This window comes from Daucus carota, chromosome 6 (assembly GCF_001625215.2).
Source record: "Daucus carota subsp. sativus chromosome 6, DH1 v3.0, whole genome shotgun sequence".
Lineage (NCBI taxonomy): Eukaryota > Viridiplantae > Streptophyta > Magnoliopsida > Apiales > Apiaceae > Daucus > Daucus carota.
In genome coordinates, this window is record NC_030386.2 from 18,379,002 (window position 1) to 18,441,436 (window position 62,435).

The 62,435-nt window shown below is 36.0% G+C and overlaps 2 protein-coding genes and 1 non-coding gene across 3 annotated transcripts; all 3 read right to left on the reverse strand.

The window, feature by feature from the left end:
* Window positions 1–32,633: 32,633 nt before the first annotated feature.
* On the reverse strand, window positions 32,634–32,707 carry TRNAP-UGG (transfer RNA proline (anticodon UGG)). Its single transcript has one exon. It is a non-coding gene; the product is annotated as a tRNA-Pro (tRNA).
* A 10,029-nt stretch (window positions 32,708–42,736) lies between these two features.
* On the reverse strand, window positions 42,737–43,639 carry LOC108225983 (protein BPS1, chloroplastic-like). The gene has a single exon (XM_017400936.1). The coding sequence runs from the start codon at window positions 43,637–43,639 to the stop codon at window positions 42,737–42,739; it is 903 nt and encodes a 300-aa protein (XP_017256425.1).
* A 1,494-nt stretch (window positions 43,640–45,133) lies between these two features.
* On the reverse strand, window positions 45,134–60,655 carry LOC108192999 (protein transport protein SEC31 homolog B). The gene is made up of 22 exons (XM_017359556.2): window positions 60,209–60,655; window positions 59,235–59,289; window positions 58,999–59,121; window positions 55,814–55,910; window positions 55,688–55,724; window positions 55,469–55,574; window positions 55,312–55,369; window positions 54,125–54,222; window positions 53,881–54,000; window positions 53,528–53,570; window positions 52,429–52,538; window positions 52,231–52,358; window positions 51,593–52,142; window positions 51,362–51,454; window positions 49,714–49,899; window positions 49,356–49,566; window positions 48,782–48,891; window positions 48,509–48,664; window positions 47,564–47,689; window positions 47,211–47,490; window positions 45,759–45,997; window positions 45,134–45,672 (listed from the first exon to the last, which is right to left on the reverse strand). Exons 1-22 carry the CDS (start codon window positions 60,523–60,525, stop codon window positions 45,583–45,585), a joined length of 3,333 nt encoding a protein of 1,110 aa, XP_017215045.1. The 5' UTR covers window positions 60,526–60,655; the 3' UTR covers window positions 45,134–45,582.
* Window positions 60,656–62,435: the final 1,780 nt, after the last annotated feature.

Here is a 62,435-nt window from a genome sequence, read left to right on the forward strand (position 1 = left end):
GTTTGTGAATATAAGAGTTTACTGCTTTCGATCTCTTATATTGTCATACTGTATTACATATTGTGATCACTATATTATTATATATAGTGAATTAATAGGACCTAACAAGTGGTATCAGAGCCAGCTCTGTTAAGATTACTACAGTGAGATCTTAAACACAATCATGTCTGAAAAATCACAAGCTTCATCCTTTAGAGTCCCAACCCTTAAGGCATCTGAATATCCAGTCTGGAAAGAAAGAATGATCATATTCTTAGACTCTGTTGATCCAGAATACCTCGACCGGATTTATGATGGACCACATATGCCCACCAAGCTCTCTGTTGGGATTGCAGATGAACCTCAAAAGATGGTTCCAAAAGAAAAGAAGGATTATACTCCAGAGGACATCTCATCTATCAGTAAAGATGCAAAGGTGAAGCATCTGTTGCATAGTGCCCTTGATAATGCAATGTCAAATAGGGTGATTGGGTGCAAAACTGCTAAACAAATCTGGGATGCTCTGGAAACCAGATGTCAAGGAACTCAGGCCATTAAGAAAAACAGAAAAACAATCCTTACACAGGAGTATGAGCACTTTGACTCAAAATCTGGTGAGTCCCTGACAGATCTGTATGACAGATTTGTCAAACTGCTGAATGACTTATCTTTGGTGGACAAGGAATATGATCTTGAAGACTCAAACCTCAAATTCCTTCTAGCTCTTCCTGAAAAATGGGATTTGAAAGTCACTACAATAAGAGACAATCTTGATCTTGGAGAAATGTCTCTTGATGATGTTTATGGAAGACTGAAGACTCATGAACTTGAGATGGAACAGAGGAGCAAACGACATGGAGGAAAATCAAAGTCTGTTGCTCTGAAAGTTCAAGAGGAAGCTGCTAAGAGCAAGGGAAAAGCTCATGTCACAAAGTCTGACATTGAGACATCAAACTCTGATGACTCAAACTCTGATGTTCCCTCAGACCCTGAAGAAAGTGATGATGAGATGATGCAGTTAGCAGCATTGATGGTGAAGAGCTTCAAGAAGTTGGCCTACAAAAAGTTCAACAAAGGCAAAAGTTTTTCAAGGAAAGACAGAAACTCTGACAGAGTTTATGACAAGAAAAACTTTAAGAAGAATGAGGGCAAAGAAGGAAAAGCTGGAAAAGCTGACAAGTATACCTGTTTCAACTGTGGTGAAAAGGGACACTTTGCATCTGAATGCAAGAAAGCCAAGAAGGAAAAAGAAAAAGCCTTTATCACCAAGAAAGGAAACTGGACAGATACATCTGATTCAGAAGAAGAAGTCAATTATGCTCTAATGGCAAACACTGACAACAACACTGAATCTCCTGCTAAGGTACCTCACTCTACTCTTGCCTTTGATACTGAAGATATAACTAGGTTAAGATTGTTTCTTAAAACTTTACATATCAGTTTTAGAGATCAGACTTTAGAGAATGAAAGATTAAAATCTGAAACTCTGAGTGTAAAGAAAAGGAATGATTTTCTAGAAAAAGAATTAGTTCAAATGTTGGAAGTTCAAAAAGAAAGAGATGATGCTGTCATTATCAAAGATGAATTATCAAAGAGGTATGCATCTCTTCAATCAGAACTTGCCAAGGAAAGAGAGATCATTAAAACATGGACTAATTCAGGTAAAACTACTCAGGATATCTTAGGTAGTGGAAACTGGAAGAAGGGACTAGGTTACACTGATAACTCAGAAGCTGAGTCATCAAAAACAGAGTTTGTTAAGACTCAAAAACCTAAGGTTAAACCTGTTAAATTTGTTGTTGAATCCTCTAAGCCTAAACAATGTAGACCAAAATCAGAGATTAACAACAATTTAAAATCTGAAAAGCCCAAACAGGTTAACATAGGACTGATGACTCAGAAACAGCTTAAACATAAGCTTAAAGAGGTAAAGTCTGATGACAGAAACAAGGAGCCTAGGAAAAATAGAAATGGCAAAATTGGCATAGACAAGAGTAATAACTACATGCCTGTTCCAAATGCACCTAGGAAGACATGCCATAACTGTGGTAATACTAATCATCTTGCTAATTTTTGCAGGAAGAACAAGGACATTAACTCTTTACCTACAAAGTCTGGAGTTAGAAAAAGTAGTATTAGATATAAACCACAAGATCCTTGTTTTCATTGTGGTAGTTTATGGCATTCTATTTATACTTGCAAAGAATATCATAGTTTGTATTATGATTATTATCAATTGAAACCTTCTTTAAAGGTTAATAAAAACTCTGCAAGTACAAACTCTGTTTCCAGTACAAACTCTGTTGCAAAGTCTGTTAGCTCAAACTCTGATAATAATACCGCTGCAAAAGCTAACAAACTTAATAAGGCCAAGGGATCCAAGCAAGTCTGGGTCCTTAAAACTAACAACTAGTGGTCTTTATGATTGCAGGGCAACAGGAAGAATATCCTAGTCTTGGACAGTGGATGTTCAGGACACATGACTGGAAATAAGACCCTGCTGTCAGAGTTTGTGGAGAAGGCTGGCCCAAGTGTTTCTTATGGAGATGGCAACATAGGAAGGACTCTGGGATATGGTAACATCAATCTTGGAAATGTCATCATATCAAATGTAGCTCTTGTTCAAGGGCTGAAACACAATTTACTCTCTGTCAGTCAGATCTGTGACAGAGGATATCATGTTGATTTCTATGAAGAACACAGTGAGATAGTAAGCAAGTCAACAGGCAAAGTGGCAGTAACTGCTCACAGACATGGGAATATTTATGAAATCCACTTGCCTACAAACTCTGAAGGAAAAGCAATTTGCTTGTCTACAAGGATCTCTGCAGAAGAAAGTTGGAAATGGCACAAGAAGCTTTCACATCTAAATTTCAATTCTATAAATGAGCTTATAAAGAAAAAGCTTGTGAGAGGACTCCCTGAATCACTACTGACATCTGATGGATTGTGTGATTCATGTCAAAAAGCCAAGCAGAGAAAGACATCTTTCAAGAGTAAGACTGAATTCTCAATAAACAAACCATATCATCTTCTACATGTTGATCTATTTGGACCAGTCAATGTACCATCCATTGCAAGGAAGAAATATGCTCTTGTCATTGTTGATGAGTATACTAGATACACTTGGGTATATTTTCTTCACTCTAAAGATGAAACAGCCTTGCATCTGACGGATCATGTGACACAACTGGATCATGGATCTGAAGACAAAGTGAAAATCATTAGAAGTGATAATGGAACTGAGTTTAGAAATTCAACAATGGAAGATTTCTGCAAAGAAAGAGGTATAGTGCAACAGTTCTCTGCACCTGGTACACCACAGCAAAATGGTGTAGTTGAAAGGAAAAACAGAACTCTTATAGAAGCTGCCAGAACTATGATTGATGAGGCTAACTTGCCCACTTATTTCTGGGCAGAAGCTGTTCAAACAGCTTGTTTCACTCAAAATGCAACCTTGATTAATAAGCTTGGCAAAACCCCATATGAGATGGTGAAGAAAAAGAAGCCAAATCTGAAGTATTTTCATATATTTGGGTGCAAATGCTTTGTATTGAAGACTCATCCAGAACAGCTTACCAAGTTTGATTTAAAGGCTGATGAAGGTATTTTTGTAGGTTATCCTCTGATAACAAAGGCCTTCAGAGTCTATAATTTGAGAACCAAGGTCATCATGGAATCCATACATGTGTCATTTGATGACAAAAGAATTATGGGCTTAGCAGATATGGATGATCATGGAGAATTGCATTTTGAAAATGAAGAAATATTCTCTGATTCAACAAACTCTGATGAACAGTCAAACTCTGACTGTGAACAAAATACAGCAAACTCCAGTAAAAATTCACAAGTTCATGATGATGAAGCAATTGCTGAGGGGGAGCATCAGAATGTTCCAGACTCTACCCAAGCCTCATCAGAGAATGCTGACTCAAACTCATCAGAGAATACTGATTCAAACTCTGATAGCACAGACTTAGGGGGAGCTACAGAGAATGATCAACAGAATCAGGAGAGCATGGATCAAGGGGGAGGATCCAATGATGAAAATGGTCAACTTCCACATGCTAGGAAGTGGACAAAGTCTCACACACCTGATTTAATAATTGGCAATCCAGAAGCAGGTGTGCAAACAAGGACAGCTACAGCAAATGAATGTTTACATCATTGCTTTCTGTCACAAACAGAACCCAAAAAGATGGAGGAAGCTCTTCAAGATCCTGATTGGATTCAAGCAATGCAAGAAGAGTTAAATGAATTTGAAAGAAATAAAGTCTGGACCCTAGTACCAAGACCTAAAGACAGATCCATAGTTGGTGCAAAATGGGTGTTCAGAAACAAAACTGACAGTGAGGGTGTCATTACAAGGAATAAAGCAAGGCTTGTGGCAAAAGGGTATTCACAACAGGAAGGTATTGATTATGATGAGACATTTGCTCCAGTTGCAAGATTGGAGGCAATTAGAATCTTTCTGGCCTATGCTGCACACAAGAAATTCAAAGTATTTCAGATGGATGTCAAAAGTGCTTTTCTAAATGGGAAACTGGATGAAGAGGTATATGTTGAACAACCTCCAGGTTTTGTGGATCCAAAACAGCCAGACTATGTCTACAGGTTGGACAAAGCACTTTATGGACTAAAGCAGGCTCCAAGGGCATGGTATGAAACTCTAGCTCAATTTCTTCTTGAAAGTGGATTTACTAGAGGTACCATAGATAAAACTCTGTTTTATTTGAATCATGGTAATGATCTGCTTTTAGTTCAAATCTATGTTGATGACATTATTTTTGGCTCCACTAATGCTAAACTCTGTCAAAGATTTGCCAAGCTCATGCAGTCTAGGTACCAAATGAGCATGATGGGGGAACTCAGTTATTTTCTGGGTTTACAAGTTGAACAGACTGAAGATGGGATCTTTATAAATCAAGCCAAGTATACCAGAAATCTTTTAAAGAAATTTGGTATGCAAGACAGTTCTGCTGCAACTACTCCTATGGCAACAGCAACAAAACTAGACAAAGATACTGGTGCATCAGTGGACATCACAAACTATAGAGGAATGATTGGATCATTGCTTTATCTGACTGCAAGTAGACCAGACATTATGTATGCCACATGTCTATGTGCAAGATTTCAGGCAGATCCAAGAGAACCTCATCTGATTGCAGTAAAGAGGATATTCAGATATCTCAAGGGAACCACATCATTGGGACTATGGTACCCTAGAGAATCAGATTTTAGTCTTATTGGATACTCTGATGCAGATTTTGCAGGTTGCAAAATTGACAGGAAAAGCACAAGTGGGAGTTGTCAATTTCTGGGTGGAAGACTAGTTTCTTGGTACAGTAAGAAGCAGAAGTCCATCTCAACATCAACAGCAGAATCAGAGTATATTGCTGCAGGCAGCTGTTGTGCTCAAATTCTTTGGATGAAGAATCAACTGTTGGACTATGGGTTATCCTTCTCTAAAATTCCTATTTATTGTGATAACCAAAGTGCTATTGCTATGACAGGAAATCCAGTTCAACATTCTCTGACAAAGCACATCAGTATAAGATATCATTTTATAAGGGAGCATGTGGAGGAAGGAACCATTGAACTTCACTTTGTTCCTACTGAACAGCAGCTAGCAGACATTTTCACCAAGCCATTAAGTGAAGCAACTTTTACTAGGCTGGTGAATGAGCTAGGAATGATATCAGGAACTGAGTAAACATAGTGGTTAGATCTTTAAAATTTAACTCGTCAAATTTACCATATGTATTACTCACACATCTGTCATGATATACTCTGATTGATAAAATCTGATGACATTCTCTGATAATATACTCTGTTTGCTTTACTCTGATAACATTCTCTGATAATATTCTCTGATGCTTATAAAACTCTGAATCTTGATAAGTGATCTCATTTTTATCTTCTCTGAGACAAATCACCTATGAAGATACCATGAAGCATGATCTGAATGAGTAATCATGAATCTCAGCTAAGTTCCTTAATCCTGATCTCAATTTTGTGCTACACTAGTTCACACTATGCATGCTGATATCATTGAGACTCTACTACTTCACATATCTTAATTATAAGTGAGACTGATTAATTTAAGTTTTCTCTCATATACTAGACAGTGATTATAAACTCTGATGTTTTTTTTGTTACCTGAGACAAAACCCCCTGAAAAATAAGCATGGTACTCCTTTGAGATCTTAGATGTTAATATGACAGTGACTGGGAAGAACCAAACATTTGCTGGTATTAAGCAATTGCTAAGATTTTATAATCTATGGTGACCAGTTACAATCTCTGATTACTGGAGAAATACTAATGCAATAGTATATTTAAAGGTCGTGCCTCACTCACACTGAGAAGCGTCCTGACCAAAAAAAAAAAAAAAAAAAAAAAAAAAAAAAAAGGGGGTAGACTATTTTATTGATTATCTTCAGAGTATGTCTTAGTCTAAGTTTTGAGAGTTTGAATAAATTATTCAAAGTCTACCTTATAATTACGAAATTGTGAAATTTTATATTCTCTGATTTAACATGACCACACACACATTTCACAAGCACATTATTGAGCTATGGATTTTAGAACAAACTCTGATTTATTGATGAACATTCTGAAAATTGTGTCTTTATTCTGAGGTTCGCAGAAATTTATTTTCTTTGTCTTAAATCTCAGAGTTTAAAAATTCGAGAGATTTGATCTTGATTTCTTTTCAAATATTCAGAGAATGTGAAGAGAATGTGTTTCAAACGGATGTATTATTAGTGGGTTTACATGCAAAACATTTTAATAGGAGAACGTGTAATCAGCATTTATTACTGCGCATGTTTTACTGCACTCATGATTATTACTCTCGTTTCTCCATCCCACTAACACTCATCTACCAGTTACATTTTGACAGGTGTCTGATTGAACAAAAAGCCCATGCGTGCTCAGTTCAACAAAATCTGAAGAGTTTTTCAGATCAGATTTTATTGCTTATTATTCAATTTTACACTTAGTCTCTACATTCACCTTCTAAACAAAACTCTTTCACTCTGTTCTCTCCAATTCAAATCTTCGTCTACACACTTCCTCAAACATCTTCTTTTCATAATCTCTGTTCTAATGGCCACTACAGCTTTTATCTTGGCAGGTGTTGAATTCGTTCCTAATAACTATGCAGCCATCCTTGACACTGCTGAAGCCCCAAGGGATTATCATCCCTTTCAGCGATTCTTGGCACAGAGTGTCATCGGTACCGCTCTCACCGCTCCCGCAAGACTTTCAGGAAGCCAAATCATCAGCTTTTGGAACTCGGGTACATATGACAATGGTGGTGCAGATGGATCACCATCAATTGTGTTTTCCTATGACGGGGAGGAGTATGCAGTTACTCCAGCAACAGTTCGTCAGGCACTCAACTTGCCAGAACATCCTGCGTACATTACCAATGGAGATGCAAATCTCAGGACAATGATGCTTGAATTGGGGTACTACGAATCTCTGGATAAACTGGGTCAGTTGAAGCGTCCATGGCTCAATAAGGAGTGGAGTTTTTTCTTTGATTGCATTACCAGAGCTTTTCAGAAGAAAACTACAAACTGGGATGCTATTCCAATGGACATGCTACAAATCGGGTATTCTCTGATCTATTCTACTGCTTTTGATTTTGGTAGATTAGTTCTTAGAAATATTGGTGAAAGAATGCTTGAGAACAGGAAAGTCATATATTTCTCAAGATTTTGCCAATTGTTGTTTAATGCCACTGTTGGAGAAGTGGATTTTGATGCTGCAGATGAGATCAAACCTTTTAAACTTCATAAAAGGGCTTTTAAGGATCTCATATCTAAAGATGAGAAGAGACCAGTTCTCAGACCTCTGCAAATCCCAGCTCCATTCAGAGCAAGGCTGAACCTTCCTCAGGAACCACAACAACAGCCTCAACAACCTCAACCACAACATCCAACCTCTCCCACAGTCACCAGAAAACCAAGATCATCAACTACAAAACCATCCAAATCTACAAAGTCTGATGACCAACCCTCTACAACAAAAACCAGAACCTCTGTTGATACACAAGTTCTAATGACAAAGTCTGATAAACCATCAAACTCTGATGCTGCAAACTCTGATAATGTCCACAGTGAAGCTGCTTCTCCTCCAAAGCAGAAGAAAAGAAGAAGACTTGTTGCAGCATATGAATATGATGATCTAGAAACTGCACAAGTTGCAAACTCTGAACCTACTCCAACACCAGTCTCTGAACCTGTTCACACCACTCCTCAAAAGCCACCAAGATTCAAAAGAAGAGCAAACAAGCCTAAGAGGCCAAGGGTGCCAATCACTGAAATCACAGACTTCACAGTTGAGGAAGAGCATACACCATCAACTCAAGCTGCTGAACAGTGTCAAGCTCTAATGGTGCCTCCCATCCAAGCTGTTCCTATAACATCTCCTACAGCATCCACTTCATCTTCTGAAGTAGATGAAGAAATACAATGTGATGAACAAGCTACAACTGAAGCTGGAGCAAAAATATCTGATTCTCAAACTCCATTATCTGATCATGGTCCAATTCCTCAATCTCCAATAAAAATCCCTGAGAATGCCATTGTTCATGATACAGCTCCAGAGAACTACAGGTCTGATGTAGTTGAGGAAACTGACAAAGTAGCTGTGGAAGCTCTACAGTCTCTTGCTCAGACTGGTGAAGATTCTATTAAGTCACAGTCTGAAGCCAAAGGAAAATCCGCTCAAGACACTGTGGAGGAAGTTAATGTTCCTAATGCTGACAAAGCAAACTCTGATGCTCACACTGAGCATGATGGAAGTTCAGATGATGACACAGAAGAAAATGATGGAGCCCCTTTGACACAACAAAAGTGGGAGTCTACAAGCCAGTATAATTCAAGGCTACAAACTCTGAACACAGACTCTGAGCCACTTCCAAGGGATCTTCAGGTTGATCCTCCAAATGAAGTATGGGATACACTCTGGTTGAGTCACCAGCATTCCTTGGAAACACCTAAAGCTGAAGAGTTCTTATCTATGGCAGAGAAGAAAATTACAAACTCTGATGTTATGTCAAGCCTCAAGGGCACAATTCTATATCTGAAGACATTTCATCCTGCTCATGCCCAGACATCTAAATCAATAGATGGTCTAAGAACAGAGGTGGCAAAAGTCAAGGAGACAAATGAACTAGAAAAGAAAAGGACAATCAATCCTATGAAGGAAAATGTACAGAAGCTGGTGACTGCAAATGAATCTCTGGACCAAAGAATGACCATGATAGAATCAAATCAAGAAAAGATGTCCAAACAGCTTGAAGCCATCCAAACTTCACTTTCTCTGATCACATCAATTCTGATTCCTGATGAGGATGATGTCAAAAAGGGGGAGAGAGTAGCTAAAGTCAAATGCAAGTCTACTCATCAAACTCTGAAGAGAAAGAAGAAGGATGATGATAATGATGATGTGGATGACTGATAAGTGGTATTTATACACACTTATAGGCCTTCATTTCCACTTAAATTGGTTGATTGTACTTAAGTGTTTAGTGTCTTTTGATGTGTTTTTATTGTTTTTCTGTGCAGGTCACGAGTTGAGGTGATGAAGTGATTTTCTATCATTTTAGGTTGGTTTTGGTGCATTATTTGCGAGAATAGAGAATTGTGGATTCACCGAGACTTGGGATTTTGTGGGTATATCTTCTACAAACCCTCACGAGAGCACACTCGTCCACTAGAGCTATCTAGGGGTTTAAAGGGCTTGTTGCATGTGCTAAATGCAACCGTGATCACCTACGGAAGTGGTACTAGAAGCGAGGAAGGACATGCACGCGAGAACGAGCGAGAAACGAAGAAACGGGAGTGCCATCACAGACACTAGCGCGCCCGCGCTAACCTGTAGCGCGCCCGCGCTACTGTCTGCTACATCTAGCGCGCCCGCGCTAGAGTAGCGCGGTGGCGCCCCACTGAAGCTTCCCGGGCCGATTTTTACAGCTTTTCTGATGGATTTTCGCAGAGGCCGAGGCCCGGTTGACTTAGTCAATGCATTTTATTTCTCGTGTGTAAAAAACCCTAGCCTCATAGTAGTAGAATATCGAACAATATCATAGCGAGTTTTCTTTAGTAATAAAACACATTATCAGTTGTATTGGATCGTTCTTTGCGAGGAAGTGACAGTTTCGAGCAAGATCGTGAACATCAAATCTGTAACGTGTGATCCTTATTATTATTAATACAAGCATTTTTATTCCACTTAATTATTGTCTTTATCTATCATGTTTTCATTAGAACCCATGATGTCGATTAGTTCGATTATGAACTAACCGCCTTCATGGGATTCTAATGGATTTATCGATGTAGTCTAGTAACGAATGTTAATGATTTGATTATGTGACGTATGTTGATTTCTTTGCATGAGCCGTACTTATTCTTCTTAGGAGAGTAGCTAACTTCTAAGTCGTTTGTTAATTCTTTCTGAAGCGAGAGTGGATGATTGAATTTAGAACCATGCCATGTAAACATAGGATTATGTGAATGAAACATAATTTGTGATAGACTTGAACTATTTTTATCACCCTGTGTAATCACGATAGATGACTTGTTATTAAACCTCTCTGCTTACACTACCGCTATAGAGATATAGGGTCTGAGCTTTGTTGGTGTCCATGAGATTTCTATCTTAACTGTGGATTTTGATTGGTATGATATGTGTGCAACGAGAGTTGGCATGTATTACTTTCGTGTTGTCTGATTAGGATCAACAGTCGCAAGTTAATCAGTAATTTCAATTCTAGATGAATTCGATAATGAAGTTAGAATCCCATGTGTTTTCCTATTCTGAATTTGATTAGTAATTTTAATTATTAGTATAAAAGAACCAATCCTTGTTAATTGTCTTAGCAGTGATAATTGATCATACATTGTTGCATAGGTGCGTATTCTTAATTCACCAGTCTCTGTGGGATCGAACTTAATATATTACTTGTGATCACGTGCGCTTGCGTGTAGATTTCACCGAACAAGTTTTTGGCGCCGCTGCCGGGGACTCGGTGTTAATTAATTAGTTTATGCACTTGTCATCAGTGTGCATTAAAATTCACTGACTAGGATTCTATTCTCTTCTCACTTTTCTTCTTTTCTTTATTTCAGGTACTTGGATCGCGTTTATACTAACGAGTTTTCGAACCCGTAAGAAGCAATGGATTCATCTTTTTCTTCTGATTCTGAAACAATGGATTATGCTAGGACAGCAGTTGGTGAGGCATCCCGTGAATTTTCTCGTTTGAAAATCAATGATAATCAGGCTGACACAATTGAACCAGCAATATCCGCCAGTGGCATTCGTATCAAGCCATCAATCATTCTCAAGCTGCAAGATACCATTCAATTTGGGGGTTCTGTTCTTGAGGATCCAAACCTACATCTAAGGAATTTCGAGAAATTCATTACTGCATTGGACTTCAACATCGGACCGAAGGATCTAGTAAAGCTGAGACTCTTTCCATTCACGCTACATGATGTAGCACGATCGTGGTTTATCTCTCTCTCGGCAAGCACTACTAATAGCTGGAATAAGTTGGAGAAAATATTCTGTACAAGGTTTTATCCTCTAATCAAAGTATCAGCTATCAAAAACACTGAAGGCAAATTCTCTCAATTCTCGGGAGAATACCTTTGCCTAGCTTGGGACCGATTCAAGAAGATTCTCGAAAACCTCAAGGAAGATGACATGCCTCCTGGAATGGCAATTAATTACTTCTACAGGGGTCTTAATAGTCAATGTAGAGCAGAGTTAGACGTAGCAGCTGGAGGAAGTTTGTGGAACAAAAGCTTCGATGATGCTTACGAACTGATAGAGAACCTAGCCGCTGCTGAGCACAAAGATCTAAAGTGGAAGATTCCAAAAGAGGAAGAATCGGAGGAGGGTGAAGCGGTCGAAGTCATTCAGGAAAATCAGATGATTAATTGGCACAGAATTAGAGCTCACTCAGACTCAAATTCTAATGCATGTGGAGACACTTGTCCTCTGTTCTCTGCCAGTGCAAGTAACCAATCTGCAATTCAATCACCTGCTGATTCAACACTGAATGAAGCACAGTACCGAAGAATAATCAGGCGTATTGACGTGTTGGAGGAACGAATTGGTCGCTTTGCTGATATACTAACGGATTCTCTTGCTGAAGCGTTCTTGGCACTAGACGTCAATGTTACTTGGGATTCGTTTGGTTATGGAACGAGGTATCCTCCACAGGATACTTCATCGGAATCTGATTAATTCTGGACTTCACGTCGAGCTAACGACGTTAAACAAGCGCTTCGTGGGAGGCAACCCACGCATTGGAATCACATTGTACCATTGTAAACCCCAAAAACACAAAAATCGAAAAATTTCAGCCTCCGGTGTCAGACACTAGCGCGCCCGCGCTAGTGTCAGGCGCGACCGCGCTAAGTTGCACGGCGCGCCCGCGCTATACTTAGCGCGGCCGCGCTACTGACTGCCGGACCAGCGGATTTTTCCCCAAAAATAGTTTTTTTTTCGTTTTTAAAAGCCCACAATCCTAATTTTGCATGCCTAGCCCGAAATACATCCCATAAAACCCTAACTCAACTCTCCAATCCTTATATAAACACAAAACCCATATCCAAATCCCATTATAATTCTCTAAACCATAATTATATATACACATCCATACACACAACCTCTACCAAATCTCTCAAACCCATTACACACAAACCTCTTGCAACTCTAAATCTCTATCAATGGCACCCAAAAGAGCCCGTAGATCACAAGGAACTAGCTCACAAGCCCCCGCATCTAGCGATTCTTCCTCGATGGGTGAGGTGGAGTTCACCTCCGATGGTGCGCGAAACGAGTTTCAACGGCTTATGAATAAGTCGTTAGTTAAGGAGAGGGGATTCTTACCCACGGCGGAGGATGGTGAGCTTTTGAACATGGTTCAAGAGCGGGGTTGGGAGTCTTTTTGCGAGGCTCCGGAGGCGGTTCCATTGGCTATTATTCGGGAGTTTTATGCTAATGCCAAGGAGAATCGAGATGGATTCACGGTGGTACGGGGGATCCGAGTTGATTATAGTGCGGATGCGATCCGCCGAGTTATTGGGGGGCGTGCCAGGCGCCGTAATGAAGAAGATTGGGTGGTTGAGAGGATTGGGCGTGCCAAACGCCGTTTTGATGACGATCCGGTGGATCTTGAGAGGTTGGTTTATGACATGTGTGTACCGGACACGCATTGGAAGATGACTGCACCTCCTCTGCCGGCACATGTATCTTTTCCTGCAGCCGCGTTGAACCGGTATGCGAAGGCGTGGAACGCCTTCATCTGTGCTAACATCATGCCATCTTCACATGGGCATGAGGTGACAGTGGAGAGAGCTATTCTGCTCTTGGGGATTGTCTCGGGCAAGTATATTGATCTGGGACATGTTATTCATCAGGGGATTCTGAGGTTCTTGAAGGGAGGAACCACTGGTGCCATTCCTTATGGCACAATTGTGACGAAGCTTTGTCGATCAAGCGGTGTTCGTTGGCCATCCAACGAGCAATTGCAGTTGCCAGGGACACCTATTGATCATTCGGCGATCAGTCGAATGACGGAGTGGGATGGAGGAGTTCCCCACCCTCGAGGCCTCGGGTACATATATGATGAGGTGCCAGGGGGACGCCCAGCATTTGTTAGGAGGGAGCAGCCTAGAGCACCTGGAGCTGGTACTTCACAGACGGAGAGGAGCTCCGAACCGATGGGAGATGCTCATTATCGCCGCCTAGCTAGACGGATGGATACCATGCACGACATCCACCAGAGGTTTGCTTTTGATTTGACACAGGCTCTGGGCAGTGCTTTCCAGGCACAGGGGGTCACAGTTCAGTGGCCAGTATTCGGAGCAGGGATGCAGTATCCTCCGCCTGATTCACCTCCAGCAGAGGAGGGCGAGGACTCGGACTCCGAGTAGGTATGTGGGCGCTCTAGCCTTTTTATCACTTTCAATGGGGACATTGAAAATTTTAAGTTTGGGGGTGGTAATCTAAGGAAGAGCATATTATTAGATAGTTTTTTTTTTTATTATTTGCATGTGTTAGTTAGTTCATGTAGTTCACGTTTTTTTTTTATTTATTTATTTTGCTTTGATTATTTCTCACGTTTTCTTTCTAATTTTCCCATATTTTCTTTATTTTACATGTTTAGTGGTAATTGTAGTAGTTAGTATCACGAGCATTTGCATGAATTATGAAGTTAAGCCAAGTTAATTGCCTATGATGAGTTATATGCGTAGTTCTTGATTAGTAATTTCAATTGCAACGCTAGGTTAGTACTTGGAAATTGCTTGTGTTGGAAATTGTAATTCACATATGTTCTTGAGATAGGATTTAGACGAAATTCCATGAATTCTAGGATTGAATTGAACACCCTTCAGCTTAGGTCTGTAAATCTTAAGTTTGGGGGAACTGAGGGGTAGATATGCCTTTCTAAAAAAAAAAAAAAGAGAAAAGAAAAAAAAAAAAAAAAAAGAGTAGTAAATAAATTCACTAAAAAAAAAAAATAATAAGTGGTAGAATTAACTAGGTTGAGCTCATTAGTACTCGAGTAATTAAGTCTGAGGGGACTTTGTGCCTAACAACCTAAAGCCCTTCGTGGTTTGGGATTGTTGACCCAACGCTCGCTACATGGGTACTAGTGTATAAATCTTTAGGGATCTCAACCATTGCACGGTTAAATAAACCACTAGAATAGAGTGAATAATTGGTGTGTGAAGTCTTGTGGTGTTCGTAACGCATTTACACTGCGAAGCGCTCTGACCTTAGACCAAGCAATTAATCACCAATAAAAAAGAGAAAAAAAAAATAATATAGTGAATAAAATAGAAGGGTGTGGACATTCTTTGGGACCTTGGCTTTTAGTTGGACTTGAGTGACGGGGTGTTAGTTTAGACTTTTACGATTCTTGATTGGGATTCTGTGGGAGTAGTAGTTTTTGTCTTGTCTCAATAAAAGAGCATGCTTGCACACACGGGCACTCCACACTTGTAAATAGAAGAGTGATTGACTTGGTAGCGAGAGAGATGAAAGTCGAGAACATTAGCACAATCTGAGGTATTAAAAATTGACAAGGCAATGACTTCATAGTTTATTCATTCATCACGTAGTTGCATTCATGCATTGCATTGTATTATTGTATAGTGTCGTTGACGCTTGAGGACAAGCATCAGTTTAAGTTTGGGGGTGTGATAAGTGGTATTTATACACACTTATAGGCCTTCATTTCCACTTAAATTGGTTGATTGTACTTAAGTGTTTAGTGTCTTTTGATGTGTTTTTATTGTTTTTCTGTGCAGGTCACGAGTTGAGGTGATGAAGTGATTTTCTATCATTTTAGGTTGGTTTTGGTGCATTATTTGCGAGAATAGAGAATTGTGGATTCACCGAGACTTGGGATTTTGTGGGTATATCTTCTACAAACCCTCACGAGAGCACACTCGTCCACTAGAGCTATCTAGGGGTTTAAAGGGCTTGTTGCATGTGCTAAATGCAACCGTGATCACCTACGGAAGTGGTACTAGAAGCGAGGAAGGACATGCACGCGAGAACGAGCGAGAAACGAAGAAACGGGAGTGCCATCACAGACACTAGCGCGCCCGCGCTAACCTGTAGCGCGCCCGCGCTACTGTCTGCTACATCTAGCGCGCCCGCGCTAGAGTAGCGCGGTGGCGCCCCACTGAAGCTTCCCGGGCCGATTTTTACAGCTTTTCTGATGGATTTTCGCAGAGGCCGAGGCCCGGTTGACTTAGTCAATGCATTTTATTTCTCGTGTGTAAAAAACCCTAGCCTCATAGTAGTAGAATATCGAACAATATCATAGCGAGTTTTCTTTAGTAATAAAACACATTATCAGTTGTATTGGATCGTTCTTTGCGAGGAAGTGACAGTTTCGAGCAAGATCGTGAACATCAAATCTGTAACGTGTGATCCTTATTATTATTAATACAAGCATTTTTATTCCACTTAATTATTGTCTTTATCTATCATGTTTTCATTAGAACCCATGATGTCGATTAGTTCGATTATGAACTAACCGCCTTCATGGGATTCTAATGGATTTATCGATGTAGTCTAGTAACGAATGTTAATGATTTGATTATGTGACGTATGTTGATTTCTTTGCATGAGCCGTACTTATTCTTCTTAGGAGAGTAGCTAACTTCTAAGTCGTTTGTTAATTCTTTCTGAAGCGAGAGTGGATGATTGAATTTAGAACCATGCCATGTAAACATAGGATTATGTGAATGAAACATAATTTGTGATAGACTTGAACTATTTTTATCACCCTGTGTAATCACGATAGATGACTTGTTATTAAACCTCTCTGCTTACACTACCGCTATAGAGATATAGGGTCTGAGCTTTGTTGGTGTCCATGAGATTTCTATCTTAACTGTGGATTTTGATTGGTATGATATGTGTGCAACGAGAGTTGGCATGTATTACTTTCGTGTTGTCTGATTAGGATCAACAGTCGCAAGTTAATCAGTAATTTCAATTCTAGATGAATTCGATAATGAAGTTAGAATCCCATGTGTTTTCCTATTCTGAATTTGATTAGTAATTTTAATTATTAGTATAAAAGAACCAATCCTTGTTAATTGTCTTAGCAGTGATAATTGATCATACATTGTTGCATAGGTGCGTATTCTTAATTCACCAGTCTCTGTGGGATCGAACTTAATATATTACTTGTGATCACGTGCGCTTGCGTGTAGATTTCACCGAACAATGACTTCACAAAGCACAAGAGATTTCAAGCAGGAACTGGGGGAAGAGTTTCAAACTCTGACAGTCAGAAACAATCTAAGCAAAGCACAAAGTCTGGTCCAACTCACAACATCACATCTGGATCTAAGCAAAGACCAGTGACTGGATCAGACAAACCCATGACTGATGAAGAGCTTGCTAGATTGGTTTTTGAGCAAGAAAATCCAGAAGCAAATTTGGATTTGGAGTTGATTGCTGCAGAGGAAGCTGAGCTGAAAAAGGAACATATTGAAGCCATAAACTCTGGAAAGATCCAAGAGCCTGCAAAATCAACTACCAAGCCAAAAGAAAAAGGAATACTGATCAAGGAAACTACTGTTGCTGATCAGAGTCTACCAATCAAAAAGGTATACTCTGAAGATGAATACACCTCCAAGGGTAAAAGCAAAGTAGATGAAAATCTGGAGAAAGGCTGGGAAAAGAAGAAGCCTACAACCTCTGACAAGGATCAAGTTGTGAGGGAAAAGAAAACAGAAGCTGCAATCTCTGACAAAGCTCATGTTGCAGAACCTCAAAAAGAAAGATTGACCTCTGACACAGCTCAAGTCAATAAGGAAGCAAAGAAAGACACAGTCTCTGACAAAGCTCAAGCTGTGTTCAAACCAACAACTACTCCACTGGCTGGATTTGCAAAGCCTACTCTGATGACTGAAATAAGTTTTGAAAAAGGCTCAATTAAACCATTTTCTCATCAAAAGGCAGGAAGAGATAAAGGAGGACTGGGATCCAAGTATGAAAAATTTGATCAGAGTATAGGATCAAGACCAGATGACCCCTCATCTCTCTGTGCTCCCAAGACTGGAGTATTGCAAGACAGAATGGACAAACTTGATTCAGTCCAGTTGGTAAAGAATGACAGAGGAGATAATATCCTTATCTACTTCATGTCTAATGGAACAGTGTTTAGAGTACTTGAAGCAGATCTATATGCTAAACACTGGGAAGAATTGAGATATGTATCATACATATTTCAAGTAAAGAACAAGTCAGGACAACACATCTCCAACCTGCTAAAAGATCAAATCAGAAGAAAGATGGGGATTACAGGAAACAAAAATGCTGGACCTTTTATTCCTAAATACCTCAATCATAAAGGACAGCTGGTGGAGATGAAGAAAAATTCAGCAAAGATTGAAACAATAGGTGGAATCAGAACTCTTGCATTTAATGAAGAGTCTGATAAAGCTTACAATATCAGGCTGGATAGGGACTTGAAGAAGAACAAGATTTATGATCTCAGAGCTGCAATTTATCAAACTGGAGTTTCAGATCCAGAGCTGAGAGAGATCAAGAGACAAATGATTGCAGTGCTTGAAGAAGCTGAGAAAGAACTCCTCAGAGAGTATCTAAAGACAGCAAATGGTGTCTATGCAGCTAAGGAGTAAAGTATCTGTAAGTTTTAAAAGTTTTCTGTTAAATAGTTAAACTCTGTTGCATTTGACTTAAATGTTTTGACATCATCAATTATCTGTTAACTTGCACATAACTTATTCATGCACAAGTTGGGGGAGATTGTTAGATATAATTGATGATTACTAATGTTCTTAAGGTTTGTTTTAGAACAGGAATCATCAGAGTTTAAACTGGAAGCTGATCAGAGTTTAGTAAAGTCTGACAGAGTTTGATAAAGTCTGATCAGAGTTTACATAGTCAAGACTCGACAGAGTATACACGTGGAAAGAGCTCAGAAGCGGATATACTTCAAGGAAGGATAGAAGCTGAGGAGTGATTTGCTGACTATGGAAACTAAACAGAAAACTGGAGCAATCTTTGATTGATAGATTCATTAGCTGATTTATAGGATATCAAATCAGAGATTGATTCTGTAACTGTGTCTATATAAACACAGATTAGGGTTACTCTATATGAGTTGAGTAATCGAGTATATTGTTAAGAACCCTAGCAGCTCTTGGTGATAGAATATAAATCACTGAGAGAGTTTTTGTAACAATCAAGTTTGTGAATATAAGAGTTTACTGCTTTCGATCTCTTATATTGTCATACTGTATTACATATTGTGATCACTATATTATTATATATAGTGAATTAATAGGACCTAACAAACAAAGATTTGGATAAGACTCCTTATGAAGTAATGGCCAACAGAAAACCATCACTGAGTTACTTTCATGTGTTTGGTGCAAAATGCTTTGTGTTAAAAGAAGAGCATCTGGGAAAGTTTGATGCCAAAGCTGAAGAAGGCATTTTTCTGGGCTATTCTTTAGAGTCTAAGGCCTACAGGGTTTATCTGATCAATGAAGACAAGCTGATTGAAAGCATCAATGTAAGATTTGATGATACCAAACCCCCAAGTCTCCAAAAGGAAAATGAATCTGATTCTCTGGAGTTTGAGAATTTAGAAGACATCTATTTAGGAGAAGATCAACCTGAAGATGATATAAGGGAACCTAATACAAATGAAGGAAATGCTGATCCTGAACCATCTGGAGGAAGTATTGGCAACAATACAAATGATCATCATGGTCACAGTGGTCAAAGTGGAGGATCATCAAATAGAATTTACATCAGCTCAGGGGGAGTAAGTCAAAGTGGATCTACTAGTCATCACACTCAACACAACTATGATTATGGTGAATCATCAAGATTGAATCTGCTAAGACAAAGGGTATGGAGTAGAGACCATCCTGTTGAACAAATCATTGGTGATCCAGACACACGAGTGCAGATTAGAAGAGCAACTCAGAATGAATGCAACTTTGCTGGATTCTTGTCTCAGACAGAACCAAAGAAAGTTGAAGAGGCTCTAAATGATCCAGATTGGGTATCTGCAATGCAGGAAGAACTCAATCAATTTGAAAGGCAGAAAGTTTGGAAGCTAGTGCCAAGACCTAAAGGAAAATCTATAGTTGGCACTAGATGGGTTTTTAGAAACAAACTGGATGAAGATGGTATTGTTACGAGGAATAAGGCAAGACTGGTTGCAAAGGGTTATTCACAAGAAGAAGGAATTGATTATGATGAAACCTATGCTCCAGTTGCTAGGCTTGAAGCAATCAGGATGTTCTTAGCATTTGCTGCACACTCCAACTTCAAAGTATATCAGATGGATGTGAAAAGTGCATTCCTGAATGGTGATCTGGAAGAGGAAGTCTATGTTGAACAACCCCCTGGGTTTGAAGACAAGGAATTTGAAGACTTCGTATACTTTCTCTTCAAAGCACTTTATGGCCTGAAGCAAGCCCCTCGAACCTGGTATGACACTCTTTCCAAGTTCCTACTTGAAAATGGTTTCACCAGAGGTATCATCGATAAAACTCTTTTCCATAAAAAGCATAAGGATGATATAATTCTTGTACAAGTATATGTCGACGACATTATATTTGGTTCTACTAATGATCTTTTATGCGAGAGATTTGCTAAGCTGATGCAGAGCAGGTATGAGATGAGCATGATGGGAGAATTGTCCTTCTTCCTAGGACTTCAAGTTATTCAGAAGCCTGACGGTATTTTTATCTGCCAATCTAAATACATCAAGGATCTTCTGAAGAAATATGGAATGGAAGAAGCATCTACTGCCAAAACCCCTATGCCAACTGCTGTCAAATTTGATCAGGACAAATCTGGTAAGTCAGTTGACATCACGAAGTATCGAGGTATGATTGGCTCTCTCTTGTACTTAACTGCCAGTAGACCAGATATCATGTTCGCAACTTGTTTATGTGCTAGATTTCAGGCTGATCCTAAAGAGTCACATCTTATAGCTGTTAAGCGTATTTTTAGGTATCTTAAGGGAACCCCCAATCTAGGGATTTGGTACCCTAAAGATACAGGTTTTGATCTAATTGGCTATACAGATTCTGACTTTGCAGGATGTAAGATTGATAGGAAAAGTACTTCAGGAAGCTGTCAGTTTCTTGGACGAAGGTTGGTGTCATGGTATAGCAAGAAGCAACACTCCGTATCTACGTCTACAGCTGAAGCTGAATACATAGCTGCTGGGAGCTGTTGTGCTCAAATCTTGTGGATGAGGAATCAACTACAAGATTATGGACTCATGTTGGATAAAATTCCGATTCTGTGTGATAACACGAGTGCCATTGCCATTGCCAACAATCCTGTTCAACACACCAGGACAAAGCATATTGATATCAGGTATCATTTCCTTCGCGAGCATGTCATGAATGGAACAGTAGAGTTACACTTTGTACCTACTGATCAACAAATTGCAGACATCTTCACTAAACCACTAGACGAATCCACTTTCTCTAGACTGGTTGGTGAACTTGGGATGTTAAATATGTCTAATTAATTAGACAAGAAATAACTGCAATTTGTTCGTAAGTTCACAAGTTTTAAAATGTACATATTTTCAGGACTTGTGAATTTACAAAGTGCATCCAGTATTTTACATAATTATCTGTTAATTAGTTTTAATTATTTGCCATGATTTATATGATTTGCATGACTTTATGTGATTATGTGATTAATTGCTAAGTGGTAGATATTTAGAATTAATTTTCTTGAATTATTTAAGTGCTTATATTCAATTAATGAATATTAGTATATATTTGATTCATATTTTAATTAAATTTGATTAATGGATTTGAAGCAATTCAAATTATTTTAAGTTGTCCATTAATTAAATATTAATTAAAATATTTGCAGCATAATAATTTAAATATTGTTTAACTAATATTAATTTGGTCTAACATTATTTAAATTAATTGAGAATCTCTTCAACACTTTCTTGAATTATTTTGTTTCGATCAAAATTATTTGATAAAATGGTTGGATCTATGCTCTATTATCAACAGAGCGCAACGTTTGACTTTACAGTCAAACCTTGCGCCTCTGTTCAGTATATACGAGCCATATGGAGTTGTGTTAGAATTTTTCTTTCCTTCATATTTTTATACACTGATGATAGCTACCTAGTGCAACATTTGACTTGGTCAAATGTTGCGCCAAGTATGTATGGCTATGAGTGTAAACTTGGAGAGTTAGATTTATACTCACTCACTCTTGAAGCGCAACCTTTGACTTTACAGTCAAAAGTTGCGCCTCTACTTGTTCTACCTGTACATGTTGTCTCGACTTAGATTTTTTCTAAGTCCCAGGAGAGTTGCGCCTCTATACATACATGTATAGAGGGCAATGTTGTCATTTCAGTAATTGCGCCTTGCTCTGTGCATTGTATTCACTATAGAGGGCAAGTTGGTCATTTACCAACTTGCGCCTCAGCCTCACTATACACATATATATGCACACACTTGGCCAATTCTTTTCTTTCATCTCCGTATACACACATAGATACACACGATTCAAAAACCTCCACTGCCTCTCTCAAGGACTCACGAACTCGAGATTTTTATATCTCAAATACACCGATCAAACCTTGTCCATTTTCTATTCTGAAACTAGTTTTAGAATCCTTGTGCCGAGCTCTTTCTTTTCATACCAAAACTTTAACGATCCGTCGTTATTTTTCGTGAGGGCTTTTCGAAACCTTTGAACTTCTTGACTAGGTTTGAACGTGATCTAAGGGTCAAAAATTTGCATAACCGATACCATAATTCTTAGAATTTCAAGAAGTATAACATACTGTAATTTCATCGAAATCTGAAATTCTTGAATTTAGGGTTTTACGGAGCGTTATTAGTTAATTATTTTCGTGACATAACTGGAAATTTGTTCGTAATTATTCGTGAAACGAAATTTAGTATCATTTTTAATTCTAATTAAAAATGGCTGCAAATTTTGAGATTCCGAAAACAAATTTCACAATTGTTGAAAATAATAATTTAATTACGCAAGCGAATTATCGACGCTGGGTTCGATATATGTCTGAATTCTCGTATGCTAGATTTGCTATGACAGAATCTGTTTATCTTAACAAATCTCTTCTACGAGATTTCTTGTCTTCTATTTCTGTTGTGAATGCAGGACAGGTACTTGGTATTACTTGTCAAATTCAGGGACGAACACTGTCAATTACTGAGAACACCCTGAACACTGCTCTGCAACTTCCAACAGAGAATTTTGAAGCTGTTCCAGACAGGGCTGAAAGAATAAACTTTTTCTTTGCTATTCACTGCCAGAGGGAGAATGGTGATCTTCCAGCAAAGATGTACGTGAAGCATTTACCTAGAGAATGGAATTTCTTCTTTAATTCTATCTCTCATGTATTTGCACCAAAAACTGGAGGGTTCCATGGCATCACTAATTTCAATCAAGAAATTGGAATTGCAATAGCACAGAACACAAGAATAAATCTGGGACATCTGATCATGGGAGATTTTCAGGACTCCTTAAGGAAGAACAGGAATATACTTCTCTATCCTCGGTTCTTCCAGATAGTGCTGAACCAACTGCTGACTCCTGCTGAAAGAGCTGTCTATCCTAATATAGACAATGTCATATGCTCTTTCATGACTACAAGGGTGATATCTATGCTGGAGAACCATCAGAACTACACCAACAATGAGGATGTGGTCCTTCCGGAGGCAATGCAAGAATTTCTAAACAACCAGAACTTGCCTCCACCACATATTCAAAATGTTGCTGATCCAGTAGTTCCTGAAGAGGAGGTTCCTGAAGGACAAGCTGAAGAAGTCACTGAGTCACCTACTCAAGCCAATATTCCTGAGGCTCAAACTTCTCAAATGGAAGAAGAAGTGATAGTGGAAGATGCAGAAACATCCTCAGACAACAATGCTCAATCTGAAGGAGAGGATTCTTTGCAGGATAATTCCACTGATTCTGAGGATGAAGTGGATAGCCCTGCTCAAACCACTGCAGCTGCACCTTCTAATGATGTGATGGTGGATGTTGATGAGCTTTTCTCCAACACTTACAATCCACTACTACAGTCAGGTATCCCTTCTGATTCTGACAACTTATCATTCAGTGCACCTGATTGGGTTCAGAATCTTTTGGATTCCAATCAGCTTTCACCACCTATCACTAGTGCCAATGAATTTGAAATCCCCCAAATTCATAACCAAGGCACCACTTCACAGACACTTGAAGCAGAAACTTCTCAACCCCTCAGCCAACCACTTCATACTTCTGAGAGAGAGGGAGAAAGTGCCTTAAGTGCACCACAAAAGGAGGTTGTTTCTGAAACTGCAGCTCTGTCTCCTAGTCAGGAAAGGAGAATAGAACTTGAGACAACTGCAGATATGTCTATTTCTTCACCACCTCAGCCACATGATATTACAATGCACAGTGAGGTTGCACACACAGTTGAAGAATTGACGGTTGCTAACACCTTGTCGTCCATGTCAGGGATAGACACTGTTGTTTCTGATCCTATTCAGGGTCAAGTGCCTTCACAGGCTTCTGGGGGAAACTTGGATGAATTGCCAGATTCTCCATCCTTGTCTACCCCCCTGGGAGGAACATTCCCAGATCCCTTAAGGGACTCTTCACCTCTCGAAGGTGAACGGCAATCTATTTCTGAGCCCTTCATATCAGGAAGTGTGCCAGTTATAGAGGACTTGTCACAAAGTCATTCGCCGTCAAAGGCAGTTGTGGGAAACCAGGGTGCTTCGCCTATTCAAGGATCACATCCTTCGAGCCCTGTGTCTACCCACCCTGAGATTCCAACTCAGGATCCATCAAAGGACTCACTACCTTCGAGTAGTTGGCAACTTGTTTCTGATGACTCAGGCTCATCTGACGAGGAAACTGAGGACGAAGGCTCACGAACCTTCATTGCACCTTCTGTGACCTCTCTAGAAGAGGCTAAGAAGATTTCCCTTGCAGGTACATCCACAGAAGCTGGAACTTCTTTGAGTGAGAGGGAAACACTTACAGAACCTGTTATACAGAAACCCTCTGACCCACTGAGTGCTCTAGTCTTGAGTGAAATGAGAGAAACACCTGTAGAACGAACTAGTGAGAACCCATCAACCCAACCTACAATTGAATCTACTATTCCAACTGTATCTGTGACAGAATTTGAAGCTCTGAAGTTCAAAGTTCAACATCTTGAAGCTGAGAATCTTGTTCTACGGGAGGAGTTAGTGGAAATCAAATCAACAATGGAACAGAGGTTGGCTGCTCTTGAAGCTAAATTGCTGGCATCTCAACCTTCCAGAGAGGATTACTCAACTGAGGGGGAGAGAGCAGCAGAAAAAGCAAAGGGAAAAAGGGTGATCACATGGGTGTCTGAAGAACTGATTGATTCTGCTCTTAAACATCAATTCAGTTACAGTCATGATGAATACATCCCTGAGTTTGTGGATGACAGAGTGATAAGGATGGTTGGTGCTGAGAATGAAGATCTTGAAGAAGGAGAAATCCCAGACAATGAAGTCTTTGCTGATGAACTTGCATATCACAATGACATCTTCCCTCCTGAAGAGTTTGAAATTGCAAATCCACAAGATATTGCTGATGTTTCTAGGGATTATGCTGAGCAAAGGAGAGCAAGGGAGAAGTTAGAAAATCAAAGACGAATTCGAAGGGAAAGGAGACTTGCCAACTTACACAAAGATGGAGCTGAATGGGACATTGCTAGATCTGTGTTTGATTTTCCAGAGGTCACTCAAGAAAATAATGATGATGAAGTAAAAGATATCTTTGACTCCTACAGGAACAACTACAAGGATTTACATGATTATCACGAGGTGTTAAATGATATCATTTCTACTGTGTCTGTTGCTGTTCTTCCCAGGAGAGGATGGATGGTAAACATATCATTTGAGCTACAGAGAGAAGGCCATGGACTCAAGCATGTGTCAAGTCAGTTTCTCAGAGATCTCTCTTTAACTGAGCTGTTTGTGGTAAGAAACAAGATCATCTCAACCGGCAGAAAGCATAATGAAATATTCAGAGATATGGTGGAAGAATGGATCTCTGATATTGGAGTTGAAATTCATGACAAGCCTTCAGTTATCAAGTATTTCAAGGATGGTATGATTCAGAGTATTGGACTCACTGATGAAGCATTGTCAACATACAATCCTCGTATACTGAAATATCTGGAAGCTCAAGTAAGGGAGAAGTGCTCAAGGACAAGCAAGGGAAGACTAACTGCTGAACTGCTATATGCCTATCGTCTGAACTTTGCTGCTCTGAGAGACTTAGACCTATCTGCCATCAATCGTCAACCACCATATCCACTGCCTCCACTAAACCCTGAAGTTCCTGAAAATCCAAAAGCTCCTGTTGTCACTTACAATCCTTGTTGATTTTCTAGGTGTTACATCAGCTGAAGTATATTGACTTAGGTTGGCACTGCAAGAAAGATTTGCCCCCAGCTTTGCAGCCCAGTCAGCGTTCCCAGGAAAGGACCCTTCACTATCTAAAGCCGACTTGATTCTCTCCTTATCTTGTTCCGTGGCTTCCCTGAAGGATATTTCACTCCAAATATGATCTTCCCCCATTTCATCAGCCATTAATTTTGTTTCAGCCAAAAACTTGGGAAAATCTGCAAAATATGCATCGCTAAATATTATAAAAGCACTGGTAGCAGAGAAGGCACGAGTACTATCAAGTAGATTCATTTTAGAAATTTTGTTGCCATATATATGCACTAAATTGTAAAGGCAGTATGCATTTCATCGACAGATATAATGCATTTTACTCTCTATATGCTAATGAAGTTGCCAAAAAAACCGAAAAGGAAATGTTACAGAGAAATGAGGGCAAAGTTGTGAGCACAGGATATCTCTCTACTGTAATTGAATACAAGTTTACAGCAGATAACAGAGTTATATATAAAAAGTGCGGTCTTAAGGTTTGGCTTGGGTTCTTGCATATTTTAACGTGGGAAATGGCAATTAGTTTCGTTTCTGGAATTTTTTGAAGGTGTCTGGTCCGCGTTTGCTTCGTTGCACAAACTATAGGCCAATCCTTTAGTGTAAAGCATAATGTAACGTAAATGTAATTACGATAACTCAACACAACGAAAGACAGGAAACAATACGTAAGTATAATACAGGAATCTACAGGTTGGAGATTCGATACGAACAGACAAAGACAATCAAGATATCTGAGACGAGCATCCGTCCACTGGAAGAAGTTCATTTACACGTTCAAGCCTCAGTGAAGAATAAAGTTCAATGTGTGTCTGCTATCAAGATTGCCTGAAGATCAAGTATCAAAGACCAGAAGATTCCAGTATATTTAATTTGATTATTCATAATCAAATTTATCGAAGCAACATCTAACCCGGAATGACTGATCAAGTATATTATCAAGCAAAGGATTCAAAGAATTATTTCAGTTCGAGTCGTTCGTGAACCAGACCAGTGCACAGGACGTCAGGACGTACGAAAGTATTCAGTGGATTCGATCAACGAATTAATTGATCAAGTCAATCAAGCTATTCCAGAACGTATCATCAGAGGAGTACATTACTATGTACATATATACATATATATATATATATATATATATATATATATATATGTATTTATTAATTTAAGTCACTTGAATTTATATAATTCAAGTGACAAACAATTAATTAATATATATATGTGTATATAGTATTACATGATTTCTACTTAGATTATTTCTAAGTCTTTTTCACTGAAAACTGAAGAAAAGCGCAAGCTTTGACTCTCAAGGAGTCAAAGGAGAGATAACAGTGGGAGGTTCCACTGTAGGGCGCAAGTTTGCAACAAGAAATTATCTAAGTCCTATATTGTGTCAAGGGATGTACAGTGGGCGCAACTTTGGTCTAAAGCGCAACCTTTGACCAAAGTCAAAGGCGCAACTTCCAGCTGTTCAAATGGTTCTAAGTAAAAAGCTACAGGGACACAGCTGAGCAACTCTTGGCGCAAGTCTTGACTTGGGTGGTCAAAGCGCAAACTTTGACTCACCCAGTCAAAGCGCAAATTTGTTTCTAACTTAGTTTATTTTCTCTAAGTTATCTAGACACAGTGAAGCCCTGTAAAGCGCAACTTTGAGTTAGCGCAACCTTTGACCAAGGTTGACCTCCAGTGAAACTAATGTATACTTGGGGCGCAACTTTGCTATATACATTTATATATATAACAGTAGATATATATGTATATGAAGTTGGCGCCACCCCCTTGTATACATTTGACTTAGATTTATTTTTATAAATCGAATCCGTCCAGGACGAACTCAAGTCGTCCAGGACGAACTCGTTAACCATGGTTAGTTGTTGGAAAGCCTATAAATAGAGCTTGATGTTTTCATTTGAAAACAACTACACACTTTGTAAGTGCACACACTATACACATTCTCGAGAGTTAAATTAGAATATCATTTTTATCGAGAGTTTGTAATAGAGTGATTGTAGTCTCTGCAGCCGACACTTGTGTTGGAATTTGTAGCACCCGAGGATTATTTCTAATACAAGAATATTCCCCGACTTGCTGGAGTTATTTATTTACGATTGATTTAACATGAACTGAAACAAGATTATCCGCAATTAAATTAAATCGAAGAAATTGGTACGACGTATTCAACCCCCCCCCCCCTTCTACGTCTGATTGGACCTAACATTTAGCGTCGGTTAACAAGTCTTTTGTGTTGCAGTTTAGCCGTGATAAAGTAGACTTTAAGCGTCGGCTTTTTAACCGACACAAGAAGAACATACCTATAAAATTTCCGCCTTCGAACTGCAAGGGCTGTTTGTGGATCTTGATTGTTCTTGGAGCATCTTCTTCATTGTTCACTGCATCGAAGAACAACATTCTCTCCATTTGAATAAAAAAGATTCATCTGTAAAATAAAGATAAAACCAATGAAATCTATGTTCTATATCTAATTTTGATTTTCGTTCAATTTTAAATATAATTTAAAATCTTGAAGATGATGAAATTTAAGAATTTATGTATAATCACTTCTAATCATATCAAAATGAAATAGATATCCATGGTGTATGTGTGTATATAAAAATGCTTAAAAATCTTATTTAGGCCATCAGTTACCAATTTAATATGTAGTTGAAAGTTACGTATATATCATTCATATCACCATTCATATCACGCAAACAATTTATCACTTGTGAAAATAAGACATATATGGAATGTGAGCATAAAAGAAAGAGAAAAGAAGATAAAAGAGATGATGGTATGGAATGAAGGTGAAGAATATAAGACTGGTTTCTTTTATAGAGTGATATGGAAGGATGTAGAATTATCTAGAAATTTCCCGATTATGTGAGTGTTGCATACAAAAAAATATATATATGACACACAAATTAAAATATGTTTTATTTCCCTCAAACGCATTATGATTCTCTTTAATGCACACTTAGCGAAGGTAAAGGAAATCGAATTGGGAAAAAAATATAATAAAATAAAATTTAGTTTTGCATACATTCTAAAAAAGACCTTGAAGTCACATGTTCTCATCCACCGAAAAATCAGTAAAACATGACCTTGGACAATGAATTAAGATAATAAATGTAAAATATAACATGCAATTGAAGAAACTGAGAATATATACCTACATAAAACCGAGAAAAGAAGATGTGTTATGAAACCCCAAAATCCAATTCATCTATCCAAACCCCTAAAATCCAATCAAACCAATCGGGTTACAAATTCAGCCGGGTCAAAGCTAGGTCCCAAAGTTGTGATTTTTCAATCCAGATCTAAATTGGGACTCTAATAAAGGATAGTTCTTCAAGCTATCAATTGAATTGAGCTATAAACAGGACAGACTTGAAGTCATGTAAGATTGTGAGGGAGGTTAGGTGGAAGAGAGAGGGTAATAGAGGGAGGGTGAAAGGGATATGGTTATATATATAGAGAGAGAGAGAGAGATGATGCGGGGATAGAAACTGTCGCGATGAGAGAAATGAAATGGGAAAATGGAAAATGAAGAAATTAAATTATTATTTCGTTATGTATGTGGGATGTTTTGTGTTGGGGAGACGGCATTTTATCTTTTAACAAAGCTGCAATAAGGTATAAATTGTTTTAATAATTAATGTCGAAAAATATGATTTTACACGGCTATATATATGGTGAAAAGACATTTACCTCCCTCCTCTCCTCCTACTCCATTAGGGTTTGTCCTTTTTCAAGTAAATCGAGGGGCTTCTACTGGTTTTCTCCGATGGGAAACCCCAAACCCTTCATCATCTATCTTTTACTCTCGTTAATTTTTTTTCAATAAAACCCAATTTTTTAGGTGTTTGTGTGTCTCTCCTCTTCGAGTGTATGTTTTGTCTCTCCTTTTGGAGTGTTTGTTATGTATTTGTTTAGTCATGATTGGGTTTATTTCGTGTTGGATCTGTTGAGAACGAGTTTATTGATATTTTTGGTGATCTACAAAAACTATATCAAATCTGGGACGGTGATGATTATTGCAAGAGCTCACCTTTCACGACCAAATTTACACTGTCGGCATGTCTATAGCTGGTATCCGGCATGTAGATAGTTGGGGTGACTTCGGCAGGTCTATAGCTGGTATCCGGCATGTAGATAGCTGTGGTGCCACTTCTCCAATCTCGATTTATGCGATTGGTGTTTCTGAACATTGGGTTAACAATAGTTTTTATGTGATATATGGTCAATTGTGATGTTACTGTATCCCAGAGATTTTGGTGCAATTTGGATAGCTTGGGATGTCTTTGATTTCGTTTTTAGCTTCAAAAATTTTAAATGTGTTAAACGATCAGGAAACAAATCACCTAATTGTTTTTAGTATGTTATTTGTTTTACCACCTGGTTGTATCGACAATTGGAGGTTTCTCCCGACCGTATTATATTCAAGTTAATGAAATCTTTTTGCATTTGTAAAAAAAACACATGAGTCATTTGTACAAGCTAGTGATGATAAATCCCTTTATATATTTTTGACAACTTAGGCTTATAAATTCCTTTATATTAAATATAACTAGTTTTTTTAATTATTCTATATATTGAATCTTGGTATAATATATAAAATAACAAACCAAATATCTAATATAATTATCAAGACTATACAACAAACTAAATTGATATAAAACAAAATTGGTGTTAACATTTAAATTCAAACTTATATTCAAAAACATATCAAATCTACGTAGTTTTTAAGATATATACATATCATAGATAATTATGGTTTTAAGATCCTTAACACACATCCTTAACCCAAAGTTTGAAATAGATGGTAATACATCTAATTTCAAATTAAACCATTTCTTTAACTATATATATAACATTAAAATTTGGACCAAATTTTTTTTTTCGGATTGATTTCAAACATAAAAATAATATTCAAAAGGTGAGAAGAATATAGAATTCAATATATAGGTAAAATATGATCCGATCAAATCAAAAATTAAATATATTTTGATCGGTCGGTGGGTACTTAGGCCAAATTATGGCTTATTTATATAATCAATTATCCTTTTTAACTAAGATCATTATTTTTTTTATATATTTTATATTTTTAAACCAAAATACATTAATATTATTTTAAAGTACTCTAATGGTCTCATTTTAAAAGTAGTCCTTTAAATCAAGACCATACTATATATTATTATATGTGATACTATTAAAGTCGAAATATGAAAAATTTAGTTGATCGGTCGGGCAGTCGAGTTTTTGAGCCGGTTCCACGGACCTCCTTGATTTAAAACGTGGTAGTATAAAATAATTTTTATTATCTATTATATCAAAACATTAAATATTAGGTTAGTATGATGGGTCGGTATTTGGGTTTACGCGTCTCTTTAACTTATAATATGTTCTATACTATATTATTAACTATTAATAACGAAATATTAAAAGATTGATCGGTTGGTTTATATCTGGGTTCATAGGTATCCTTAAGTTATAACCAGTATTGTAAAAAAAACGGGAATCAAACTTAATCTGTGAAATTGTAGAACAACGATCAATCAAAGATTGAATAGACTGATCGGGGATTAATCATATAATTAATTGAATAATTAGATATTTAATCAGTTCGGCGAATTATGGAACATGGGTTAATCAGTGATTAATTGTGATTAATCATCGACTTTTAGAACAAAGATTGTAACATGTAAAAAAAATATTTTAACATTCTCATTAAACTATATATGTTCGACCTAATTTTTAATTAGCTATTTGATACACTTAACTATTAAAAAAATTATTCAGTTGTTAAATAAAAAATTTAGTTAACCACATTAATATCATAATTTTATTTTCACTATAAAATTAGTTAGTTTTAAAATATATATAATAAAATAATAAATATTATAACAGCCCGTGCGTTGCACGGGTTATAAGCTAGTTTTTTTTATACCCATGTAATTATATTCTCATTCAAATAAAACATTATGTCTCTGGTCCTTCACCCCGTCATAAAGATGTCATGCTAAATCACAATAACCTCTAAAGATGACAAAGTGTAAAGTACCACCCTTTCCTCGTTGAGAAACATGTAACCTGATTCTCCCTTTTTATGTCATTCGCTAATAACAAGGCACTTCATCATCTAACCTGATTCTCCCTTTTTATAGTTGTCCAATATTCGCCTCGGCTATTATTCAATAACCGCCTTTGTTTACGGGTTAATAATCAAATAGGTCATTAAATTGAGCTCGATATATCAAGTTGGTCACCCGAACTCAAAACTGTTCAAATCGGTCACTTAAATCAGTTACAGGTTTATTTAAATATATGTTCAAGAAGTAAAAATATAATGTACAGATGTTTACACATTATTCTTGAATGTTACCAAAACTAAGTACAAGGTTATGACTTCTAGTATTTATGATAATATATTTGGATGTTATCGTATTTTTTGAGCTTACTGTCAAAAAACCCATTAATCTTTTCACTATTTTTCTAATTAACCAATAACCTTTTTTATGAACATAACCCCAATTTAATGAACGATTATATATTAATATAATTGGAATCGATCTTAATTAATCCCTCGTTACCGCTCAACGAAGAAGTAATAGGTAGGGATGACAGGATTTGAACCTGTGACATTTTGTACCCAAAACAAACGCGCTACCAAGCTGCGCTACATCCCTACAATTGGTCTACAGTATCATTGTATAGAATTCCTTAACCAACAATCTATTCAAAATTAAGTAAATTTTAACCATGATTAATTAATTTAAAATCTCACATGGCACATCACTACTCCACTTACTTGCCACATGTAAATTATAAAAAATAACAATAAAATCAATAATTCATTAAAATGAAAATATCAAAAGAACATCTAAAATCTCTGTTGCCCTCTCATTCTCCCCCTACTCTCTTATTCTATTATTGAAACCCTGCCCAACGATTACCTTGTTGCACTCATTTTAATCGTTGCTCTTTGATTGATACGGTAAGTCCAAATTTGATTCTTCCTTTCATGTGATTTATATACTCATCTTGTAATTGGGGTTTTTGAATTTGATTAGTGTTCTTATGATTTGGGTTAATTTGGGTTTGTATTACATGGTTGTAGATATCAAGTATCGAGGAGAATTGCAAGTGTTTAAGGTTCAATTGGAGGCAATATACGATCATAGAACGAGATAAATGTCCTAATGATAAGTTTTTGGTTCAAATCTGAATAATTTGAAAGAATTTGTGGATTTTATGTTCGAATGATTGAAAGGAATTTCTAAATTTTTATGTCCGGATGATTCGGAAAATTTATTAATTTTTTCTTATTAATTTTATTTTATGAATTTATAGCATGCAATGGAATTTGTTGTACTGTAATTATGTCCGTACTCAGTTACTTTGAATGAAAAAAATTGAACAGAATTTTTTTTTGATAATATCAGGTTGTTTGTTGGTTATTTTGGCAAACTAACAAGTCAAATTAATCTTCTGTGCCACATGGACTATCTTGATTTGCCACATCGGTTGTCGTTAACCATAATTAGTCCATTAACCGCTTTGTTGCATGATTTTGAATAGATTCTTGGTTAAACTTGTTAGTAAAACACGTTGTTGGTTGATTAGCAAAATAGTGAAAAGGTTAATGGGTTTTTTGGCAGTAAGCTTTATTTTTTTTCGTAATTCGGTTTCCTTTGCCTTCGCTAAGTGTGCATTAAAGAGAATCATAATGAGTTTGTGTGAAATAAAATATATTTTACTTTTTATTTAGGAACCACTCGAGGTCATTCTAATTGCCAGTTTTTTATTTTGTAACATTTGTGTGTCATATATATTTTTTTATATCCAACAGTCACATACTCAAGAAATTTCTCGATAATTCTACATCCTTCCATACCACTCTATAAAAGAAACCAATCTTATATTCTCCACCTTCATTACATACCATCATCTCTCTTATCTTCTCTCCTTTATTTTATATTCACATTCTGGGCAAATTAATTTATAGGTCCTTGAACTATTGACGTTTTATTGTCTAGGTCCCTGAACTAAAGATTCCGTATTTTAGGTCACTTAACTTTTCTATTTTCTGATCTAAGTCCTTCCGTCAAAAAGATTCTAACGGTGTTAACTAGGGTTCTTGAGTTTCATACAGATCAAAGCCATTTTGAAGGTGTTAGTGATATCTAAACTTAAAGTTCAAGTAGTCAAATTGAAGCTTGAATCACTAGCGACACTCATATGACAACAATTTTCACAAATTAGATTTAATTTTAAAAAACCCCAAATTGGACCATAAATTTAGGGTTCTTTATCGAATTTAGTGACCTAAATTTATAAAAATTTAAATTGAACATAATTTTTGAAAATTGGTGTCATATGAGTGTCGCCAGCGACTCAAGCTTCAATTTGACTACTTGAACTTTGAATTTAGATATCACTAACACCTTCAAAATTGCTTTGATCTGTATGAAACTCAAGAACCCTAGTTAACACCGTTAGAATCTTTTTGACGGAAGGACTTAGATCAGAAAACAGAAAAGTTAAGTGACCTGAAATACGGAATCTTTAGTTCAGGGACCTAGACAATAAAACGTCAATAGTTCAGGGACCTGCAATTTAATTTTCCCTTCACATTCTATATGTCACATCTTCGCAAGTGATTAAATTGTTTGCTTGATATGATCGATATATACGTAACTTTCAACCACATATGAATTGGTAAGTAATGGTCTAAATAAGTTTTTTAAGTATTCTTATATAAACACATACCTTATGGGCATCCATTTCATTCTGATATATTAGAGTTGATTATACATAAATTCTTGAATTTCATGATCTTTAAAATTTTGAATTATATTTAAAATTGGACCAAAATCAAAATCGGATATAAACAAGAGATTCCATTCGTATTATCTATATTTTCTAGATGAATATTTTATTAAAATAAAGAGTATGTTGTTCTTCGATGCAGTAAACAATGAAGAAGATGCTCCAAGAACAATCAAGATCCATAAACACCCCTTATGGTCCGAAGGTGAAAATTTTATTGATTTCAGGGGTTCCTGTGGATGTTATGTTTGTTTTTGTTTTATCATGTAGCATGTACATATTGTAGCATTGCCCAAAAGGGGAGAAATGTACCTTTGCCCATGGCTTGGAAGAGCTGCATGATCTACCGCCCGATTGGGAAGATTGGTGCATGCTAAAAGTAAACGGGCATCGGATAATTATCCAAAAACACATGGTGGGTTGATGCTTTGCATGTAATTTTTTGCTGGAAATTACGAATGCCCATATGGGAAAAACTGCTACCTACATGAAAGTCCAAAAGAAACTGAGATGGCAAGGGCGGAACCAGTCAACCAGCCCATGGCTGGGGTGGGCCACAGTCTGGTTCATTTGTTATTCCAGCAATGCAAAAGAAACAGACCAATTCAGCCTAATCATAGTCAAGCACGACAGACCTGGAGGCCAAGACCCAGTAGTTAAATACATACTCCCTCTGTCCCATTTTATGTGACCTCATTTCCTTTTTGGGACGTCCCAAAAAGAATGAACCTATCATACTTACTATTTTTGAACACTACTTTTCACTATTACACCCACTACCTCTCTATTTTATACTCTTTTCAATTAAACAAACACTATTACACCCACTACTTTCCTCCACTATCTATTAAAATATTGATAGGTCCCACCACTTTACCCACTTTTCAACTAAACTTACTCTCTTTCACTACATTTTTCTTAATCTCCGTGAAAGTCAAACGAGGTCACTTAATATGGGACGGAGGGAGTATGTATCAAGTTTCTAAATTTATTGTACCATTACTGTAGTTCTTTGCACATGCCACGTGGTCTAAACGTGAAAATTTACAATTGAGTATCAGTTGAGACAACTGTACGTAATTATATACAATTTTTTACAAATTTATACAAATTATTTTAGTTGGCATTTTGAAATTTGTAGCATTATAAATTTAATTAAAATCCCATTCTCATTCACAATTTGCATCCCTTTTGGTCCCCCGATGGCCATGTACCCTTAACCTCCCTTGGAATGCTTTTACCATTAAGTAAATTATTGCCACTTATGTGTCATTTGTTTATAGGTCTTGTTAAAATTATTTTATTTACAAAAATTTGTAGTTGTTTCAAATATAAATATATAAACATTTGTGTATAGGTCTTGTACATATTTTATTTTATATTTTGTACGTATTTGTCTTCCGTGACCGGTCTTCTCATCAATCCAGTTTTCAAACTAAATCCCTTAGCCCTTTATCTCTGTTATACAGAGTTATTGGATTGTAAAAGTTTTTACCCTCTCTTTCACCCAGCCTGGGTGAATTCCAAATCCTCGTTCCGTCCCTGATGGCAAGGTCCCTGCCTATGAATTTATCTGCACCAATCATTAAAGCCACCGGACCAATGTTGAAGATGAGAAATGATACTAGGGAATCAGGTATGTGTTTGTTGTTTACCCTCGCGTCTGGGGAATATAACTATATAAAGGCATACATGTAAGGGAAGGCATGTAGAAGTTATATCAACAACTTTCTGATCTTCAACTAGGCAAACTAGTTTAAGACACATACTTCCTCAGCGCATGCTGCTGACGCTCTTGCTGCTTGGCTTCGTCTCCTCGATGTAAACTTCTCTCCCAGACAACTGTATTGGTGCCTCAAGAGCGGAAAATCAGTTGTGCAAATGGGTGATTTATAGGAAAAATTACAGATCTCACTAAACAAATGGGAAATCAATGTATTTTTTTTTTAATGTTTTCTGAAGTTCACATCATTTACAGCAGATGTAAACAGAAGGCTTTGTGATAACTAATATAAAAACAGATGTACAGAGAAAGTTCAGGGATACATGTGCCATAGGACACTCTGAAGGCTAAAACCTTGTATAAGAATACAAGGGTGTCTCATTGTTTTTCCAGAAGACCTATTGCGCAATCCTGGCTATTTACATATGCAGCTGGAAAGAAACCCGTTCTGTGTTGAAGCTTCTGACTGTATATATCTAAACGCTGAAAGAAACTACAGTTGCAACACCTTATTTTAATTCAGCACCGACAACTAGTATTCTATTATGTGCTGAGCGAGACGAACATTTCCGACCAAAATTTCCGACCGACCAAAGTGGTCGGAAAAAAAGCGGGCATTTCCGACCGACATACCGACCAAAGGCGATCGGTCGTAAAAAAATGGCGTCATTTACGACCGCCATTACCGACCGCACAAGATCGGTCGGTTATAAGGAGCGTGGGTCCCGCTCACCAACGTTCTTCAGCTGACATGGATGCCATGTCACTAAAACCGACCGACACATTTCCGACCGCCTAGACTAGTTTAAAATAATTGGTCAGCTTCTTACTTGTTGTCGCCTTGTGATTGGCTGAGTGGGGATGTGGTGGAGCCCAGCTTCATTTCCGACCGACGGCGGTCGGAAATGACTTGCTTCATTTCCGACCGAATTAAAATCCTGGCGGTCGGTTTTGACTTCTTAGAAAAACAATAAATTCTATTCGACTAAGTAAACTATTAAAAAAAAACTAAAAACATTGCACATCCAGAAAACCGACCACATTCAATATATTTCCGACCAAACTCATAATTTTAACACAGAAAAATGACCACATGCAACACATTTCCGACCAAACTCATAATTTTAACACAGAAAACCGACCAAATTTAAACCATTTCCGACCAGTCACTCAAGTGCAGAAAACCGACCAATAAAACCGTCATTTCCGACCGATGTAAAACGTTGGCAGTCGGTTATGACTTGTGAGAAAAATAATAAAATTTTATTCGACTAAGAAAACTATTATAAAAATTGAAAAATATTGAAACTAGCTTTTAATCAGTTAATAATTTAATAAAAATTATTCCTCGCTTAATATTTGATTTTTAAAATATTTTTATTTTCATACCAAATTATAAATACTAACTAACTAATTTCAAATTAATTATTCAAACAACAGAAAATGTAAAATCTTTGTGATATGGTCTAATTTAGGGTACTAATCATAATAACAAAAGAAAAAAATTATAAAGACGCTTTTATGTTACGAATCATGCATTGCAGTGAATGTCAGAGTTCAGGGTTTGGATTTTATTAGAAGTTATCCTAAGTTGTACACTTCGGAAATATCAATTTGTTTCTTAGGTGATCCAACCGTACGGATTGTAAATTAAGTACTCATCAATCATCATAGTTATATACCAAAAATCAAGTCAATAAGATTTTATTTGTTGAGACAATATAACGAAAATATTATGTTATTCTTAAATATAGACGTAGGGTTATTTTTTTATAAAAATAAATAAATTTGTTTTTTAGGCGATCCAACCGTACAGATCGTAAATTAAGTACTCATCGTAGTTATATACCAAAAATCAAGTCAATAGGATTTTATTTGTTGAGATATTATAACGAAATTATTATGTTATTCTTAAATATAGACCTAGGGTTGTAGTGGAGGAAGATCCACGCTTTTGATCCAGCTGAAAGTTAAACAAATATATGGTTAGCTCACTTTTTAAACTCTAGATTATATTTTGAGGTACACTTTTCAAAACTGTAAACTGCATCAGTAGTACGGCACATGAACCTTTAAATCAAGTAGATGATGATAAAAGACACCCCCCACCCAACCAGCACCATAACAACAGTTTATATTCACTGAGCCCCTATAAATTAACATATATAAAATCCCTAAATCCTTAATTAACATATTAAAAATCAAAACCAAAATCCATCTTTACAGTATGTAGAAAACACCAGATGCTGAGCACTTTCGAAAAGGAAGAAGCAAAATATAAGAATATACCATAATATAATGGGTTAGCTGACATTTTTACGGTGTGTTAAGTGTTGATAACTTATAAAGAGTGTTTGGTTCAATGACAAAATATAAGCTAAATTAAACATTGGGCATATGTATGCCAAGGACCAGTTATATACTAACATACATGTCCGTGGCTGTTGGATGAATATCCGGCGATCAAAATTATAAATAATTGAATAAAATTAGCTATATTTAATATAAGGGATTTACCATTACTTGTACAAATCGCTCATGTTATATATCTTTCCATCAGAGTTACTTACAAGAGACGTGTTAAAACATATTTTTCGACATTAATTATTAAAACAATTTATATCTTATTTACAACTTTGTTAAAAGATAAAATTCCGGCTCCCACTACACAGAACATCCCACGTACATAACAAAATAATAATTTAATTTCCGCATTTTCTGTTTCCCCATTTCTCTCGCGACAGTTTCTTTCCCCGCATCATCTCTCTTTATAACCATATCCATTTCACCACCCCTATGTAACACTCTCTCTTCCATCTAACCATCTAATGTCCCTCACCATCTTACATGGCTTCGAGTAGCTCAATTCAATTGGTAGCTTGAATAACTATCCTTTATTGGAATCCCAACTTAGACCTAGATTAAAAAATCACAAATTTGGGACCTAGCTTGGACCCGGCTAAACTTGTAACCCGATTGGTTCGATTGGATTTTAGGGTTTTGAATACATGAATTGGATTTTGGGGTTTCATAGCACATCTTCTTTTCTCGGTTTTATGTATGTTATATTCTCAGTTTCTTCAATTGCATATTATAATTTTACATTTATTATCTTAATTAATTGTCCAAGGTCATGTTTTACTGGTTTTGTTGTGGATGAGAACATGTGACTTTAGGGTCTTTTTTAAAATTTATGGAAAATTAAATTTAATTTTATCATTTTTTTTTCGTAATTCGGTTTCCTTTGCCTTCGCTAAATGTGCATTAAAGAGAATCATAATGAGTTTGAGTGAAATAAAACATATTTTAATTATTATTTAAGAAACACTCGATCGAGGTCATTCTAATTGCCAGTTTTTTATTTTGTAACATCTGTGTGTGATATATATTTTTTTATACCCGACGCTCACATACTCAAGAAAATTCTAGATAATTCTACATCCTTTCATACCAATCTATAAAAGAAACCAATCTCATATTCTTCGCCTTCATTCCATACCATCATCTCTCTATTTATCTTCTTCTCTCTTTCTTTTATGCTCACATTCCATATATGTCTAATTTTTGCAAGTGATTAAATTATTTGCCTGATATGATCGATATATATGTAACTTTTAACCACATATGAATTGGTAAGTAATGGCCTAAATATGTTTCTTAAGCATTCTTATATACACACATACACCATGGATATCTATTTCATATTGATTTGATTAGAAGTGATTATACATAAATTTTTGAATTTCATCATCTTCAAATTTTGAATTTATTTCAAATTGTACCAAAATCAAAATTAGAATAGAACATAGATTTTGTTGGTATTATCTTTATTTTATAGATGAATTTTTTTTTATTCAAAATGGAGTATATGTTGTTCTTCGATGCAGTAAACAATGAAGAAGATGCTCCAAGAAAATTTCATCCTAGAATTACCCTGGAGTGCTGATCACGCGATTCAGCAGTTGGGAAGAACTCACCGTTCAAATCAAGCTTCTGCACCAGAGTATAGATAGAAAATATATCTCTTTTGTGGACATTCTTGTAGTTAGAGTAATTAATGACGTTTCATGTGCTTTCACCAGAGGGTGACTACATAAAACTACATACATGTCTCCTTAATTGTTCCATTCTTACCACTAGAACATATAATTGCGACTATGACTCAAACTTAAAATATTGCAGATGACTACGAGCCCGGTGCACATTCTACTTCAGGAAAGCTGGAGTGATTCCGTTGCATCCCACATTGTGTTTGCCTCCACTGAAATTGGCAGTATAGATGTGATACTAGGTGGCAGCAGTCTCAATTCCCTAGCTATTCTTCCTTACGGTTTCACAGTACTTCCTCATGGATCTTCATTGTTCACACAATTAAGGCTCCAGTGGCACTCTGTTGACCGCGTCGTTCTGGGCACTGACCAAGGAAATTCCTGTGGACGCCGTAAATTGTGAAGATGTCTCCACAGCAGTAGGATATCTCAGATGCAGTTGTCAAAATATTAAGAATGCATTTGGTGTAGTTGATGCTAATACCTCAACTTAAACTAGTGCCAGAAGAGAGTATTTGTGATGCCAGAAGAAAGTTTCATCAGAAACTTGCAAGTCTCATGTATGAGAAAATATTATCTGTATTCCAGAGGAACTTATAAGTACTTTTGAATATTCTGTCAAGATATATTTGATAAATTACTTTTATTTTCCACTGATATTCAGCATCACACACTTCATTTCCAACCTGTATATCAAGTTTGTGTTATATTTGATAAGTTATATTTGATAAATTACTTGACTTGATACAAAGATTAGTTGGTGATGGTACAGAAATTTCACTTCATTTCGCAGACAATGAAGTATGCTCCAAGAAAGATCAATACCCTCCTCCACATGGCTCTTCTAGTTTAAGTTATGCAATATTTGCCCATGGTATATCTTCTTTTTTGGGCCTTGAAATATATATATACAATGTTTTTGACACTAGTAAAATGGGAGCATATAAATTTAAATTAATTTTAAATCCCAATCAAGTACATAAATTAATATTTATGTCTCTTGTACTAGCAAATTTAAAATACTGAAAATTTTGATCATGCCAGTATTTGATATGAACAAGACCTCTTATGAATGAAAACAACAAGGCTTCTGATTAATGGTGGCTGGCGTGGTGATGGAAGGCAAGTTTAAGTTTGTGAACCAAGAATATCAATTTAAAATAAAATTAACAACCGAGTTTTTGCTGAGGAGGTTGCACGTAGAAGTTCCAAAACTACTAGCTTGTTCTTGAATACAGAGTGTTTGATGTGCTGATTAGTAGAAGATATCGAGAAGGGATTCTTTATGTAAATGTGTGTATGTTAATGATCAAATGATTCGCGGCTGATTATTTATAAATAAGTTTGAAACGAGCACCATATGTTGATTATTATCCTCTTTGTTGCAAATTGGTTTGAAGTTCTTATATTTCAATTCAAGGATAAATATACATTAATATTATGTAGTACATATCCTAGATTTATAATTATATTGTATTAACAAAGCCCAACCAATTTGTGATACTCATAATCTTTTTGGTTTCTTAACTCTTGTTTTAATAAAATAAGTCTTCGGAGTTTGCATATTCTAGAAAAAGATGTTTCATTGTTTCCCTTTTGTTTCATTGATGGTCCTTCTTACTATGACACTATCTTCAAGTTAAGGAGCTACACAGTTGTTTGCCGAAAGTCAAGAAACTGGAGGTGAAGGCATGGCTGAGAACGGACCTTGCAACTAAGGTACTCTATGTTATGCAGGGAAATGAGCATAATTTGGTTGTATCCATATTTTCATTTGCACAAAGAGAACCAGAGAAGAAAAATGTTGTATAAGAACCCCTATTCGAATTTTAGAAAGTTGAATTCTTATGTGATTCTTGCCCTGGCTGGTTTGTGCATATTGTGTTCTGTTATACCATATTCGAGACATTGTGAAATATTTCAGACATGTCACTACATTACATTATATAACTACATTACATTATATTTCTTCATATATGTATACTGTATACTATTGTACAATTTATATACAAAGAAAGACCAAGATTAGCTCAGTGAATTTGAGTCATACTATAACAAATATATACTAGCTGCCCTCTGTCTTTCCAAATTGTGAGAATAAACTCAAATTCTTGCTATTGCTTTCGCTGCCTGAGGGTATTAATCAATTCTTTCCTCACTGTCAACACATATGAGAACATCAAGTCGACAGCGCCTTCAATCCCTGTTTGTGCCTTCTCAATCGCCTCTAGTCTTCCCTGCAATTCTTTGGAGAAGTCAGCACCTTTACCATTAGCTAAAACATGGCCTTTCACTGCATCATTGACTGCTTTCATTTCCTTCACAATTTCTTTGTTCTGGACTATCTTCTGGTTAACAATCGAGTCAAGAGCAATTAGCGAAGACAAAACGTATTTTTCAGCTGATTTCTTCATCTTCAAGTATGGCTCAGCATCACTGCATAACCCTGATGCCACTACACTGCATACCCATGATCCAATATTCTTTAAAACCAATAATGCTTCATGAAGAACCAACTCTTTTCCGTGAACACCCTTTCTTTTGCTCTCTCCGGCCACATTAATAGCTTTCAGATCATTACCAAAATTTTTGTAAATAATCTTAGTTAGTGGCCTAAATTCAACCAAAGTATTCTCATTTACGCTTAAGGCATGAGATAGCAAAACACGGGCTTGACTTAGTTGAGACAAAACAGAGCTTATTGAATTTAACGAATCCAACAAGGTCAAGCTGTAACCAAGATACTCCTCCATGCTCGAAACCTCCCATTGAGTCATGGGATAATCTATCTCAACCACCAACTTTGCAAAAGCTCTGTTAATAACCGGTAAAACCTCAAAACATTCTTGGAGCCATTTGATGGATAAGAATTCCGGTCCAGGGTCTGAATCCAACATGAGCTTTGCCAAGGAATTCGATACCTCTGAGCGGAAAGCTTGCAAGGAAACCAAGAAAGCCTCGGACGGATGGTGGCTGTGGTGGTGATGGAAGGCCAGTTTGTGAACCAGGAATACCATTTCAAAATAAGATGAACAAGTGAGTTTCTGCTGGCGAGGTTGTGTAAAAGTTTAAAAACTTGTAGGCTGTTATAAGAAGGAATGCTTTATGCAAGTTTGTGTGTGGTATTGAATGACTTGGTGCTGGTTGTTTATGTAGGTGTTTGAAAACCAGCAGACCGTTTGTTTAAGCAACTGCAGGGTGGAGGGTTAGTCAAATGTTCTTATCCTGGTTTCAGCAAATTGTTTAGAAGCTGTGTCATTACACACGCATTTGGAGACCAAGTGGATCTACTAGGCTACTAGCTGGTGCTTGCTGCTAAAGTTATGGATTAATAAAATGAATCCGGGGGAAGGATAAAGGAAACTGTAATAGTGACATGTGATTTTAATAAGTTTGGACAAAATCCTTTGAATATTTAAATTACTATAATACTATGTCATCTGTACTTACGACATTGACCATTTGACCTAATGTACTCACTTGCAAACATGAAAAATTTCGAAAAATCACTAAGTCATTTGATTGTCTTCTAAAAAAAATATAACTAAATAGACTGGATTTTAGTTTATATTTAAGTGATGGTTTGTATTTTGTTATTAAGTTATTAACTTATTAACTCAAACTTGTTTGATTATTCAAACATAATAAAATTTGAATTATAAATTACAAGTTTGAGTTTGAAATTTGGTTATTAAAAACTCCAGTTTTAATTTTCATACTCAAATTTATTATCGCTTTCATTTGGATGGACTTTTGGTTATAATAATAGATGTTTTAAAATTTAGTCCGTTCAGATTTTAGTAATTTGTTGATATTTTATTATTAATCTTAACAAATATGTAACAATTCACGAATTTTCAAAATTCAATTTTTTATTAATTGAATTAAATGGAACGAATTCCAATCAATCTTTAAAATTTTAAGATGTATTTCATCTGATCGATATAACTAAGTAAATTCAAAATGAATTTAGACCTAGTTTTATTTGATTTATATATTAATTTTAAATACAACTAAAAATTGAATATATAATATATATTTTTGGACATTTAGTGTAGGTTCAGAAAATATGTATATTTAATATATATTTTTGGACATGTAGTCCATGTTCATAAGTCATTTCATTGCAGTCCGAGTGTACAGTTTCACCAGCAACATAAAACTTTATACAACAAAAACGATTTGGGGCACGAATAGGCAGAAATGGGCTTATATACAAGGGAAGCCTAAAAAAAAATTCACAGTAAAGGTACATGGGCTTTTATGCAAGGGAGGCCCAGACAACATTCACCCGTAGAGGCACATATGTGCAAGGACCACAACATGAAATCAAAGTAGCATAGTAAATAATTATTTGTTAAGACTATTAACGATCAAAACAATACTAAATGATCACAATTACAGATTTACAGTACATGTGAAAGATGGGAACGGTTGACTCGTGGGTTGTTATTTTTCTTTATAGGAAGCCTATATAACCCATAAAATCATTACTTAGCAAAAAAAAAAAAAACCATAAAATCAGGTATATCAATTAAGATTTTAATATATCTAAATAATATTCCTCGTGTCCAAACAATAATGACTCAGCTACAATATTATCTTATTAAGATCTTCCTCCAATCTTTCTAAGCAGAGCTCAATTGACACCAACAAAACTGTGCCTTCTATCAAAGGAAAGGCAAAATCTATTTCTGAAAGCACTTACAAACAGTCATTGCAAGTACACTAGCATTCTCTCAAAAGTCAGAACTGTAATTTCTATCTGCTTTTAAATATAGGAAGAATATTCAGTATATGACGTTGGAGACTAGTAACATGAGAGAATAACAAACTGTAACCCTGCCACCACATTCTAAAATGCCGGTGTTGTATACAGAGAGCACTGACTTCGGTCTATATATCTATAAGAAATTTAAAACAGGGTCTGACCTGCTAAGCTAGAATCCTGAGACAAACATTATCTCACATTCTGCCTAGTTTTGATCATTCTTTTGAGTGCTGCTAACCATGTGTTACATTCATCCCAATCACTCGTAGTAAGAAGCACCTACAACAAGATCCGGAGCTATCAATCCAAATTTTGCCCGTATAAACTAAGTAATCAATTATTAAATGTATAATACATCGGGATACCTGGATTTGGAGAGCAGTACTGAAATCACCCCTGTCCAGAGCTTGGCAGAGCTGCACAAGCTTTTCCCCAGCATTTTTAGATATATCTCCACTGTTGAGTTTTTCAAACAAGCTACCAAATTTCTTTGAATTGTCTTCAATTTCCCGCTTCTTAGCTGGATTTGCTCGTGAACCACCCAGTGCTTCCGATGTCTCATTGAAAAGTCTAGTCAAAGTTGTTATAACCGGCCTCTGGTGAGCTGGAAGAAAAAAGATAAAAGCACAAGAACATGAATTATAAAACAATTTGACAATATCATACTGCAACTGCCAAAGGTCAATAAGAATAATTTGATTGCTTTGAATAATTTTTCAGATAAAACAGGGAAAAATCACAGGTCTATGAATTTATAACATTTAAAACTTAAAGACAAGTTTGGACTGATTTTTTTAAAAAAATAGTAATCACATCAGTTATTCCAACACTACTCAATAGCAACACCACCACTATTTCATCTGTTCAGCATCATTCAAAAGAACATACTTCTACTTCGGCAATCGGTTGAGCATCGACTTGCACAACCCTTCCTCCTACCTTTATCAATTTCCAGTTGCCATCAAAAATATGAATTCTAATATACCATGAACTCGGTCATTGTTCATTAGCATCAGCTGTTGTTATGCTCTCTTTAGATATCAAGCCCTAAGCTCACACTATGACACAATCTTAATATTAACTTCAGTCATCCTTCATGCTTAAGTTCCGAAAATTAAGCAAGAAAAAACATATACCTACTATTAAAAGAAGAATTACAGTTATTAAAAGCAAGCTGAAAATGCATGGAAAGAGTCACAAATTTATATCTAGTCACTCATCAAAACAATTGTATCATAGTTACTTCTAGAAGTAGATTGGAAAAGGAGATCAAAAAAAGAAACCCTTCAGGCAGTCGCATGATCCATCTTTTTACTTGAAACAAAATTGAATCAAGCCTTTATTTTTTTGGGCCTTGGACAAATTTTTTATTACAAACAGGTGTGTTTCGTTCAACAACTCACCTGAAACAATATAGATCAAAGTCACCTGAAACTATACACACACTAATTCCTGTAATTTAATAATTGGAGCAGTTGGCTTATACTCAGTCAAAACACTAATTAGAAGATCCAAAGCTAATGGGAGACCCTCTTCACAGATCTCAAGTCTCAACTAAAATTTATCATACATACAAAAAATAACAAAAAATAAGGTTCCAAGTGCCTACATAATTTTTACCAACCCAAAAGTACTCGACACATCCAATATATGTTGCACGATGATCGATTACAAAGATGACTTCTGCGGTTCTGCCTAAATTCTGATTAATTTGACCAAAGCATAACCTTAATTCATTTGACCTTTTTTAATTTAGTTCTTCTGCACAGAATATGAAGTTCCCCTTTCCTTTAGATGAGAGAGAAAAAAGACAGTACCAGGGACATTTGAAGTATCAACAGTCTGCACTGTAGGTGGGGGAGCTGGCGGAGCTACAGGAGCTGGTGCTGGTGTTGTTTGCGTATGACTGGGTGGCTGCGCTAAACCCATCCCAGATCTCTGAACTTCCGTATTACTGATTGGTGTAAATCCTCTAGGTCCTGGAATTGGAGTCACAACCTGGGGCATATTCACAGATCCTGGAAACTGAGAAGGAACAGGTCCACGAGACCCAACCCCTTGAATACCAGCCTGATAACCAGGATTTGCATTGGGGCCCTGATGCAATCGAACCCAACAACTTCAGCAATATATAATGACATTTATAATTCAAAAAATAACATGTACGTACAGGATATAATTGTGAGCCTAATGTGGACTGCTGATACTGCTCTACATTTCTTAGCGCTGGAGGAGTGGAAGGAACAAAAGGTCTCACTGCAGGCTGACTGTTAAACCCGGGCGTGGAAAAAGTAGGCTGAGAGAAAGAATAAAATTAAGAGAGATCTTCATCCAGAAATTATATAAATCTTATAAAGTTCATATATAGAAAAAATTAAATTAATAGAGATTGAAGTGGAAAATAACATTCACTACGAAATAATCGCTGATAATTTTAGGCTTTTAATATCTGACTTGCTAAACCAGTACTGAATCGCACATAGAACCAGTTAGCATTGTTGTCTCCACATAGGACCATACTGAATCGCACATAGGACCAGTTAGCTGACAAGTGTTCTGGAAATAAATGATATAAATTCTAGGACGAAGGTCAAAAGAATGTTGACATTCGGGTTTCTTGGAATTAAATTGAAGGACAAATTTAATATTATCTAGACTTTAGAACAGCTTTTCTCCTGTGTTCTGAAAGTCGCTTTTCGCAAAACTTATATATTGTAGCTTTTCTTAAAAGCAGCTTTCCCCCTCTTTGTGGGTGCTACCAAGCATTCCTTTTAGCTTAAAATGCTGGGAAAGCTGCTTTTAAGATCAATACTACATGCTGTTAAAGGCATATTGGAGATGTGTTGTAGTTAATCCGTCATCCGGGCTATGGACCTTAAAACAATTGAAAATTGGGCTAACTGGGTTTATCAAAATATAAAATGTATAATTCTCAAACCTGATTTTTTATGTATTATAATTTTGAATTAAAGCATGTACAGTCCCGTATCTTGCATGGGCTCTATAATGCTTGTATATTACTAATAGAAGAAAAAACACCATTGCTGCTAATTCACAACTGCTGCAAGTTTTAGGATATATGTGGTAATACAATGAAAATTACAGGAGCAACTACCTGTGCTGAAGGAACTGGTCCCGGTGTTGGAAGAAATATATTAGATTGGGGAGGGTTTTGGTATGGGGAAGGAGGAACATATCCTCTAGCATATGAAGGATTGAACGACTCTTGACTACTTTGAATTGTCTGCTGCAGCTGTGGGGGTGCTGTTTCCTGAGCACAAAAACAAAAGGCTAAAAGTATAAGAACAAAATAAGAACAGATCATACTGAAGCTAGTATACTGTCATTAAAACAGTTTGTACATATACATCCGTATAAAGATTGCCACCTGGTAATAATTCTGATGGGTATCAACACCATAATTGGGCCGATCAGCAACATAAGTATCATTTTGAGGCTGGGAGCTACCGAAATTTGCAGGCGCTGGCACTTCTCTCTCTGAAAAAGGGAGAAAAATTTTCTGAGTGCGCTACATTTGCAGACTAGAATCTTCAAGCACAGCATAAAGACATTTTACTGACACGGTAAGTCTTACAAACACAAAACCATGTTATGCCAACTCACAAAGGCTAATAATAAAATGTCATCTGCTCAAATACAAAGGAGTAATATTTTACTTCAAATAACGATTAAGAGTGTGTAATATATATCATATGGATAAACAAGAAATAAGGAAGAAAGGTTCTTAGGGTTAAAAATATTTTAAGTGTGAGTAAGATTTGACTGAACATATGCGCACAAGAATTTATAGCTAGGAACCTAATATTTCGGTGCAAAGAATATCACCAGATCATGATATCTAATGAATAATTAATACATAGCTACAAGTTACAGAATTCATAATAAAATGGACATCTAGTAGAGCCTGGAATATCATACACAATAACATAACACTCTCGTACCAGGTTCAGTAGAAAGGGCTATACATTCTCGTAAGATAATAAGTTCCGTGGTTAATTCCTCATTCCCCATGAAATTTAGGTACTTTGTTGCAGTTGCTAACAACCCTTGACTTGCCAAAATTTCAGCATACTTCTCGACTAGCATGCACAGAGAAGCACTTCTTTTTTGTCCAGTTGCCATAGCAAGAATCATCGTCTTCTCCATTATACCCTATCAACAGATTTAAGTAGACTCAGCTATCTTTTTTTTAAGATGTAACTAAAGGTAGGATATAGAGGTAACGCTAACCTGAAAAAGGCTAATATATGAATTACCATTCAAATGTAATTAAAGGTAGTAGACAGAGGTAAAGCTAACCTGAAGAAGGCCAACATAGGAATTCCCATTCTGCTTAGTTCTAACACTCTTTGACCAGATACCCACTGTTTTATCTATGTTTCCGGCACATATATAACAAAGAGTTGCTTCTAGTGTTTTGCCAGCTCCAACAAGCCTAGAAGCAAGCGCATCGCATAGAACTGTCCACTCCTCTCCCTGTGCAAACTGTTAACCAGTGGATTATATCAGCAACTTAAAACAGTACACATGCAAAGACAAAGGTATTTCATTGCTTTGTCATTTCAGTCCATTTACATTAAAATATACCTTAAGAACATTAAATGTACATTCCTTTGCATTAGGAGACAGCCTAAAATGGACGACAATAGAAGTACATCAACAATAATCCAATACGCCTAACAAGAATAATGCTAGTAGCTATCTGCTATCTAATACTTTGTCAACCCAGTGTTGTGAAATGAGTGCCTTTGAACTCTGTCAACCCTATCTATTTTTTAACAATATACACTGTTCTGCAAGCAAAATAAAGCAGAACAAATAATTTTTTCAACAACGATGTCATACAAAGCAGAACAGTGCACAAATAAGTGCAGCATAATGCCGAACACGCATGAATATTGCAGATCATTGTATTCTGCTTTCTGAACATGTATTCTGCTTCCATAACGATGTGTTCCACAATGCAATACAGATATATTCCTCTACTGAATGCAAGTGACTGTATAATCGGAAAGACATGTAAAAATTTTGATTTCCTTGACTTTGTCTACTTATATTAGAACGAGTGATGATAGTGGTGATGGCGAATTAAAAAGAGAGCGACAAAGGCATTGACAGTGGTGATGGCGTGGAGAAGAGTGAAGGTCACACTGGTTGAAGAGAGTGTTGGTGATGACGATACGCGGAAGAGAGAGTTGGTAATGATCATACGTGGAAGAGGCTGATGGGAATGCTACCTGAGAAACCAACCATGGCATTGTAGGGCAGTGAAAGGCTGATGGGAAAGCTTCCTGAGAAACCAACCATGGCATTGTAGAGCAGTGAAAGAAAAATCACTCTTCTTTTCTTTATATTTCTCAAAGCGAAGGTAATATTGCAACAGATGAGAAAACTTGTATAAAGATGAGAGAAAAGGTACGAAGATTTTTGAAATTTTTTAGCAAATTAAAAACTTGACCTGAGGAATTAGTATGTCTCTAATCAAATGGCTGTTTAGTCTCCAAGTTCTCCAATTTAAAATTGGTCTTCATTCAACTTTTGCCAACATATATATACACATATATAATAGGTACACCTTTTATTCAACATCAAGTGCATGCAAGAAGTCCAAGACACGCATAGAATTAGGACGAAGGCAGTATAATTACAGGCATGATTTTGTCGTTTAAATTTATTATAAATGATTCAATATTTTCCCTTTCATCTTTAGCCTATCAGCTTATAACATTTTTAGACTCTTTAGTCTAGCAGCTGGGTAACAAAAAAGTGTACCCTCATAGTAACTATAAGTTTCCATTTTTCTCGTTCTATGCAAATTACAGAGTCCTGAGGCTACTTAAGTTGTTAAAATAACACATTTGATTTATGTATGACAACTCTAGAAGTATATATAACCCCGAACTATAGTACTATAAACTGCATTTCTCTTCCTGGCTGAGAAACTTACTGTGCAAAGAAGAGCAAGGGTTTCCTTCCAGGCTTTTAGAGGCCTTGTTTTTACAAGGCTCCTAAGATCATTGTTCACCATAGCAGAGACAACCTGATGTCATTAAAAACATTAATAACGGGCGGCAACAAATCAAGGGTCCATTGTCGGACAATGTTAAATTCGAACCCATACAGAAAAACAAGCTAGAGCATCAAAACACATAAAAAGGGAGGAGGAAGTCAAGCATGCCTTAAGGTAAGGAGAATGACTCATTTTCAGGTATTGATCACGTGTACTCTCCCACAAAGAAGCTCCACCAACATGGGCTATAACAAGAGCATCTGCGATCCTGCTGGCATTAAAGCACTGAGCAACAGCCCCTTTGTAGTCCCCAACAACCAAAGCACGTTGAACAGTATCATCAAATAAAGCATCAGCGGTCTCTTCTTGTTCATCAGACTGCTGCTGTTTCTCTTCCCCGTTTGGAACGGAGCTTTGGGCATCGAAGGTGGTGCCAGGAGTTGAAACAGGCGTATCAGCTTTTGGACTTGGAAGATTGTTAAAGAAATCTTCCCCGTCAAAAGAGTATGAGGTTGTTTCTTTATTTCCCATTTGTCCTTTATCTGCTCTTTCTTCATTGCCAAGGGCGCTTGCATCCTGTGAGAGATTATTTTGCGCAGCATCTTTTGCCTCAATAGGTAAACTGAAACCTAGGTGCGTAAGAAGTTTTGTCCTTGCTGTTCCTTCATCCTCAAACATGACCTTCAAGAAGCCCCAAGTTTCCTTGTCATCCATTAATCTGTTCAAAGAATAATCAAGTAGGGGTATGTCAAAACTTTAATTAACTACTATTCAAGTACGGTAGATTTTTTGGCAGATATACATACTCAGACTCGAGAGACATTTTTTCACATAAGAGTTGGAGTGATGATCGCTCTCCACTTTGCATTGCAGCTTCAAATTCAGAGGAACTATCCGCCAAATTGTTTTCAGTAGCTAGATTATGCACAAAAACCTGGAGAAATTACTAGTAAGGTAATTCAAAGGAAAACAAGCTACAGAAAAGTGAAAACATTAGAATTTACCTCTGAAGATTCAGCCGAAGCATCTTTAGATTTACATGAGACGAGCTTTCCCCCGAAACCAAAAGAAACTCCAGCTTTACGTTTATACCATTTGGGTGCTCTTAAAGGACCTGCATTGGGTTCCCATAGTAATAAGATGAACAATATCTATGTACAATATATAAGGGCAAAGATAAGTTGATAAACATTGTGCCCAATAAATAGAGTAGAAACTAATATGCATCAATATAACATTGGGAGGGAAACAAGTAACTAGTTAGACAACAATATCTTATTATATAAACCCTCTTTCCTGTTTGGAATAATAGAAGCAATGTACATACAGCAAATATAGCGTTCTTTTTCACATTATTCTTGCAATTTCATTCCCTTTCCAGACAGTGATTAGGCATGTTAAAAAAATATGAAATGCTTAATGCCGTGATATATGACATCCAAAAACTATTCTCTTCTCATATAAAATCAACCTTCTTTATTTTCTTATTTAGGTTTTAATTTTTTGAATTCAGAAGGCAGAACATACTTTTTTTGTATATACACCTTGCTTTATACCTAAAGCACAGTAAAACGTTATTGAAGAAAAGCACTAAAATGCACAATATGGACATATATGATCTTAACATATCCTTTACTTTCAATAAAAGGGTAACTAAAAGCCAGAAGTACCAGAATATGCATTGCTGTTGTGAGTATGCAATGCATATTCCCATAGAGTTCCCAATATGGTGAACAGAATTTGCATCAAACCATATTTCTATAAAGATACTAGCTAGCAACAAAACCTGGATAATTGCATTGGCAACACCCTTCACAAGGTTATAGGATCACCCAGCACTAAGATACTAATGGACTTGAGTACAAATTTGATACTTATACTGTCAAGATGTAAGAATCAAACACCTCCAACCCAACCTACCAACTTCCACTTTAAAATCCTTTGAATATATAAGGCGTTGTTTCTGTAACATTTATTAATTAAAGAAGTTTTTACTTGAATTTTGCTTCTTTAGTTTAAAGGGAACTCTCTTTTACATATTGTCCATATACTGAATAGGAGAAGGAATGTAGAAGGTATGAAAACTAAACATCGTGAACTGACCAGCACGACTATCGCCATCTTCAACGCCATTTCGGCCACAACCCTGCATAATAGAAGGATATGACAATCTAAACAAACTTGCAGAATCAATCTGTAAAGTGACTACAAGATATTAACTCACACAGATGATATATCAGACTCCCAAATCAACAAAGAGTACAAAACGGCTCAAAATTGGAGGTAAATGAAATTTTTGGAAACCTGTTTGCTTTGAACTGTTAAAGTAGTAAGCGTGGAAAGATATGGACAGTGTCAACAAGGCCCACTGCCACCTCTCTGTTTGCATTATAGTTCCATTTTGACTAATGCAAAGAAGTAGATATACTTTGTAGTGCCTGGTATCTAAAACAAACCTCAATATTGTAGATACCAATTTTTCCATCAAAAGAAGATGCTGATATGATCCCAGGTATTTTTGGATACCAATGAACATCAAAGTTCCAGTTGGTTCCGGCAGGTAATTCAGAGACAATCTGTAAATTTTAAAAAGTGGAGCTGATTCAAAAGGCATCATTAGGGATGACTCAGCATAATAAATATAATCTTAGCCGAAAATTAGGATATATTGACTCAATTGTCTCAACAACATTCAGCTACCTCCGAGGATGCTATGTCCCAGCAAATAGTACGATTATCTTTGGCACATGTAAGCAAATAAGAGCTGTCATTGGGACACCAAGACATAGCAACTACACCTGATAACATAACAAAAAAACCATGAATCTAAGAGGTTGAAGAGAAGAATGCAATGAGCTAGATATGCAGAGGATCATCTAAAAAACAAAACACGCTCAGGTTGACACCGTTAAAAAAGAAGTATTCTACCTGAATATAGAGAATTCAGTTAAGAAATAGGCTAATGTGCAGTCATGCGTACTACAAACCTTAACTGTTTGGAGTATAGACTCTGCTGTTAATAAAAAATCTAAGGGTCCTGAACTGGAATAGAAGATATTGGCAACCAATTGGATCTCTCTTACTATCTTTAAGGTCCAGCAGACAACAGTTTCACCGAGATGTTAAATTATCTACGATTGCATCACAACTATTCAGCTGCCAAAATGTTTCATATTATGTTTTATAGACATGGATCAACATCATTCACTCATAGGAAGATATTCTCATGATCCAGGTGTGCGAAGAAACATTAGCAATTAATAAGCTTTCCTTTTCTTTCTTTCCTCTCTTCACCACTTTAAAGTTGTCACATATGAGCTTTAATAACTAGGATTTCAGTAACTCATTTCTCTCTCCACTCAATCTCGGAAAAACTGCTTTCAGTACCTCATTTCTCTCTCTCCACTCAATCTAGGCAGAAACTGCTTTCACTGTTGCACTAGTGTAGTAGTGTGCATGTTTCACGAAAAGAATGTGACTTCAACAATACATGGATGTTTGTAAAGGAAATCATAAGGTGTGCTCTCAGCAGAAGATAATGTACCATATCTTCTCACTTTACATATATTCTAGTAAAAGAGGAAAATGGCAGGTCTAGACCTCTCCAATTATCTAACCAAATCTTACACATATTGATGTGGGCTGTCTTCCAACAGAAAACTTTTTAACTTTATGTCCATGGTGAGATGTCCTTCAAAATTCCTCCATGCACGTGCAAACAATAGAATTGAAGGATATGCTGAGTAGACTACTAATCATGACTACATGAGCCTATGAATATGTTCACACATTTAGAAGGTGCATGAACAACTAGATTATATAATGTGCAATGAAACATAGCACCATGAAAATTAAAAGGAACTAAGCTTTATCTTTGTAAAGCATACCTTTAGTGTGCCCCACTAGTTCTTTCAGTGGTGACATTGTATTCCGCATATCCCAAACCTGTTCTCAGAAATATGGACTCAAAAGTTGCAGGGATCCTATTATATGAGTATAAGTGTGTAGGGAGATGGGGAAAAATAGATAACCATAAAGAATTACCCTGAGTGAAGGTGAACTGTCATCGTCTGAAGCAAGAATAAGCTGTGTGGCAACATCAGGGTTCCACTGCAGAACAGAGCACCTCCTTTTAACTGAATCTGAAAAGCTGCCAACCCAACAATTTATTTAGTTACATTGTAGAAGTTCAAATTTTCTTTTTATCTTACTGTTGCTTATATGTTATATATATAACATAGCAGCACGCATATTTAACTTTACCTTATCACTGGCTTCTGCTTCCGCAGGTCCCAAACCACTAAACAAAGAGAAAAATATTATAATCAACAATATTGTACATAAATTTCTGTGTGTGTGTGTGTAAAATGTTTGAGTAATTATTCTTACCAGTTGTCCCGTTAAATGAAGCAGATGACAAAATATGTTGAACCTTGCTGTTCCATGATAAAAATGAGATTTCACCCTGAGTAGCAGACCCGTTACCCTGTCGAGACATGCTGCTTAGTGACAAGTTCAAAAGTGGAGCATGTAAATTAACATAAGAAACAGAAAACATAACTAGAGCATCTTACATTTCTAACATTCACTTGATACTAACTGGTGGAGAAAGTTCAAGTATATTGGTTATAAAATCTAACTGACTACCAACTATAAATGGACTATACAGTTGGTCAAGTTTTAATTTCACTTTAGATTTTGTCTGCAGTAGGTTAATATTTATAAAATCTGTATCAATGGATAACACTTATCATCATACCAACAATATTCATAAGATTCCGGTGCTACCTAGTTGTCTAATACTACTTCAGTCTTGTGCTCGTCATGTGCATTAAGATATTAATATGATAAATCTAACTGACTACCAACTATAAATGGACTATACAGTTGGACAACTTTTAATTTCACTTTTTAGATTTTGTCTGCAGTAGGTTAATATTTATAAAATCTGTATCAATGGATAACACTTATCATCATACCAACCATATTCATAAGATTCCTGTGCTACCTAGTTGTCTAATACTACTTCAGTCTTGTGCTCGTCATGTGCATTAAGATATTAATATGATATTTCTGATGCACGAGTTGTCAACTGTACAATTAGAGCCAATACATTAGAGGATTGATTAAAACCCCGACTTTAAGAACTCAGTTTTCAGGATAATCGAAGAGCTATTAGCAACAAGAAATATTGAAAGGATTAAGAGGGGTATGTTACTCAACATGTTTTAGAGGATCAATTTTGGTGGCAATAAGCAAATTCAGATCATAGTGATAACAAATACAACCAAAAAGAACTCGCTAAATTTTCTCAACTACTGATTACAGCATACATAATAATAAATCTAGTAATTGAAACCACAAACAAGACAATTTTGGTTGTAGTAACCAACTATATAAGATTCTGTGCATTGCACAATTGTGAGAAAATGATTTCACAATACTGTACAAGTAAGTTTTTACTCCCTCTGTCCCAGCCATTTCTTTACGCTTTCTTTTAATGGTTGTCCCTCTCAATTCTTTACATTTCAAAACTTTCCCAAAATACCACTACTTTCAATAACTTCTCCAAATCTATCAATTAAATAATAATGGGTCCCACCAATTTACCATTTTTCTTACTTTTCTCACTATTTTATACAATTTCCTTAAACTCCGCGCCCCGCCCAAATGTAAATAAATGGGTTGGATGAAGAGAGTATATTTTAATCAATTATTTGCAGAAACACAAATTAATATATATATATATATGATCATTACACTTTTTTAACAAATATGTAGCATTACAATTAGGATTGATATACATGCAACAGAAAATTCCCATTATATTAACATATTTTTTAAGATTAAAAACATATTGTTAATAATGTAATAATGTATTACTGTAAGACATTGTTGGGCCTCAGCCCATTAGAGGAGACCGGCCCAGAAGCAAAAGACCACAAAGGAGACTCCAAACAACCAACTAGTATAAAAGGCATCAGAAGGCTAGAGAGCAAGGGGTTGGAAATCTGATACTTGGAGTAGAGAGTAATAGACCAACAGACATATTAGTAAATTCAGTTATAATTCTAATACTTCCAAAATTTAAAATATTATATACAGTTTAATGGTTATAAATTTGTATATCAAAATGTCTACTTGAAATATTATAATTTTCTGATGTCAAATCTTTATATTGAGTTTCTTAAACTATGTTTTCTAAAATAGTATAATATGAACATTCAGATTAATTTTTGAAGCTAGAAAAATAAATCAAATAGCTCACAAGTTAGAAAAGAAAAATGATATATCTTCTTCAAAAATAAACCTGAATAAAAAAGCATAGTATAAATATTAGGAATTATTGGTTTGTCTAAACATGTGTTTTAATTATTAAAAAATGTAGTACACTAATCTATTAATAAAATTAATTATAATCTATGATATATACATGTTTTTTTATCAAAATTACATCAAATATAAACTTTATATCAATAATAAAGAAATTGAAATTGAAAATTTTAGTTTGATCTACTCCTTTAGTTGTTGTACCATAATTGATTGTCACAATTACCTTTAAAGTAGTTTAATTTACTTCCGCTGTGCAATGTTTATTTCATTAATGAAGGTTTGAGCGGGAAAAGAAGCATCAAGTAGAGCCATGTGTCCAGTTCTTTACTTAGTGGAGGCTTGCTTTGGTAATAGTTAAAGATATCATAAAAAAAGAGGGATAACTATTAAAAGAACATAAGAATTATTATGGAAAATACTTTTGTAAGATTAGGTGGAAAGAACCTCTCCATCTGGTTAACTAGTGACTACAACATACATCAGCACTATATTTAGGATTTTAATGGATTATATATGGTCTATGGGTTTTAATGGATTGTATCTGATTTTAAATATATGCGGATTCTAGATTAAATGTCGCACAGTCTTTAGGATTTAAGCACAATGCTTCAATATCTCATGGATTTTGGTGAGATTTCAAATATCTTAAAATACACCGGACAATCCCACAAAATCCATCATTTTATAAAGTCCAAAAAAATCCATTAACATTTGAATATCATCATATTTTAATGGATTTTACATGATCCCTATTGAATACTATCGGATTTTTAAGCCTAATTTAAAATCCTGATTGAATACCACCAGATTTTGTAGCATAATTTAAAATCCTAATTGAATACCCCAAGATTCTGATACATTTTTTAAAATCCGAGTTGAAGACCCCTGGATTTCATAAATGAAAAAAATCCTTAAATCCCAATTGAATACACCCTTATTAGTTAGTGAACACAGAAAAACTCCTAACAGAACCTTATGGTAAGCAATTTTGGATGAAGACAACACATGATAAATGTTGATATAACATAAAATAATCTTAAAACAATTCTGAAGAATAAGGCAGAAAAGGACTCCCTATTTTGCCCAACTACTGACTACACCATACATATATATATTGAACCCAAACATCTTGTCGGTGAACATACAAAATCACTACCAGAAACATTCCTCTTTACATGTTCACTATGTATATGAGCTATTGAACATATTATGAAAACAAGCAATAGATGTGTGTGGCATACCTTGAGAGGAGGAAAATGAGTAGGTTCAGTAGGTTTTGCAATGTCCCAGATACAGATTTCACCTTCATCAGCCCCAGAGGCGAGAAGGTTTGGAGAGATAGAATTAAATTCTAGACCCCGTACCTGACAGTGTTAAAAACAACAAACACTTAATAAAAAAAATGCGATATTACCATCATGTGTCAATGCGCCATTATACTTAAAGGTAATACAAAATGGGAAAAGAAGAAGCTTACAGGTCCTTTATGTCTGGTAAGCTGTTGAAGAAGAGCACCTTCATTTGACTCAGAACTGAAGCATTCAAAATCAGATCTCATGTTCAAATATTAGAAGGAAAACATGCTATATGGACCATTCTAACCAGTTCGAGTCTAAGAATTTCAAGTAAGCATTCTCTATAACACAACATGGATTTTATGAATATTGTCACTAAGTAATATTACATCAATGATTACACTTAAGTTCCAAAACCAGAACAGATGTTATCACAATACTATAAATACAGACACATATATTACATTGATATCATTACCTTATACCTAAAGTTATAACACATTGCAGTCAATAGAAACAAAATATAAGGGATTCAATATATATACACAGTAGACACAAAAACATATATCACTTAATTATATTTCGCAATGTAGTCAACTAAATTATATAAAAGAAGACAATATTATAAACACACACAAGAGATCAGTACCATATAATTCAACATTAGGATTTATTAAATTTCATTTCACAATGCAGTCAATCAGAAAGAAAATAATACAATGCTATATATAAACACATACGTATGTGTGTGTGTATGAGATTAGTACCTAATCAGCGTAGAAGGATTCTAAATTCCAGTATTACCGTCATTTTCAGATAACCTTCTGATTACTTGATTTCATTTCACAATGCAGTCTATTAAAACACACATACATAACTTAATTTCATTCAATATAAGAGAATACTAGATTACTTAATTTCATTTCGCAATGCATGTGATTATAACGTAATGTAATTATACACACTAATGCACAGGCCTGATCAGTATAAACAGGATTCCTAAATTTGCCAAAGTAACATTTCGAGAACTCAATTCCATTCCACAATGCAGTCGATAAAAACAAAAAATACGACAAAATTACACACGCACATGATCAAGGTAACAGAATTTCAATCAACTCAACATTCCGATACACAAATCGTGAGAGATCACTACCTAATAAGAGTAGCAGGATTCCATATCCCGATATTCCCGTCATTCAAACCGCCAGCAATCAAACCGAACGCGAAATCGTCGCTCCCGATCAAACTCTTCCCCCACGACAACCGATTAAACGGCTCCGTGCTCGGCAGCGCCGCGACAAGCGGCAATTGGTAATCGTCCGACTGGAAATCGAGCTTGAAAATGTCGAGATTCGCCGACGTGCTGAAGGAGATGTCCACCGCGCCGGCCATTGTTCCGGCGGCGAAGAACGGCTTGTCCGGCGAGAACGCCACCGTCGCCGATCGACTGACCTCCTTGATCGGAGCCATGATGGAGACCTATAGATACAGGAATGTTGTGTTTATAGGTGGGATTTGAGATCTGGAGTTGAGTGAAAATTAGTACATTGTGTTTTGTGATTATTGTGTTTGTGTGTGCAATGTGTGCTTGTTACATTACATACAGTTTGTTCTTCGGTTTTGCACCTGAGCTGGCTTTTTTTATTATTTTTGCGTGCAATGACTAATGGGATTCGGCCGCGTGGCAGCTAATTCAGCTGGGTTTTTTATTTTCCGAGAGTGCTGATTCAGCGGTTTTGGTATGGGAACTTTTTCACGGGATATTGAAATATATATTTTAGATAGGTTGGCAACTTAATTTTTTTTTATCAATGAAATTATCATGCTCATTAAAAATTAAAAATATTACATTAATATTTTGGAATATTTAACTAGAGTTTTAAAATTTATTTATTTATAATGTGATGGTATTCAACCAGAAACTCAAACTATGTTTTAAATCTTTTACCCTCATTTCTTTACGTTACCTTTTGGCACGCTTCTCCACACTCATTAAAAGTATAATTCCATAATGTATTTTTTAAAAAAATCTCTGAATAAAAGTTTTATGTTTAAACTTTTAGTCAAAAAAATTAAAAAATATATGAAACTATACTTTATAAGAGTCTCAAAATGCGTGCAAACAGTGAACGCAAACAATCAGGGGAGACGGAGGGAGTAGTGTTTAATTGTAATAATTTAAAAAGTCAAATCAATCAAAATTTCATGATGTTCGGTTAACAATTTCTTGAATTTTGTAAAATGATGAATTTTAATGAAAGTGTTAGTGTATATAATTTTTGAAAAATCTAAGCGAATCTATGAAATTTTAATATATTATACAGATAATCGAGATCTTTTCAAAATTTTCAATCTAATTCCATTTTTATGTGGAACAAACAAAATAAATTATAATGTACAAACATCTGTTGGAATAATTTTTTGAACCTCTTTTTTAAATCAATTATAGATGTTGAACGAATAATGAATCATGACCATATTTCAAATCATCAATTATAGATACTGATAAAACAGTGAATTCCGACAATCTTCCCGATCTTTATGATTAAATACTAAATATCGGTGACTGACACTCATTAAATCAGCATTTCCCTCAGATAGGTCGGCCTGTGATTTCATTATATGAGATGTCCTTGAGTTGGCTTGTACGAGGTTCGGTTGGAGGGTAATAACCAAACCAAATCGCAACTTGCGGTTTTACAAATTCTCAATCCGCGACTAAATCGCTGGTGAAAAAACCCACCCAATCTATCCATGTAATTGCGGTTGGCTCACGGTTCAACCGCTAAAATAGTTACAAAAAAGATAAGTTAACTTTAATATTTTTTTTATCTGAAATATAAAATGAACTACAAGGCTTTAAATCAAAATACATAAATTATCACTTAAAATCTTGCCTAAAGTTAATACAATAACTTTGATTATATAAAATAACAAAGATATTTAGTAGTTGGGTTACATATTGCAAAAGATATTGGGCTTAATCTAGAGAGTTCAAGTTTCATTACTTTAGCAACTTTAATTTATTTATGTGATTTTTTATATGTAAATATATAAATATGTATAATAAAAATATTTTAATTTATATGAGTACTATTATTAATGTTATATTTCTTATTTTTTTCAAAAATATTCATAATAACAAATAAATATTATCAGCAACAAAAAATATTTATCATTTATATAATATAATAATTCAATTTAATTAATAATATAATATTTTAAATTAAAAATTCATTTGCTACACACAACTAAACACGTGATGAGAAATTATATATTAGTCTCATACTAGTATACTACCCTTAATCCGATTTCTTATTTTAATTTCGTACTCCCTCTGTATCTTTATACTTTTCCCATTACCTGAATGACACAAGTTT

Excerpts from the sequence above, each read along its gene's own strand:
- LOC108225983 (XM_017400936.1), bottom strand. The coding sequence starts at position 43,639 with ATGGTATTCCTGGTTCACAAACTGGCCTTCCATCACCACCACAGCCAC.
- LOC108192999 (XM_017359556.2), bottom strand. The coding sequence starts at position 60,525 with ATGGCTCCGATCAAGGAGGTCAGTCGATCGGCGACGGTGGCGTTCTCG. Across the intron at positions 52,143-52,230 it reads AAAATGTCTCTCGAGTCTGA|ATTAATGGATGACAAGGAAA; the intron begins GTATGTATATCT and ends TTCTTTGAACAG. Across the intron at positions 47,690-48,508 it reads GACCAGTTCCTTCAGCACAG|CCTACTTTTTCCACGCCCGG; the intron begins GTAGTTGCTCCT and ends TCTTTCTCTCAG.